Source organism: Sebastes umbrosus, chromosome 8, assembly GCF_015220745.1.
Source record: "Sebastes umbrosus isolate fSebUmb1 chromosome 8, fSebUmb1.pri, whole genome shotgun sequence".
NCBI lineage: Eukaryota > Metazoa > Chordata > Actinopteri > Perciformes > Sebastidae > Sebastes > Sebastes umbrosus.
The window spans coordinates 10549257-10621345 of NC_051276.1; the positions used below are offsets into that span (position 1 = coordinate 10549257).

The window sequence follows — 72089 nt, forward strand, 5'->3', positions numbered from 1 at the left end:
AAGAAGTCCCTGTCTTTTAGGTAGGATTTAAACCAGTTGAGTGCTATGCCAGAAATACCCACCCAGTTTTCCAGTCGGTCTAGTAATATATTATGGTCAACCGTGTCGAATGCAGCACTGAGATCCAGTAAAACTAAAACCGTAGTTCTACCACTGTCTGTGTTCAATCGGATGTCATTGAAGACCTTAACAAGAGCAGTCTCAGTGCTGTGGTTTCGTCGAAAACCTGACTGGAAGACATCAAAAGAGTTGTTTAGTGCCAGAAAGCTATTTAATTTTTGAAAAACTGTTTTTTCAATTATTTTAGACAAGAATGGAAGATTTGATATCGGTCTGTAATTATTTACTATTGATGAGTCCAGATTGTTCTTTTTGAGGAGTGGTTTGATGACAGCAGTTTTCAGGGCCTGTGGGAACACTCCTGAAACAAGAGATGTATTAACCATCTGTAAAAGCTCTGAGACCATACAATCTGATACTTTTTTGAAAAGGCCTGTTGGCAGAATGTCAAGGCAGCATGAGGAGGATTTTAGATGTTGTATGATTTCCTCCAGGTATGTCTGATTTATTGGATAAAACTGTGTCATGGTATTTGCACCAGGTTTAAGTGGACGCAGGGGAAACAAACATCCTGTACCTGCTATGGAGGAAGTGACTGCTTGTCTGATTTTGTGAATTTTTTCTGTAAAAAAGGAAGCAAATTCATTGCAGGCCCTGGAGGATAAAAGTTCAGAGGCTACTGACACAGGAGGGTTTGTTAGCCTGTCGACAGTAGCAAACAGGGCACGTGCATTGTTATTGTTTTTGGTGATGATGTCAGAGAAGAAGGACCGCCTTGCATTTTTCAGTTCTGAATTATAAATGCAAAGTCTCTCTTTATAGATGTCATAATGAACTTGTAGATTTGTTTTCCGCCACTGGCGTTCAGCTTTTCGACACTCTCTTTTTTCATTTCTTACCAACATGGTATTTCTCCATGGAGATTTTTTCTTACCAGAGACAATCTTCACCGTGGTGGGTGCAATGGTATCAATAACATTTGTCATTTTAGAATTGAAATTATCTACAAGCTCATTGACAGAGGTCCAGGGGAGGGTGGGTGTGGAAGAGAAAGCCTGAACAAATTGATCACTGGTATTTTCAGTGATATACCTTTTTGTGATTACCTCTGTCTTATCATTCCTGTGCACAGGAAGAGTACTCTCAAAGAATACACATGAATGATCAGACAGAGCAACATCCATCACTACAACCTTGGAAATGTTCAGGCCCTTTGATATGATTAAGTCCAAAGTGTGTCCCCTATTGTGTGTGGGCTCTGTCACATGCTGACTCATTCCATAGTTATCAAGAACCTGACACAGTTCTTTGGCCCCTCTGTCCTGTTGGTTGTCAACATGGATGTTAAAATCACCAACAATGACTACACAGTCAAAGTCAACACAAATTACAGACAGCAGTTCAGTAAAATCATCAAAAAAGTTTGCACAGTATTTAGGTGGCCTGTAGATATTGAGAAACAAAGCTCGAGAAGAGGAGTTCAGCTGAAGAGCGACATATTCAAAAGAAGCAAAATGTCCATAAGATATCTGTTTGCATTGGAGAGAATCATTAAACAATATGGCAACTCCACCTCCTTTCTTATGCATTCTAGCTTCGCTCATAAAACTAAAGTTGGGAGGAGTTGACTCGATAAGAACAGCTGCACTGTTATTTTGGTCTAACCAAGTTTCAGTTAAAAACATAAAATCAAGCTTGTGCTCAATAATAAAATCATTGATTAAAAAACTTTTTCCTGCCAAAGACCTGACGTTTAACAGGGCTAGCTTTAATGTGCTAGAAGCATTATTATTATTTTTTGGGACATGGTTTGGCTGGCAAGGAATCAATGCTAAATTTGATAAATTAGCACAATCAGTAAAAATCTTCCTGTTTCTTTGCAGATTCACCATTCTTTTTCTACTACTTATTAGAACTGAGATAGAAGAAGCTCTCATCACACAGGGCCCCAGCTTTTCCTGGAAACAGTCACGTGTATCATTAGCCTTGAAGCCTGGACCCAGCACATATCAATCTGTGCTTGCAACATTTTGTAAAGGAACATCCTTATCAGACTGCGGAGACAGAGGCTGATTCCATTGTGGAGGGGATGGAGGTGGTAGGTGTCGTGCTTGTGGAGATAGTGCCAAAGTTGTTCGAGGTCGACCTCGTGGGGGGATCATGGGAGAGAAAATGGGTGTAGGGCGGGGAGTAAGTTTAGTTCCAGCATTGACCAGCTCCTTCATGTGGTCAGTGAACTCCAAGAGGGGGGAGGAGGGAGAAAGGGTGATAAGTGAGGATGAGGACGCCTCCTCTTGTCTCTGCTGTATCCCAGGGCTGGCTTGTGGTGGGGGGTGAAATGATTCTCCTTGAGGTCCCCTGGCACATTGTGTTGTGTCTTCCTCCAGTGGTGATTCCTCTTGTCTCGCGTCCTTGGCAGAGGGAACAGATGAATGACGCAGTAAGTAGAATAGGTTGGAGTTGAACAATTTTACTCCTGACTTGTTTAGGCAGAGTCCATCTGCCTTGAAGAGATGTCTGCGGTCCCAAAAAAAGTTAAAATTGTCAATAAAATGCACTGAGTGGGATTTGCATGCTGTTGAAAGCCATGTGTTCAGTCCCAGCAACCTGCTGAATCTCTCGACTCCTCTTCTGATTGGCGGCAGGGGTCCACTGATAAACACCTGAGCATTCACAGAGCTGACCGTGTTTAGCAGACCAGTAAAGTCCCGTTTCAGCACTTCAGACTGTTGCTTCACAACATCATTCGACCCAATGTGCAATACCACATTTTTCACATTTGGGTGTGCAGTCACAATATCCAGGATTCTTTCTGCCAGATCAGAGACCATATCTTTGGGAAAACAGAGTACTTTGATGTCTTTACTCCACATGCTTTTCACATCTTTAACAGCAGCATCACCCACAATCAGAGTTTGAGTTTGAGGCCCAGTTGTTAGCTTTCCCTGTAGCCTTTTACCTTCAGAGTTGCTTTTGGTTCTTACCCTGCTGTGTGAAGAGTTGAGATTATCCAGGGCATCAGATCGAGATCCAGGGTCCTGCAACAGTGGAAATCTGTTCTCCAGTTGCAAACTTCTTTGTTGGGGAGGTTTGTTACTCATCCTTCCTTTCACAGTTGTCCACGGTTGGACCTTACTTTGTACAGGGGTTGATGAGGCACTATGCTCGGATGCTAATGCAGGCCAGCCGGTCGCATCATATATCTGAGGGTGCTGGGTTCTGCCTGTAAGTTTTCCTCCCATTTCCCAGGGACATGATTTACGCTTTGGCTTTGCACCAAGAGCGTTCCAGGGAGGACTACTAGTCGATTTATTGCCCCCTTCTTGATTCTTGGTGGTCTTGTTGGTGCTAATTAGCTTTCTATTAGCCTGTTCCAGTTCACTGTTTTGAGTCAGTGGTAGAGTGGTTTCATTCCCACATAGTCCATTCACCTCCGCATTCACTTCGAGCCGGATAATCTTTGTTTCCAGCACTGCTATCTTCTGTAGAAGTTTGTAGTAGTCATCCGTGGAGAAGGGAGGCATCTTGCTGCTGATTAGCTTTAGCCAAGCACCTCGCTCCCGTTCACTATAGTACAGGCTTGTGCTGCTGATAGGCCACGCTCTCAAAGTAAAACAGTTTTTAAAATAGTGGTAGCCTTCAGTTTCTTTCATAAATTAAACTCCCAGTGATTTGTAAGTATCCAGGACCCGTTTTCCAAAAATTTAGTAGCGAAAGATAAGCATAGCAATGATAAAAAGAAAGCAAAGCGAAGAGCAACTCAGCGAAGCGTCTGCACAGGAGGAAGAGCAGGAAGTACAGTCTAATAAAGGAATATCTTATCTTATGACTTTTTTCATCATACTATACTGAGACTTTTTTAATTTTTTCGACATACTATAGTATGACTTTTTTTTTGACATGCTATAATATAAGTTTATTTTTTTTATTTTTTTCGACATTCTATACTATGATGTTTATTTAGACATACTACTATGACTTTTTTAAAACATTATGAACATACAATATCATGACTTTTTTTCAACATACTATACTATGGCTTCTTTTTATTTATTTTTTTAAACACTACACTATAACTCCTGATTTTTTCGACATGCTATATTATGACTTTTTTCAACATACTATACCATGGATTTAAAAAAAATGTCATCATACTGTACTATGACTTGTTTTATCACCTTTCCCACATGTTGAAAAAAACATCATAGTATAGTGTGTCCAAAAACAAATGTTGATAAAAAAGGTCATAGTATAAAATATCGAAAAAAGTGATTTAAAAAAAAGTCATAGTATAGTATGTTGAAAAAGACATCATAGTATAGTATGTAGAAAACAAATGAAAAAAAATCATGGTAAAATATGTCGAGAAAATTAAAAAAGAAATTCATAGTATAGTATGTTGAAAAAAATTATGAAAAATGAATGTTACATTATGTCTTAAAAAATAAAAAAGCCACTGTATAATATGTCTAAAAAATAAAAAAGTTATGGTATATTATTTCGAAAAAAACATCATGGTATAGTATGTCAAAAATATAAAAAAAAAAAAAAAAAATCACAGTATACTATGTCGGAAATTTTTTACAAAAACGTAATACTATAGTTTGTTGAAAAAAAACCATCATAGTATAGTATGGCGAAGAAAAAAAATAGTCAAAGTATAGTATTTCTAAAAAAATAAAAAAAAAATAAAAAGTATATTAAGGCGAAACAAAATACAAAATTCATAGTATAGTATGTCGAAAAAGTCATAGTATAGTATGTCAACAAAAATAAAACAAATCATAGCATAGGATGTCGAAAAAAAAATTTAAAAAAATAAAGTCATATTATAGCATGTCGAAAAAAAAGTCATACTATAGTATTTCGAAAAAAAATTACAAAAGTCATAGTAAAGTATGTCGAAAAAAAGTCATACTATAGTATGTCGAAATAATTAAAAAATTCTAAGTATAGTATGATGAAAAATGTCATAAGATAAGATAAGATAAGATAAGATAAGATATTCCTTTATTAGTTCCACAGTGGGGAAATTTGCAGTGGACAGCAGCAAAGGGGATAGTGCAGAAACAAGAAGCAGCAGTAAAAAACTAAAATCAAGATACAACACAGTAAAAAAAAGAAAAACAAAATTAGACAGACATAAAGAATATGAACAATTTAAATAGAAGGAACATAAAAATAGGAACAATATAAAGAAGGGGAATATTAAAGATTGGAACAATTTAAACAAGGGGAATATTAAAAATTGGAACAATATATACAGTATTGACAATAAACAGGCTATTAACACAATTGTACAGGTGAAAATATGATATTGCACAGTGATTGGAATGAAATTGCACCTTAAAGTATTGCACATTACACATCATAATAAAAAAGAATGTAAACTATGACTCTTTTTTTTCTGGATACTCTCCAATAACATTTTTTCAACATACTATACTATTACTTTTTTTGACATACTATATTATGACTTTTTTGTACTCTTTATTTGACATACTATACCGTAACTTGTGAAATTGCTCAGTGTGGAAGATATCTGGTTTGAATACTGGAGGTTGTGAGTTTTGAGGGCTAACCTCAAATGAAGAAGTCAAATACAAAAGGAAACATTACATCAGTGTATCTACAGATAGCTCAGTGTGGTATATATCTGGAATGAATACTGGAGGTTGTGGGTTTTGAGGACTAACCTCAAATGAAGAAGTCAAATACAAAAGGAAACATTACATCAGTGTATCTACAGTCGACGACAGTCGTCATGGTAGGGAATGGGGCTTTTCTCAAGCCTTAAAGAACGGGATGGTTTTCTTCCTGGGGTGATGTTTGCTGTACTGAATGGCTGTGGTGACTGTTTCCGCAACTGCCTTGAGCATCTGGTCGTGGCGCCAGCAGTAACGTCCATATCTCTGTTAAACTCTGGGAGGTGACGCTCATCTCACTCCACTATCGGGCACCGGGCATCGATGTGAGAGTGGGGATCGAACCCTGCTCTGCCGCACAAGGAACCGGGAACTTAGCAACCAAGCCACCAATGCCACACGCACTTGGGACTGTTCTCTTCGTATATTTGACTTTGTCATTAGAAGTTAGAACTGAAAACAGACTGTGCCGCATAAGGATCAAACACACAACCTCCAGTATCCCAACCTGATATGATACCACACTGAGCTATTTCACAAGTTATAGTATGGCATAGTATAGTATGTCTAAAAAATAAGAAGTAATGGTATAGTATGTCAAAAAAATAAAAAGTCATAATATAGTATGTCAAAAAAGTCGAAAAAGTCATAGTATAGTATGTCGAAAAAAATATCATAGTATAGTATGTCGAAAAAAATATCTTAGTATAGTATGTCGAAAAAAATTAAAAAAATAAGGTCATACTATAGTATGTTGAAAAAGATTAAAAATAAAGTCATAGTATTGTATGTCGAAAAAAAAGATTTAAAGAAGTCATAGTATAATATGTCGGAAAAAAAGTCGTACTATAGTATGTCGAAATTATTTAGAAAGTCATAGTATAGTATGTCGGAAAATGTCATGGTGTAGTATTTCGAAACATTTTAAAAGGGGAACAATATAAATAAGGTGATTATTAAAGATTGGAACAATTTAAACAAGGGAATATTAAAATAATATAACAATATTGACAATAAACAGGCTATTAACACAATTGCAGAGGTGGAAATATGATATTGGGCAGTGATTGGAATGAAATTACACCTTAACGTATTGCACATTATACATCATAATGTAGTATGTTGAAAAAAATAAAAAGAGTTATACTATAGTATGTCGAAAAAAAATCATAATGTAGTATTTAGAAAAAAACATCATACTATAGTATGTTGAAAAAAAATTAAAAAGTCATAGTATAGTGAGTCAAAAAAAAGTCATGCTATAGTATGTTGAAAAAATGTCATAGTATAGTATGCAAAAAAAGTTATAGTATGGTATGCCATAATAAATGTCATAAAATGTTTCATGGTATAATATGTCATAAAAAAATAATAAAGTATGTCATAAAAATGTCTTGAAAACTAGTAATATAGTATACAATAAAAAAGTGGCATAACATATATCATAGTATAGTATATCATACAATAGTGTCATAAAAGTCATATCATGTGATGCTATAACATGACATAAGAATGTCATAGCATATCATAATTTTAAAAAATCATGATATAGTATGCCATAAAAAGTGTCATTACAAAGTTATAGTATAGTATGCTATGAAAATGTCGTAAAAAATGTAACACTGTAGTGCAATATATCATATCTTATATCATATCTCAGATCATATATAATGATATGATCATGATATGATAATTATCATTTAAAAGTATGCTCTATGAGAATAGCACACTCCCTACTAAACATTGAAATTAAATTTGGTCCAGACATTCATGGTCCCCTGACTACGTCTTCTTATGACCTGCCTTTTCATCTATAGCACCATCATCTGGTCAGGTTTTTCTTTGTGTTTAGTGTTGATTACAGAGCTGTTAGCTAGGCAACTCTCTTAGCTTTGTTACTACAAAATCCTCTCTGTGTTACTTTGACACGATGCATAAAATCACAAAGAGGCGACACAAGGACCGTGAATTTCCTCCCCCATAGCTTGCATAGGAATTGCAGTAGGAGAGGTTTTCTTTACAGCCCGTATTGGCAGGAGAACTAGTTATAGCAGCCAATAGCTCCATCAGTTTACATACAGTATAGGTGCATGTCAGTGTTGATTTAAGATGCTCTAAGAACCAGAGTCAGTGATGATATACATAATATCTGAACTCATAATCAAGATGTGTTGTTTTCACGCAGAGGGCAAAGCCAGAGAACCAGAGACTGTGGTTTCTGGTTTGAGTGCAGTGTGGCCGCCACACTCACAGTGAGGCAATTGTTCAGTTGTTTAGGTTCAGTGCAGTTCAGTCGGTCAGTGTTTAGGTCATGTCCTCAACGAATGGAGCATCATGAAATGAATGAGCACCATACAAGTGTATAAACAAAAGTTCATGACACCACACTAATCCAACCGTCTTTCTTTACTCCATGTACGGTACCATCAGGAGTCTCATCAGGCAGTGAGGCAACTAGAGATCATTTTTTTATTCGTCATTCCCATCAGACTGCAAACACAGCATTAAGCTGTAAATAACTGCGACACAGGATGAGTCAAACTGCTGATTTATGGCTTTTATGCAAAAAAAGAAGAAGCAGCAAAAATTTGATCCAGCAACAAGGTAGGAGATTTACTGTTCAGACAATGTGTATCATGTGTTTGCTCTATAATCCTGAGAACTGTAAGATATGAAAGTATGTCATGGAACCTAATGTGGGAGACTGCAAGTTTAGCTTTGACCACAATGCTGCGGGCAGTATTCTTCCTGCATTCTTTAAGAGAAGCTCAGGGGCGTGTTCAGGCTGGTTGTGAGCGTGCTGTAAATGTGTTGTCAATGAGGAAGTAGCTGTGACAGGTTTCAGGAAGGCAAGCGAAGGTGTGGCCTCGCAAGAACAGCAACACAGCATGCAGGTACAACTCATAAAGCCTGATCAGAGCATCCATCTCCTCTATTACAGTGACTGTCTGCACTTGGACAATGACGCCAACGCTCCTATTGTGGCTCCTCATCCTAATTGCCTCGCTCAAGCCCTCAGGTAAGTCACTGGATACTGTTACCTCCACTCAGCACAGTGGCTAATTAATAACTAAAGCCTACGTTTGGCATCTCCTATCTATTCAAAGTACTTTAACTTGTGGGTTTCTGCTCCTGAGCATAAAGTAAAAACACTGCTCTAAAAGACATGATCAGATAGGATATGATATATCATAAATTTAAGACTTAAAGGCACTATATGCATGTAACTTCCATCAGTTTCAGGATAATGAATGATATCTGTCTCCACCTGAAAATGTGGTTGATCTACCTTTGGCTGAGTTTACCTCGTGTGCATCAGTGATAATGGAACTTTTTGGACCTGATGCATTTGCTTGTGCAACATGTGATTAGCAAGGAAATACCGACTGTGTGCGTCTTCATCCTGCCTGCTGTGAAATCCTGCTAAGCAATGAGCCCTAATTTCTGTGGTTACATTGGAAGCACACTCAGTAGCTACCATCTAATGATGCTTCCTAAGCCGAAACCAATGAGTGGGAATTACTTTAAACACATTGCTGATATTGTGACACACTGTCAAGGCTGGAATTCAGATCACAAAAAAGCCACCACCCTCTCAGGTGCTACTGCGTACCTGTCCACAGGTAACCATGACTAACAGTTAGTCATATCCTTTCAGACATGCTTTTGCTCACTGGGAAGTACCAAGTTTGGTCAAAAAGTTTCTTAATGTTGGTGAGGAACTGATACCAAAAACAGGAAGTAGGACTTGTGTTTTATGTTTTGTTCCTTATTAATATGGCAAGTAATGGACAGTTTGACTCCACTATAAACACACATGAGAAAAAATGAAGAAATATTCTCATTCAGGAATTGAGCCAAAGTGAATGACAAAAACTTAAAAAACATAAAGATAGAAAAAGAAAATAGAAATTCTATGTTAACGTCTGCTGTTTCGTCAACACACAAATGCTTAAAATCATGTAGTTTCATTGATGGACGTGATGTTGTGTTTGAATCTTTAATATAACAAGCTCTGTGTGCTTCACTGCATTACACTTGATTTAAGTTCCAAATTATAATGTAAGGTTAACTTGATTAGTTTGATATTATACGGACACACACATTTTCCTGCTCACAAAGCCTTCAGTGTTCCTGTTGATAAGGTTTTCACTGATAACTGGTTTCAGACAGACACTGCTACTGTGTTGATACTGTATACACTCATACTCTTCATATGAATGTGTCATGGGTTGGTGAGCAGAGGCAACAGAAAATCCCGTAATTACTGTACAGCAGAGGGCATGCAGGCAGTTAAGCAACAATTTGTGCACTAATCGGCCCTGATTTTATCTCCAGCCTGCTGTGAAGGTTGATATTAAATAACTGAACGATCTCTATAACTAACTTTCATCTGAAGGACCCAGTCTGGAAAGTTGCAATCGTTTTGCTAACATACAGCATGCGTTTTAATTAAGCCCCTACCTCTGGGGTTGCAGCGGGTGCCATTGTTTTTCTGTCTTTTTTTTTTTTTACATAGGTCAGGGGCTAGAGCAGAGATTCTCAACCTTGGGGTCAGGGCCCTGATGGGGGTCATTCAGTAAGCAGGTCGGGTCTCAGGAGGTGTGTCAGACTGAAAAAGTAAACCTATCGGCTCATTTGCTGCCCTCACCTTATCTTACCTTGTTAAAGGAATAGTTGTGTGTTTCTTTAACACTTGGGGCGGAGGTATGACGTACGCGCCAAATAAAAAGCAAAACGCAATGCAAAAAATGTTTTGAAGTGTAAAGCAACATCAACATGAACACGAAAGAATTTGGATTTATCAACACAAATGGATGGAACAATGGCAGCACGACACTGAAACGTGTATATGGTCAAACTCTGGAAAGAGGACATATTTAGACTACTTAATCAGCACAAAGACAGGAAGCAGGGGGTTAACTGCTCGACTAGTTAGTTGACAGTTACTAAATTCACCTTAAAACTCGTTGTTATACCCTATAACATCAACGTGATGTGATGTATGTTGCATCTCCACAGAAAGCCACGGTCACGACTTTGAAGATGTGAAGGACTATGAGGTGGTTCGACCCGTCAGACTTCACACAGTTAGAAAGAGACATGCAGAGGTACAGTCTTCACTTGTTCCTATGTTTAGTGTCACGGAGATACTGTACATGTGTTTGCTGTTATACGCAGCCAAGCTATGATGTTAGTTATGGGAAAATAAGAATGAATGTTTCCTTTCCGCAGCATCTCAGGCCAGAGACTGTTAAGTATGGAATGACGGTGGGAGGACGAGACATTGAATTGCAACTCGAAAGAAATAAGTATGTTTTTACCTCCCTTCCGTTGGAGGTAGCAGTGTCTCTGAGCTACTTCCTGTTTTTACTACTCTTTTGACTTCCACAGAATTTATGGTTATCATGTCGTTGGTTTTCATCTTTGCCTTTAGACACACTGAGCTGTGCTATTTCTTTTGAGATTTCTGCAGACTCAGAATCAGATATTACACATTGGTTATTTTCAACAGGGACATTTGGGGTGTAAGTCAGATAAATCATAGACCATAGTATGGCATGATGGCCATTTATGTTCATATCTTGTCATCATCAGGGAATTACTCACCAAAGACTACACTGAGACTTACTACCAAGAAGATGGGACTCGAGTCACCACAACTCCAAATGACGTCGTAAGTGTTTTTGTACTTTCCCGAACGTACCTCAAAGTACAACTGTCTTTTCTAAACCACATCTTTTAAAGCTTCTAAGACCAAATTCCATGAACATTTCTTTGACTTTGAACAGTTGTGATTGAACAATGTGAGTAAATGATAGTTTGGCCTTTTCTTATTTGATAACCTGGTCATCATGCTCCTGTCTTCATCAGGATCACTGCTACTATCATGGCAGCATTGTGAACGACAGCCAATCGTCTGTCAGCATCAGCACTTGTGATGGACTCAGGTGAGCCCTCAAACCAGCCTCTCTTTAACTTTACTTCATGAAAAAAAGTTGTCCTTAAATCATCGAGTAATCTACTTAAGTACAATTTTGAGGTATATTGAGTATTTCCATTTTATTTCTACTTCTACTTCTCTACATCTCAGAGGGAAATATTGCATTTTTTACTCCACTACATTCATGTGACAGTTACTGTTCAGATTTTAAAATATATAAGAAACTTATAAAACACATTGTTAAAGATTAAACCAGTGTTTACCAATCATCTTGGCTTGTGACCCTTTCAAAAAGCAGTGTTTATTTGAGGCTCCTTGTTATGTTTCATTCATTCATACAAATTTGGTTTCACAGAACTTTTGTTTTTTCTTTTTATCATCTCACAACTCCTCCGATCTATTGGGAACCAGTAGATTAAAGTACCTTACCGTATATGATATAAAGTAGTTAAAACCGTGTCTCGAACTGTGCGTCGATCTGGCGTGATCTTGTGCAGGGGTTACTTCAGAACATCAGCCCAGAGGTACCTGATTGAGCCACTCTCTGGCGGCGATGAGGGGGACCACGCGGTGATGACCGTTGATGACAAGAACTCCACACCTGCAATGTGCGGCGTCACCAACACCAGCTGGAGTGACGACTTCGAACCCCAAACGAGTCGGAGACGCTCCAGATCAGTGGTAACACCACTGCTGTCATAACAGCCTGCAAAGAAAACCTCCTTCAGTCTCATAATCACGACACAAGACGAAATAAATCTGACAATTAAAGCTGAAAGAGGACATTAACTAAAAGTTGTCTTCATCTGCTTGATTCTGCTGTCCTCCAGGGTATCGTCCAGAAACAGAAATACCTTGAGCTCTACCTTGTTGCTGATAACCGTGCGGTAAGATACACACATGGAAATTTACTGTAAAAAACAAAACAGAAAGTTCAGAAAAAGAGGAAGTTGGCTAGTTTTGCACTCCTTCTTGTGAAGGACATGACTAAATACTTCTTTGTAATGTGAGTAAATGTAAAAAAAACCTTTGGACTATTTGGGTCCGATCTAGAATCACATCATGTTGTTATTTTGGTCATTGGGTGATTCATGACGGATCCACTGCTGAGAAACAGGATGTGACCTCACTCTAACATGATGCCATGATGTTTCAGTACGTGAAGATGAATCGAGATCGGACAGCGATGAGAAACCGGATATTTGAAGTTGTCAACTTTGTCAATATGGTGAGTCAATTCAAATGGCTTTATTGGCATGACGTAACACTGTACATTTTGCCAAGAGAGTTTCTGGCAAATTCCAGATCACAAATGACACATAACAGCTGTCTGTTTGTTACGTTTAAGCCACAGATTTATTTATTGTATTTGCGGCAACGTTTTCTGATAATTTGGTCCTGCTTTTGATCGGAGTGAACAGTGTATAGACATAACCTGTCTCATGGTTTATTTTTTTGGTGATGTCTTGCTTTCTTGCAGGCCTACAAGCCTCTGAGGACCTTCGTTGCTCTGGTGGGGCTGGAGATCTGGTCCAGTCGTGACTTGATCTCTGTGACCCCCCCGGCCGGGGCCAACCTGAACGCTTTCATGAATTGGAGGAACTCTGAGCTGGTGAAGAGGAAAAAGCACGACAACGCACATCTCATCAGGTCTGAACAGTCTTTACCCTGTCTAACCTGGCAGTAAAAATCCAGCATTCTCTATCTCACTTTATATTTGGTGTTAAATAGAAGGAAGCTGTGAACTCTCATGTTTTGTTTCATAAGTTTAACCACTTTGGTGCATCCGTTCTTGATGTTCTATACGCTGGCTGGAAGTTTCCACATCATGCTTGTGTAACTTCCGTGTCCTTGCAAATTGGATCCTGACTGGCTTCAACACTAGATTTGAGGTCACAGATGTGTATATTTCAAATTTCAGGTAAGTACAGAGAAGTCCCACAGGGTTTCCTCCATTAAACAATAGCCTGTATCACTCCAGTCACGAGGAAGAGGCGTGTGAGTTTTCCCTCGATAAGCTGAACAAAGTTTCTTTTGACTTTCAAGAGCTGCCGACCTGACCTGTTCAACACCTGTTGATTGCTAAAAGAAACTCTCCTCCCCACAAACAAACAGACAAACAAAACCTCGTGGAACATCCACCGTTTATCTGTAACCACTTACCCGACCCAGGTCACCAGATTATCACAGGGTTGACACAGACAACCGGTCATACTCACATTCAACTTAGAGTCAACAATGCACCTAACCTGCATGTCTGTGGACTGTGGGAGGAAGCCGAAGAACCGGCGAACTGTTGATGCCAGTCATCCAGCCATGTTTCCTCTTTATTTCAATTTAATATAGTATAAATAGAGATCTGGATGGATGAACAGCATAGATTTGTTTTTTGAAGTGTTTCTCATACTATCCTTACTTGTCTTTCAGTGGTATTGACTTTGAAGGAGACACCGTGGGGCTGGCTTTCCTTGGGACTCTTTGCTCAGCTCACTCTGTTGGAGTCGTACAGGTAGGAGCTCCTTCCTGAGAGACACGAACATTTGTTCCGTCTTCCATCTTTTATTTACACCATATAGTCTTGGCCGGGTGTAATGTTTGTAACCAAGGAATTTATATTAGCCACACTAACAGCATGGCTCTACCATGGTAACGTCCGTCTGTTGGTGGTTCAGACTAGCGATGTTAATAATTAACCGTTTAATCGACATTAAGCATTTTAACTGATTAACGCTATCGGTTAAACGGTTCAAATAAATATTAATAATTAATTAAAAAGCTGAGCAAAACTCAGAGGAGCGGCTCGACACTTAAAGGGAGAAAAGCTGGTCCACCTTAAAGGGACTATTTGTAACTTTGTACGCGCATAAATGTAGCGGGTCGTCACACATGCACGCTCACATATGCGCGTTCGCGTGTGGCCGCTGCCTCTCCAACTCTGCCTGCCTGCCTTCGCTCAGAGAGCGCGCGCGTTCTCAGCTCGCTCCACCTCTAGACGTGAACGCGCGCTCACTCCTCACTGCAGAAGAGTTAGTTTAGCTCTGAGAATATCTAGTGAATGCACAGTGGACGTTTGTGCAGAAAAAAAATGCTGCAGCTCCTCCAGACCAACAGAGGTTTCCCGTGTCTTGTGAAGTGAGCTTTACGTTGCCTTCTCGTTACCGACCGGGTGCCGGTGTCTCCTCTGCTCTCCCTGGCTGCGGGAGGAGAGAGCAGGGAGACACGCTGCAGAGCGCCGCTGCTTCAGCCTGCACTTAGGCAGGAAAAGCCAACACTAGGATCAGATCTAAATCATGTTCATGGAGAGACCTTCGTCTGGTCAGCTAACATTACTGCCAAGCAGCTGAAATATAGAGTGATATTGTGCTTTTAGCTGACTTGTGTCGCCTCACTGTTTTGAGTGATGCTCGTTCAGGTATATTGAGAGCGAGCAAGCGCGAGCCCGACGCTGACTTTCGTGATTTCACGGCCACAGGTGTCGCTGTTAAGAAGCATTTCTGAAAGTTACAAATAGTCCCTTTAAGAGAGTCTGAGGCGGAGTTGCAGGATACAGGAAGTTGGCTCCGGTCTCTCGAGTTGGAGTTGTAGCATTTATTCAACGACAAATAAACTGTACACAGACTGCTACACCTAATTCACAGCTATAACGCCACCGACAACCCGCATACTCGGACACACTGTTTGTCGGACACTCGCTAAAGTTACGCCGGGCAGTCACACAGCTGACAACCTGCTAAACTAAACTACATGTGCGGTGGAGACTTATACTGGGAAAGTGGCTGCATGTCAGCGACACTACACACAGCATCATGGCTGCTACAGTAACTCTCCTGACGGTGAACTGGAGACAGTGAACGCAGCATCGTGGCTGCTACAGTAACTCTCCTGACGGTGAACTGGAGACAGTGAACGCAGCATCGTGGCCTCTACAATAACTCTCCTGACGGTGAACTGGAGACAGTGAACGCAGCATCGTGGCTGCTACAGTAACTCTCCTGACGGTGAACTGGAGACAGTGAACGCAGCATCGTGGCTTCTACAGTAACTCACCTGAAGGTGAACTGGAGACAGTGAACGCAGCATCGTGGCTGCTACAGTAACTCTCCTGACGGTGAACTGGAGACAGAGAACGCAGCATCGTGGCTGCTACAGTAACTCTCCTGACGGTGAACTGGAGACAGTGAATGCAGCATCGTGGCTTCTACAGTAACTCACCTGAAGGTGAACTGGAGACAGTGAACGCAGCATCGTGGCTGCTACAGTAACTCTCCTGACGGTGAACTGGAGACAGTGAACGCAGCATCGTGGCCTCTACAATAACTCTCCTGACGGTGAACTGGAGACAGTGAACGCAGCATCGTGGCTTCTACAGTAACTCACCTGAAGGTGAACTGGAGACAGTGAACGCAGCATCGTGGCTGCTACAGTAACTCTCCTGACGGTGAACTGGAGACAGTGAACGCAGCATCGTGGCTGCTACAGTAACTCTCCTGACGGTGAACTGGAGACAGTGAACGCAGCATCGTGGCTTCTACAGTAACTCACCTGAAGGTGAACTGGAGACAGTGAACGCAGCATCGTGGCTGCTACAGTAACTCTCCTGACGGTGAACTGGAGACAGTGAACGCAGCATCGTGGCTGCTACAGTAACTCACCTGAAGGTGAACTGGAGACAGTGAACGCAGCATCGTAGCTGCTACAGTAACTCTCCTGACGGTGAACTGGAGACAGTGAACGCAGCATCGTGGCTGCTACAGTAACTATCCTGACGGTGAACTGGAGACAGTGAACGCAGCATCGTGGCTGCTACAGTAACTCTCCTGACAGTGAACTGGGGACTCAGTCGTCTGTTGTGCTCATACACTGCAGCTGGCGCACCACTTCATGTGACGCACTAAACTAGGGATTTTCATGTGATATGTGATGCTGTGATTCTCGCATGATGCCGTGTAAGGTGACCAAAAACCAGCCTCACAGGGTCACTAGGCTGTAGACTTGTTATTCTGAGTAAAAAAGGCCAAATCTCATTAAGTGTAAAACCTGAACTGTCTCTGTATCAGTGTACGGAGCTCTCCCTGCCTCTGTGTATTTATTTTAGTATCACAACACAACCTAATATCTATAATCCATTCTTTAAATGTCATTATTTTGCCAATCAAGTTCCCAACTATCATCAATAAGTGACCAAAATTCTGTTATTCATTATTTTAAAGAGGAAGTGTAACTTTTTTTCACATGGTGATTTTGAAAGACTTCAACTGTATACAACGCACGTCTAGACTCTACCAACGTTACTGTGGTCGAAAAATAAAGAAACTGCAGATTGAGGAAACAGATTTTTGTATCACGAGTTAGCAGGCGAACCTTGGTGCATGTGGATGTAAAATGCTGATAAAGGTAACTAAATGTAAAGAGTTTCACCTCTCAGGATCACAATGACCGGGCCATTGCAGTGGGAGCAACTCTGGCTCGTGAGATGGGCCATAACCTGGGCATGAGACACGATGACTCCAGCGGCTGCGCTTGTTCTGGTGATAGCTGCATCATGGCTGCAGCGCTCAGGTAAGAAACCGTGTTACAAAACCCCAGTCAAAAGCAAGCATGTTTTTTACATAACATCACAGTCTGTTTTAAGGTGTTGGAGAGTACTACTGCATAAAAGTAGTATAAAGCCTTTATTGCCTCCAGAGGGAGCTGTGTGAGTCTGATAAATTGCCTCAAGTGATGTCACTTGAGTCAGCATCGGTTGGGTCTGAAGACTACGAGTTTGAAAATGAGAAAAATGTGGTTGAGGGAGAAAGAAGCGATCTCACCAGACCTCTGTAGCTGTTGAGGCTAGCGGCTAACATTAGCTGAACTGTCGGCAGTCGAGTTGCATTGTGGGTAATGTAGGCGGCAGGTTTAGACAAGGAAGGAGACTGCATGGAATGAAAAAGGTGATATCTCTGGTTCTGCAGCATTGATTTTGTATTTTTTTTTTATAAACTGTCCATCGTGAGTCCAACTTTTTTTATAAAAGTGCAGCATTAATCAGTGGCGTACTCCTTTAACAGACGACATTCTGACACGTCTCCTTAGGAAAAGCACAGGTGTAAATAAAGACATGATAATAAAAGCATTTAGCTGCTTTGGTTTCAGGCTCCTCGTGTTGCTGTTCTGGCTGTCATGATTGGGTTTAATAACGCAGTCATTAAATTCATTCATGTTATTATGTATACCTGTGCTTTTCCTCCTATGACAAGTCATAAAGTCTGCTGTGTTTCTATAAGAACAGATTCACTCCAAACAGTTTCTCTGAGGCTGTGTTGAAAGGCTAAAAGAAGTAGAAGTATAGACAAGGTTGAAGTTCAAAGTATGTGACTTTGGACTTAACAATGAAAACAGGTGTTGCTGTTTTATTTTGTCTTCAGCCGGAATATTCCTCGGACCTTCAGCAACTGCAGCACCAACAGCTATGAGAAATACTTGCTGAACCGCAGCCCGAGCTGCCTGCTGGACAAACCAGACTACAGCACGCTGGAGGCCCCGTCGTTCTGCGGCAACGGCTTCGTGGAGAAAGGAGAACAGTGTGACTGTGGCAGCTTGGAGGTAACAAGCACTCGTCATCATCAGGAGGAAACATATTCTATATTCAAACCTATATTCTCCCCTCAGTTATCAATAAGCCTTGATGATGGTATTAATACAGAAGCTATGCAAGTTATACCAAATTATTTTTATACAGCATCAAATCATAACAGAAGTTATCTCAAGATTTCATATAGAGCAGGTCTAAACCATATTCAATAATCCTCTAAATATACTCTATATCTATCTTAATATATCTAATTTATAATATCTATAAAGATCTATAACAGTATAACAATGTGAAGCGTTCTGACAGCTTACTGAGTTAAATTATTTTAGACCTGTGTGCCTCAGGGTCGTAGTTTCCAGACAGTAAGCGTGTACATCTTGTTGTCCCTGTCTGATCTTGACTCTTTCAGTTTGTTATTTTGCCAAGAGGCATATTTGGAAAGAGGCTATTTGACATGCACCAACACATTTGACATTAGGAGTCGATCTTCTTTTTAAAAGAGAATGAAAGCAGGTAGATTAATGTGAACTCCTGATATGAAATCTGGTGTTTGGGTTGTATATGAAGTGCTGGTGTCTGAGAGGCTGCACAGCACATCTGGCTCACAAACAGCTGCTTTCATTAGGCTGCCCTCTCCCCCTTTCCGGCACCAGGTGAACAGCTGATATTATTAACTATGAGTACCACCCATAATATCCATGTGACCCAAATCTCCCAAATCATCGCGATCACATAATAAATGGCAAAATAATAAATTCCAATATCATAGACATTAACGAATACCCAAAAAAATGTAAACCATCACAAACCTAATTAACATGAATACAAACATTTCGGAAATTGTTCAAGGCTCCTACAGTTATTTTTAGCAGGTTGCTCCATCTTGAAATGAGAGTATATTGACAATAAAGTTGAATTGATTTGAATATTGATTCACTCTTTGTGGCTTCAGGATGATTCTTTTAAAGCTTTTTGTTCATTCCAACCACAACACTAGTCGTAATGAACAGTTCCACAACTTGTAATTTCCACTAACTTGTTCATTCCAGTGATAATCATCATAATCATCATCATGTTCAGACCTGTTTCTGCTTCTGCTGGTATTAAGTAAGGGCACAACAAGCTCCATGTGGCATACAGCAGGAGAACCCTGATGCTGGAGATATCTGCCCTTTAATAGTTAGACGCTCATTATTAAACACTGAGATTTCAGTCAGTTTTTCACAGGACAAAAATCACAATACAGGTACATTTTGTGGTTTGAAGTCATGAACCTCAGCCGTTATCATATGCACCTTTTAATGTACCAGAAGCATTATGGTACAATACCACAAACATTTTCTTCTGATAATTTAAATCAATTAATATATAAATACCACAAGAATCAAGTATCACAGGGAAATGAAAACGAGTAATAGTTCTCACAAACTGTCGACTTAGATCCAGTTTTGTCTAGTATCTGCCGAGTCTCCACAGTGTCTACTGAGTTAATAAGGGGACGGGAAAGCTCGCTCTTATTTTGAAAGAAAAAACACACATCACTCAAAGGAACATAACACAACATGATGAAGAGAAGGATCACCAGGAGTCTAATGAGGTGTGTGTTGTTCTTATAGGAGTGCACCAACCCGTGCTGCAACGCCACCAGCTGCACACTGAAGGAGGGTTCACAGTGTGCTGAGGGAGAGTGCTGCGAAGACTGTAAGGTCAGTATGGATGAAGAAATGCTACTTCACCTCCAACAGGGACTTTTTTTTTTCAAATGTTTACTTCTTTACATGAAATCTTCTGAGATATGGTGATCCAATAGTTTGATCTGCTGCAGCCTCCTCTAGTGGGAATCTAAGGTATTACAAATATTTGAGCTGGAGGACTGTTGGTTACTGTTAGACCCTCCAGTTGAAACTATAGGAGCATCCAAAGTCTCTTATTTGCATCCACATTTCCCTCACTTGCATCTCAGTCCTTCCCACCTGGGATGCATGGAGAGACACAAGTGAGGGAAACATGGATGCATTTAAGACACTTGGGATGCAGCCAGTGTTTGGCTTATTGTTACTTCACCTGGACGTGTGCAGTGTTTGTAAGACGTGTACGTGTGAGATGATTACAGTGAAGTAGGAGACATCTTGTGTCCAGCAGTTGAACCTTAGAAATTAAAAATATGTGTCTGGATTTTTCAATGAGGGGAAAGGAGTATTTTTGATTTTTTTTTTAACGAGGTAATTGAACTTTTGCGTGGAAAAATATATCAGACACTAAATATGATTCCATTTAGAGCCTTTTTGTATATAAAGTATGTTCAAAAATTCCTGGAGATTTCAGTATCACTGTATTAGTCCTTTACCCTAGTAACTACTTAATAAAGTAGCCTAACTGACCTTTGACCTCCAGCTGGTGATCACCTTGAAATGGCTAATCTATATTTTTATAGCAACAATGAATCAGTGACGATATGAAAACACTGTGACAATGTGAAAGGAGTCGCTCGTAGTGATGAACCTACAGAGAAAGATCAGCTGCGTTTCAGCTGTCCGGCCCACTCCCACTGCTCTCATGGTGCCGTTTTCAGCCGCAGCAGGACGCTGTTTTCATCATAAAAGCTCTAAAATCCGACAGTCAGTTAGAGACGAGCTGCTGCTGAACATAACAGAGTGGGAACATTAGACTGACATTCATTAGGTGGCCACAAACACGACTCCAAATGAATGGGGATTCAATAATTCAACGGTTTGCTAACATGTTCACTGATATGTGAATGTTGTGTTAATAACCTGTTTATGCTGCCAGTTATTGGAGGTTTAAGGAAACCTGATATAAAAACAAAAACAAATCAAATCAATGACATACTATTTAATATATTATTCAAATGTGTGTATATTAGCCACAACCTAAGGCTAAGCAAAGCTAAGCATGCCGATTTATCTGGCACACTTCATAGTGTTTTACATACAATGTACTCTGATGTGATCCATATAGATCTCGCCTCGGTCCAGGGAGTGCCGCCGGCGGCAGGATGAATGTGACCTGGCAGAGTTCTGTGACGGGAAGAGCGCCACCTGTCCCGAGGACGTGTTTACTGTGAATGGCGTCTCGTGTGATGGAGGTCTGGGGTACTGCTACAACGGCCAGTGTCCACAGAGGCCAAACCAGTGTGTCAAACTGTATGGACCTAGTGAGTGTCCTGCTCTTACGTGTTATATTTGTTGTGCTTTGTAAAGGAGAAGAGATGATCTTTGGACAGGTTAACTGTGTAATCCTCTCCTGTGATCAGCTGCTACAGACGCCGCTCCGTCCTGCTACAACCGGAACACCAGAGGAACCTACTACGCCTTCTGCAGACGCCCCGATGAAAACACATACATCCCCTGTCAGCCAGAGTGAGTCTCAGCTAGTTAGTCTTATAGTCTTCTTACTATGCTGACTCATCAACCTGTGTTGGAATAAATGTGAGTTTATTTATTTTCAGAACTAGTAGGGATTGTCTCTGAAGTGACTGTGAGCTCATATTTGACCCTCTATTCCTCTGCAGAGACGTGTTTTGTGGGAAGCTCTTCTGCCACGGCGGTAATGACAACCCAAACTACGGCCGCATGGTCAGAGTAGGCACCTGCAAGGCCGCCTTCTTTGGAGACTACACCAAAGACTACGGCCAGGTGGACACCGGCACTAAATGTGGGGATGGAAAGGTAACAGTTAGTCTCTTCAAAGGAATACTTCACTCACAAAATGACCATTTGTATAACAGTTACTCCCCCCATTATACCTTGAATTCTTGAAGAAAACGTTGTTTTCCTCTCATGCCTCCACGCTGAACGGAGAATCAAAAAAACTGAGTAAAGTCTTGATGAATTGAAGTAAATTATTCATTCTGTAACTAGGAATACTAGTGAACACTAAATCTAAATGTCTATTAATTTCAATAACGTCTTTGTCGCTGACTTGTTTCTCTCCAGGTGTGCAGCCAGAATGAGTGCATGGAGCTTCAGACAGCGTACAGAAACACAAACTGTTCAGCAGAATGCAGCGGCAACGTTGTAAGTACACGCCAACACTGCTCACAGTTTAGTTCAGTTTAATTTTTTGCTCTTTAGGGAACACAAATAATACATTAAAACATTAAAAGTGTTGAAAACCCCAAAAAACAAAACAATGAACACTAAAGTGATGAAGCACATCAGCACAGTAAACAAAAGGAAATAGAAAAAAAAGAAAAGCCAATAATTATGTGAGCTGACAATAAAATGAAGATAGGCCTCAAAAGCAGGTCGTCCACCAAACAGAAGGTCGGTGGTTCGATCCCAAGCTGCTCCGGTCACATGTCCAAGTGTTCTTGAGCAATACACTTAACCCCAAATTGCTCGAACCATCGGTGTGTGAATGAGTATTTAGATTAGATCCTGATGGTCAGGTTGGCTCCTTGTATGGCAGCCTCTGACATCAGTGTGTGAATGGGTGAATATTGACATGTAGTGTAACTAAGTCAGCGCTATATGTCAGATATATATAAATATATATATATATATAATATACTCTAGCAGGTATGGCATACAACTGCTAAGAAAGACAGACACAATATACACATTTTAAGTAGTTTGTCTCATCAAATAAGCTTCAATCCTGAATTTAAAGTTTGTGAGGAGGAGGATGAGACTTGAGTTGTGATATAATGGTACTTACTCCATTTACACGTCTGGTGTTAAACGTGCAGATTTACTGAATTTGTCTGAAAAAAATGTCATAGAAATGTTACAGGCACCAAATCAGACTGATACACACTTGCAGATAAAAAAAATACCTGTTAAATATGTATTTATATTGGAAATGGAGAGAACGTTAAAATCATAGAGGAGTGGGGCTGAATGTTTCGATCTGACTAAGTGTGGTAAATGTTTTTTGCAGTGAGGTTGGGTAAAGTTAAGTACAGTGTGATTAAGAGTTCCTGAACGTTTGTGTTGCTACTGGTTAGTTTGGATGTTAATGCATTAGCAGGTCTGCTGCTGCATGAGAACATCTGATAACATCTGGATTTCTTTTGTGTTCTTCAGGTGTGTAATCACAGAAGTGAGTGTCACTGTGAGCCTGGCTGGATGCCTCTTCACTGCAACTCCAATAACGCGTCTTTGAGTCCTCTTTCTACCGGTGAGACAGTCGTTCATCAACGCACATAGACTGTATGGAAGAAGTGCACGTAGTCACTGTGATGTCACGCTGCAAAACTCTCGCAAAGATGGTTAAGGTTATAGGCATTGACCTCGAATGACCTACAAACGACCTATTTGGGCCATCTTGGTTTTTATGGAGCCAAAGACATATCAGTCTACTGTAACAATAGGACGACCCAGAGCTCTACGGTTGGTCACATGGACCGTTTTTACAGGCTTCACCGTTTCCCTCCAAGAACATCACAACAGCTCAAACTGACACAAACAAATGGAGCAGTGAAGCTGCTGTGAGGGATTCACGGTGCTGGAAATCCATTTATCTTTGTCTAATTTAGTCAGTGAGGTTTTTTACTGCTAAATTACTACAACTTCCTCATCACCGTCATCACGGCGTGCAGGTTTTGGTTGCTTAGTAAAGTCAGGTGCGACGGGAGCGCAACCTCCAAGCACCTTGGATAAAACACAACATGTGAACAGCCAAACTAGAGCACAAACCTTAGTACAATTAACTGCACAGCAAGTCAAATTATTTGTCCGATATTTGCATGAAAAATTCTCCAAAAGGACACAAACATGGCCGAGCTAGCAGCTATAGCCTGTGACCTATCGCTCAAAGCGGCCACGCTATATACATGTTCAACCTCTTCAGTGTCAAAATTATCATTGTGATCCGTATTTATTAACATTAAAGCGGCTGCTCTCCCTCAGCCCACGCTACTTCCGGTTTGTCTTTCACACTTCCAGGTGTCACTGTAGTGTATATTTATATGTATATATATATATTTATGTATTTTTTTTGAAAATCTAGTGTCTACTTCATTTTCCTGCACATTGATTCACTTGGGGCTCTAACCTGCAAGCTGCTCGGGGAAATTAGCTGTAGAGACCAAAACAGTATTTTGTACCAGGCTGTAAACATGTTGATTTCTGCTGTAAAGTGGGTCATTATAACATGGAGGTTTGGGGGACTGACTCCCTTTTGGAGCCTCCAGTAGCCATTCAATGAACTGCAGTTTTTGGCACTTCCACGTTGCCGCTTGTTAATGTATACAGAATAAAAAAAACATGCGCTTTCTGCACAACTAACATTCAATTTTAAATCACTGCTGCATCCAAACTAAACTGATTTCTGTTCCACGTCCCACGCTGCCAACGTAAGTAACTATCACCCGAGTGCAGGCATGCTGCTGTAAACTCACCTTTGCAATGCTGACTGAATCTCTCGTTTCCTATAACAGTGCACGCAGCCACAGGAAGCCACGTGTTTCCTCCACCTGTTAACTTCTATTAAAACTACAGAAGAAAAGCACAAACAAGATCACAAGTTTAGTATTTCTCAGATGTAACCAGACATCTGAATGATTCAATGACAAACAAACGTTGACTTGAGTTCACTTAGTTCTGAAGGAAAAAAAAGATAATCTGTACTTGTGACCTCACTGGGTATAAATGCACTTATTTGCTTTCTTGCCAAGAGACATGAATAAACTATATCTGTTTGCTAAATATGAAGCTACAGGCAGCAGCTGGTTAGCTTAGCTTAGCACCAAGACTGGAAACAGCCGGCTCTTTCCAAAGGTAACTAAATCCACCCGCCAGCTCCCATAAAGCTCATAAATTAAAGTTATATCTCGCTTGTTTAATCCGCTACTGACACTTGGAAATAATCCAACTCATAATCCCCGTAAAACCAAAAATTCACATTTGGCTCTGTGGTTTTTGGGCGCTCTAAACAAACATGATAGAAGGTGTTAATTAGTGAGCTTTTAGGTGCTGTTAGGACAGACAGAGCAAGGCTAGTTGTTCTTTATGCTAAGCTAAACTAACTGGCTGCTGGATCACCTGATTCGACTGGTATCAGGCTATTAAATAGGCGTTATCAGTCGCTATAAGCACCATAGATGTGGGTCAGTAGGGGCCTACTACACCTACTACGTTGTAAAAGTGAAAACGAAACTTTGAAAGCAACACGTTCTAACATGTTGTGAAACATCACATTTTGAACAAAAACAAAAAAACACTTCTTTAGCTTTAGGCGACAAAACTACAACTTCTTTAAGTTTAGACAATAAAAAAACACTTAGTTAAGTTTAGGGAAAAAACGTGTTGAGGGTTAAAATAACTACGAACACAAAGACAACTACACATTGTTGGTTTCACACGGGATGCAAACTCCAGTCTCTTGGTGAAAGTCATGTGTTACCCATCCATCATCCATCGGACCTGACCTCAACACCATATGGAGTTTCAATCTGTCTATACTACAGCACCTGATTTCTGCTCCTGTCATAATTACTACGGCCACTAGAGGTCGCTGTTGTGTTATTTAACCTTCTTTCGATGATCTACCATGTGAATAGATGATAAATATACCGGTGGGTGTAGTAGGCCCCTATTGACCCACATCTATGGGTCTTATAGCGACTGATAACGCCTATTTAATAGCCTGATAACAGTCTAATCGGCTGGCTGGATGTAGATTCCTATTTAGCGTACTAAACATGACTGTGGTATCAATCATCTAACTCGGCAAGAAAGAGAATAAACGTATTTCAGAAAATGTCCAATGTTTCAGTAAAGTTTAGTCATTAAATATATTTTCATTTTTTTGTCCTCTATAGGCTCTGAGACCAGTTCCTCCACCAAAGGTCTGATGTCCTAAACCTGGGGATACTCACCTCTGTCTGTTGTCCCCACCGGGAACCCGATGGAGTGGTTGTACCGGTGACGTGCAGCGTGCACAACGGACAAACTGGACTTTAAACTGTTGGCATGCTATGCACTGAGGACTTGTTATTACAGGGATGAGCTTTTGCTTTTTTAAGGCACTTTTTTATACTCTAGGGTTAGCGTTAGCGCAACTAGGCCCTGAATGTGAGCCGTCGTTTTATACAAGTTGTGTTATTTTGTCACAATAATGGTACAGAATATTGAGTTTAACTTAAATTGGGTTTAATGTCAAATAGTTTTTTTTTTATATTTTGTGTTGTATTTTCAAGTCAAAAGAATATCCTGAACTGCTTTGATTAACTTGGTGTAACATGTCAGGCACTGACTCAGGCAATCTGATAGAAAATCAAAGAATTCAGATGAGAACAAACAGTGATAATGAGGACTGTATTTATCCTGCCACTCTAACGTCCTGTGATATGCTCCATGTCAGCAGTTTTAGTTAAATCTCAAGCAATGCTTTCATTAAAAATGAGAAAATGCAAGAAAGGAACAGATAAATGTAGGAGATTTATTTGTTAGAAGATAGAGTAGGTTAGCTAATTTCCAATTAAATAACGTGTCAGAATCACTTTAATGTTGGGGTATTTACAATCAGCACAATGCTTGAGATTTAACCAAGTGACAGTGTGGGTTGTACTTTATTATTATTACTAATCTGGTTCATGTAAATAGATTTTTGCAACGCACACTTGTCATAGTGTTGCTTGTCACTATGTGAACAGGTACGTAATGTATAATTGTGAGCTCAATATCCAGGTTTCTCATTCAGTACCCCAGGGAACAGCAAAATGCTGTTAAGGGAGTTTCATTTGTAATGTTCCGCACTAGATCATCATGAGGAGTGTTTTGATGTGCAAAACAGCCTTTACGCTTCAGCTTCCATTAGTTTTCCTTTTGTTTGTATTTTCTCTCTTTATTTTGGCGGCTAAGTGCAATGTTGGATGACAAGTATACACAGAGCATTATTTCACTAAGCTCCCGCTTTTCATGTTATTTGCCGCTTAACAGCCCAGAGCAGCTTTCATCCGAGGAGCAATGACTGATGACATTGCATTATTATTATATATTTTTTTTACAGAAACGAGCGATAATTATCAGGTCGTATCATCAGCATAGAAACAATATCGTTCCTGATTCCACTACTGGTGTGTTTTTTATATTACATACAATTCACAGTATGGAAATGTAACAGTTCACAATTCACTGAAGTATAATTTTGAGGAAAACATCATAGTAGAGTATGTCCGAAAAAAAAAAAAAAAGTCATATTATTGCATGTCGATAAAAAAGGTCATAGTATAAAATATGGAAAAAAGTGATAGAAAAGTCATAGTATAGTATGTCGAAAATAATAAGATATTCCTTTATTAGTCCCACAGTGGGACCATGACCATATTCCACTTGTTTATATTGTTCCTATTTTTATATTCCTTCTATTTAAATTGTTCATATTTTATATGTCTGTCTAATTTTGTTTTTCTTTTTTTACTGTGTTGTATCTTGATTTTAGCTTTTTACTGCTGCTTCTTGTTTCTGCACTATCCCCTTTGCTGCTGTCCACATTTCCCCACTGTGGGTTTAATAAAGGAATATCTTATCTTATGATTTTTTTCATCATACTATACTCAGACTTTTTTAATTTTTTCGACATACTATAGTATGACTTTTTTTTTGACATGCTATACTATGATGTTTATTTAGACATACTACTATGACTTTTTTAAAACATTATGAACATACAATATCATGACTTTTTTTCAACATACTATACTATGGCTTCTTTTTATTTATTTTTTTAAACACTACACTATAACTCCTGATTTTTTCGACATGCTATATTATGACTTTTTTCAACATACTATACCATGGATTTAAAAAAAATGTCATCATACTGTACTATGACTTGTTTTATCACCTTTCCCACATGTTGAAAAAAACATCATAGTATAGTGTGTCCAAAAACAAATGTTGATAAAAAAGGTCATAGTATAAAATATCGAAAAAATTGATTAAAAAAAAGTCATAGTATAGTATGTTGAAAAAGACATCATAGTATAGTATGTAGAAAACAAATGAAAAAAAATCATGGTAAAATATGTCGAGAAAATTAAAAAAGAAATTCATAGTATAGTATGTTGAAAAAAATTATGAAAAATGAATGTTACATTATGTCTTAAAAAATAAAAAAGCCACTGTATAATATGTCTAAAAAATAAAAAAGTTATGGTATATTATTTCGAAAAAAACATCATGGTATAGTATGTCAAAAATATAAAAAAAAAAAAAAAAAGTCACAGTATACTATGTCGGAAATCTTTTACAAAAACGTAATACTATAGTTTGTTGAAAAAAAAAACATCATAGTATAGTATGGCGAAGAAAAAAAATAGTCAAAATATAGTATTTCTAAAAAAATTAAAAAAAAATAAAAAGTATATTAAGGCGAAACAAAATACAAAATTCATAGTATAGTATGTCGAAAAAGTCATAGTATAGTATGTCAACAAAAATAAAACAAATCATAGTATAGGATGTCTAAAAAAAATTTTAAAAAATAAAGTCATATTATAGCATGTCGAAAAAAAGTCATACTATAGTATGTCGAAATAATTAAAAAATTCTAAGTATAGTATGATGAAAAATGTCATAAGATAAGATAAGATAAGATAAGATAAGATATTCCTTTATTAGTCCTACAGTGGGGAAATTTGCAGTGGACAGCAGCAAAGGGGATAGTGCAGAAACAAGAAGCAGCAGTAAAAAACTAAAATCAAGATACAACACAGTAAAAAAAAGAAAAACAAAATTAGACAGACATAAAGAATATGAACAATTTAAATAGAAGGAATATAAAAATAGGAACAATATAAAGAAGGGGAATATTAAAGATTGGAACAATTTAAACAAGGGGAATATTAAAAATTGGAACAATATATACAGTATTGACAATAAACAGGCTATTAACACAATTGTACAGGTGAAAATATGATATTGCACAGTGATTGGAATGAAATTGCACCTTAAAGTATTGCACATTACACATCATAATAAAAAAGAATGTAAACTATGACTCTTTTTTTTCTGGATACTCTCCAATAACTTTTTTTCAGCATACTATAATATTACTTTTTTTTCATTTTTTTTTCATTTTTTCAACATACTATACTATGACTTTTTTTGACATACTATATTATGACTTTTTTGTACTCTTTATTTGACATGCTATACCGTAACTTGTGAAATTGCTCAGTGTGGAAGATATCTGGTTTGAATACTGGAGGTTGTGAGTTTTGAGGGCTAACCTCAAATGAAGAAGTCAAATACAAAAGGAAACATTACATCAGTGTATCTACAGATAGCTCAGTGTGGTATATATCTGGAATGAATACTGGAGGTTGTGGGTTTTGAGGACTAACCTCAAATGAAGAAGTCAAATACAAAAGGAAACATTACATCAGTGTATCTACAGTCGACGACAGTCGTCATGGTAGGGAATGGGGCTTTTCTCAAGCCTTAAAGAACGGGATGGTTTTCTTCCTGGGGCGATGTTTGCTGTACTGAATGGCTGTGGTGACTGTTTCCGCAACTGCCTTGAGCATCTGGTCGTGGCGCCAGCAGTAACGTCCATATCTCTGTTAAACTCTGGGAGGTGACGCTCATCTCACTCCACTATCGGGCACCGGGCATCGATGTGAGAGTGGGGATCGAACCCTGCTCTGCCGCACAAAGAACCGGGAACTTAGCAACCAAGCCACCAATGCCACACGCACTTGGGACTGTTCTCTTCGTATATTTGACTTTGTCATTAGAAGTTAGAACTGAAAACAGACTGTGCCGCATAAGGATCAAACACACAACCTCCAGTATCCCAACCTGATATGATACCACACTGAGCTATTTCACAAGTTATAGTATGGCATAGTATAGTATGTCTAAAAAATAAAAATGTCATAGTATAGTATGTCGAAAAAATGTCATAGTATAGTATGTCAAAAAAATAAAAAGTCATAATATAGTATGTCAAAAAAGTCGAAAAAGTCATAGTATAGTATGTCGAAAAAAATATCATAGTATAGTATGTCGAAAAAAATAAAAAAAATAAGGTCATACTATAGTATGTTGAAAAAGATTAAAAATAAAGTCATAGTATTGTATGTCGAAAAAAGATTTAAAGAAGTCATAGTATAATATGTCGGAAAAAAAGTCGTACTGTAGTATGTCGAAATTATTTAGAAAGTCATAGTATAGTATGTCGGAAAATGTCATGGTGTAGTATTTCGAAAACATTTTAAAAGGGGAACAATATAAATAAGGTGATTATTAAAGATTGGAACAATTTAAACAAGGGAATATTAAAATAATATAACAATATTGACAATAAACAGGCTATTAACACAATTGCACAGGTGGAAATATGATATTGCGCAGTGATTGGAATTAAATTACACCTTAAAGTATTGCACATTATACATCATAGTGTAGTATTTAGAAAAAAACATCATACTATAGCATGTCGAAAAAATTAAAAAGTCATACTATAGTATGTTAAAAAAATGTCATAGTATAGTATGTTGAAAAAAATTAAAAAAGAGTCATAGTATAGTATGCCATAATAAATGTCATATAATGTGTCATGGTATAATATGTCATAAAAAATAGTAAAGTATGGCATAAAAAAGTAATAATATAGTATGTCATAAAAAGTTTTATAAAATATGTCATTCTATAGTAGTAAAAAGTAGTAGTATAGTTTGCCATAAGAAATAATAAAGTATGTCATAAAAATGTCTTAAAAACTGGCAATATAGTATACAATAAAAAAGTGGCATAACAAATGTCATAGTATAGTATGTCATACAATAGTGTCATAAAAGTCATATCATGTGATGCTATAACATGCCATAAGAATGTCATAGCATATCATAATTTTAAAAAAAATCATGATATAGTATGCCATAAAAAGTGTCATTACAAAGTTATAGTATAGTATGCTATGATAATGTCATAAAAAATTTAATACTGTAGTGCAGTATATCATATCTTATATCATATCTCAGATCATATGTAATGATATGATCATGATATGATAATTATCATTTAAAAGTATGCTCTATGAGAATAGCACACTCCCTACTAAACACTGAAACAGACATTCATGGTCCCCTGACTACGTCTTCTTATGACCTGCCTTTTCATCTATAGCGCCATCATCAGGTCAGGTTTTTCTTTGTGTTTAGTGCTGATTAGCAAATGTTTGAATGCAAAACACTAAATGAAGATGATGCTCATGGCAAACATACTGTATACCTGCCAAACATCAGCATGTTGTTTACTGATACTGATGTTAGCGTTTAGGTCAAAGCAATGCTGTGCCTCAGTACAGCCTCACAGAGCTGCTAGCATGGCAACAAAATCCTCTCTGTGTTACTTTGACACGATGCATAAAATCACAAAGAGGCGACACAAGGATGGTGAATTTCCTCCCCATAGCTTGCATAGGAATTGCAGTAGGAGAGGTTTTCTTTACAGCCCGTATTGGCAGGAGAACTAGTTATAGCAGCCAATAGCTCCATCAGTTTACATACAGTATAGGTGCATGTCAGTGTTGATTTAAGATGCTCTAAGAACCAGAGGGAGTGATGATTTACATAATATCTGAACTCATAATCAAGATGTGTTGTTTTCACCCAGAGGGCAAAGCCAGAGAACCAGAGACTGTGGTTTCTGGTTTGAGTGCAGTGTGGCCGCCACACTCACAGTGAGGCAATTGTTCAGTTGTTTAGGTTCAGTTCAGTTCAGTCGGTCAGTGTTTAGGTCATGTCCTCAACGAATGGAGCATCATGAAATGAATGAGCACCATACAAGTGTATAAACAAAAGTTTATGACACCACACTAATCCAACCGTCTTTCTTTACTCCATGTACGGTACCATCAGGAGTCTCATCAGGCAGTGAGGCAACTAGAGATCATTTTTTTATTCGTCATTCCCATCAGACTGCAAACACAGCATTAAGCTGTAAATAACTGCGTAAGCGGAAGCACACTTCCTGTGTGCGCCTCATGGTTTTCCCACCAAGACGAATGAGTGTTCAGGGCTGCATGAACTGATTGTAAATTGAATCTCTATTGTGTTAAACCAAAGATAAGAAAGCAAAACCTGACACTTGACGTTTATGAAACTGTCACACGGTGTCACCTTAACTCCACTATGCTGACACACTCACTGATCTGTGTCCTGAAATGTCCCGGTCTGCCGCCGAGGGAGCGTGCACATTGGCCTTATTGTTTTCTGACGCTTTGTCTCTGCTTGGGACTCCAAGCATGTGTCCAGTGGGTGAGGGACAGAGGGGCAGTGGAAGGAGCCTTTATGTGGTAAACGCTGTGAAACTGTATGGTGTGGTGATGGCAGCGTGACAAGTGATGTACGTGGAAATTACCATATGGCTTAAATACTGTGAGTCAACCCGACACCACAACACAGGATGAGTCAAACTGCTGATTTATGGCTTTTATGCAAAAAAAGAAGAAGCAGCAAAAATTTGATCCAGCAACAAGGTAGGAGATTTACTGTTCAGACAATGTGTATCATGTGTTTGCTCTATAATCCTGAGAACTGTAAGATATGAAAGTATGTCATGGAACCTAATGTGGGAGACTGCAAGTTTAGCTTTGACCACAATGCTGCGGGCAGTATTCTTCCTGCATTCTTTAAGAGAAGCTCAGGGGCGTGTTCAGGCTGGTTGTGAGCGTGCTGTAAATGTGTTGTCAATGAGGAAGTAGCTGTGACAGGTTTCAGGAAGGCAAGCGAAGGTGTGGCCTCGCAAGAACAGCAACACAGCATGCAGGTACAACTCATAAAGCCTGATCAGAGCATCCATCTCCTCTATTACAGTGACTGTCTGCACTTGGACAATGACGCCAACGCTCCTATTGTGGCTCCTCATCCTAATTGCCTCGCTCAAGCCCTCAGGTAAGTCACTGGATACTGTTACCTCCACTCAGCACAGTGGCTAATTAATAACTAAAGCCTACGTTTGGCATCTCCTATCTATTCAAAGCACTTTAACTTGTGGGTTTCCGCTCCTGAGCATAAAGTAAAAACACTGCTCTAAAAGACATGATCAGATAGAATATGATATATCATAAATTTAAGACTTAAAGGCACTATATGCATGTAACTTCCATCAGTTTCAGGATAATGAATGATATCTGTCTCCACCTGAAAATGTGGTTGATCTACCTTTGGCTGAGTTTACCTCGTGTGCATCAGTGATAATGGAACTTTTTGGACCTGATGCATTTGCTTGTGCAACATGTGATTAGCAAGGAAATACCGACTGTGTGCGTCTTCATCCTGCCTGCTGTGAAATCCTCCCTAATTTCTGTGGTTACGTTGGAAGCACACTCAGTAGCTACCATCTAATGATGCTTCCTAAGCCGAAACCAATGAGTGGGAATTACTTTAAACACATTGCTGATATTGTGCCACACTGTCAAGGCTGGAATTCAGATCACAACAAAGCCACCACCCTCTCAGGTGCTACTGCGTACCTGTCCACAGGTAACCATGACTAACAGTTAGTCATATCCTTTCAGACATGCTTTTGCTCACTGGGAAGTACCAAGTTTGGTCAAAAAGTTTCTTAATGTTGGTGAGGAACTGATACCACAAACATGAAGTAGGACTTGTGTTTTATGTTTTGTTCCTTATTAATATGGCAAGTAATGGACAGTTTGACTCCACTATAAACACACATGAGAAAAAATGAAGAAATATTCTCATTCAGGAATTGAGCCAAAGTGAATGACAAAAACTTAAAAAACATAAAGATAAAAAGAAAATAGAAATTCGATGTTAACGTCTGCTGTTTCGTCAACACACAAATACTTAAAATCATGTAGTTTCATTGATAGACATTATGTTGTGTTTGAATCTTTAATATAACAAGCTCTGTGTGCTTCACTGCGTTACACTTGATTTAAGTTCCAAATTATAATGTAAGGTTAACTTGATTAGTTTGATACTATACGGACACACACATTTTCCTGCTCACAAAGCCTTCAGTGTTCCTGTTGATAAGGTTTTCACTGATAACTGGTTTCAGACAGAGACTGCTACTGTGTTGATACTGTATACACTCATACTCTTCATATGAATGTGTCATGGGTTGGTGAGCAGAGGCAACAGAAAATCCCGTAATTACTGTACAGCAGAGGGCATGCAGGTAGTTAAGCAACAATTTGTGCACTAATCGGCCCTGATTTTATCTCCAGCCTGCTGTGAAGGTTGATATTAAATAACTGAACGATCTCTATAACTAACTTTCATCTGAAGGACCCAGTCTGGAAAGCTGCAATCGTTTTGCTAACATACAGCATACGTTTTAATTAAGCCCCTACCTCTGGGGTTGCAGCGGGTGCCATTGTTTTTCTGTCTTTTTTTTTTTTTTTACATAGGTCAGGGGCTAGAGCAGAGATTCTCAACCTTGGGGTCAGGGCCCTGATGGGGGTCATTCCTTAAGCAGGTCGGGTCTCAGGAGGTGTGTCAGACTGAAAAAGTAAACCTATTGGCTTATTTGCTGCCCTCACCTTATCTTACCTTGTTAAAGGAATAGTTGTGTGTTTCTTTAACACTTGGGGCGGAGGTATGACGTACGCGCCAAATAAAAAGCAAAACGCAATGCAAAAAATGTTTTGAAGTGTAAAGCAACATCAACATGAACACGAAAGAATTTGGATTTATCAACACAAATGGATGGAACAATGGCAGCACGACACTGAAACGTATATATGGTCAAACTCTGGAAAGAGGACATATTTAGACTACTTAATCAGCACAAAGACAGGAAGCAGGGGGTTAACTGCTCGACTAGTTAGTTGACAGTTACTAAATTCACCTTAAAATTCGTTGTTATACCCTATAACATCAACGTGATGTGATGTATGTTGCATCTCCACAGAAAGCCACGGTCACGACTTTGAAGATGTGAAGGACTATGAGGTGGTTCGACCCGTCAGACTTCACACAGTTAGAAAGAGACATGCAGAGGTACAGTCTTCACTTGTTCCTATGTTTAGTGTCACGGAGATACTGTACATGTGTGTGCTGTTACACACAGCCAAGCTATGATGTTAGTTATGGGAAAATAAGAATGAATGTTTCCTTTCCGCAGCATCTCAGGCCAGAGACTGTTAAGTATGGAATGACGGTGGGAGGACGAGACATTGAATTGCAACTCGAAAGAAATAAGTATGGTTTTACCTCCCTTCCATTGGAGGTAGCAGTGTCTCTGAGCTACTTCCTGTTTTTACTACTCTTTTGACTTCCACAGAATTTATGGTTATCATGTCGTTGGTTTTCATCTTTGCCTTTAGACACACTGAGCTGTGCTATTTCTTTTGAGATTTCTGCAGACTCAGAATCAGATATTACACATTGGTTATTTTCAACAGGGACATTTGGGGTGTAAGTCAGATAAATCATAGACCATAGTATGGCATGATGGCCATTTATGTTCATATCTTGTCATCATCAGGGAATTACTCACCAAAGACTACACTGAGACTTACTACCAAGAAGATGGGACTCGAGTCACCACTACTCCAAATGACGTCGTAAGTGTTTTTGTACTTTCCCGAACGTACCTCAAAGTACAACTGTCTTTTCTAAACCACATCTTTTAAAGCTTCTAAGACCAAATTCCATGAACATTTCTTTGACTTTGAACAGTTGTGATTGAACAATGTGAGTAAATGATAGTTTGGCCTTTTCTTATTTGATAACCTGGTCATCATGCTCCTGTCTTCATCAGGATCACTGCTACTATCATGGCAGCATTGTGAACGACAGCCAATCGTCTGTCAGCATCAGCACTTGTGATGGACTCAGGTGAGCCCTCAAACCGTCCTCTCTTTAACTTTACTTCATGAAAAAAAGTTGTCCTTAAATCATCGAGTAATCTACTTAAGTACAATTTTGAGGTATATTGAGTATTTCCATTTTATTTCTACTTCTACTTCTCTACATCTCAGAGGGAAATATTGCACTTTTTACTCCACTACATTCATGTGACAGTTACTGTTCAGATTTTAAAATATATAAGAAACTTATAAAACACATTGTTAAAGATTAAACCAGTGTTTACCAATCATCTTGGCTTGTGACCCTTTCAAAAAGCAGTGTTTATTTGAGGCTCCTTGTTATGTTTCAGTCATTCATACAAATTTGGTTTCACAGAACTTTTGTTTTTTCTTTTTATCATCTCACAACTCCTCCGATCTATTGGGTACCAATAGATTAAAGTACCTTACCGTATATGATATAAAGTAGTTAAAACCGTGTCTCGAACTGTGCGTCGATCTGGCGTGATCTTGTGCAGGGGTTACTTCAGAACATCAGCCCAGAGGTACCTGATTGAGCCACTCTCTGGCGGCGATGAGGGGGACCACGCGGTGATGACCGTTGATGACAAGAACTCCACACCTGCAATGTGCGGCGTCACCAACACCAGCTGGAGTGACGACTTCGAACCCCAAACGAGTCGGAGACGCTCCAGATCAGTGGTAACACCACTGCTGTCATAACAGCCTGCAAAGAAAACCTCCTTCAGTCTCATAATCACGACACAAGACGAAATAAATCTGACAATTAAAGCTGAAAGAGGACATTAACTAAAAGTTGTCTTCATCTGCTTGATTCTGTTGTCCTCCAGGGTATCGTCCAGAAACAGAAATACCTTGAGCTCTACCTTGTTGCTGATAACCGTGCGGTAAGATACACACATGGAAATTTACTGTAAAAAAAACCCAGAAAGTTCAGAAAAAGAGGAAGTTGGCTAGTTTTGCACTCCTTCTTGTGAAGGACATGACTAAATACTTCTTTGTAATGTGAGTAAATGTAAAAAAAACCTTTGGACTATTTGGGTCCGATCTAGAATCACATCATGTTGTTATTTTGGTCATTGGGTGATTCATGACGGATCCACTGCTGAGAAACAGGATGTGACCTCGCTCTAACATGATGCCATGATGTTTCAGTACGTGAAGATGAATCGAGATCGGACAGCGATGAGAAACAGGATATTTGAAGTTGTCAACTTTGTCAATATGGTGAGTCAATTCAAATGGCTTTATTGGCATGACGTAACACTGTACATTTTGCCAAGAGAGTTTCTGGCAAATTCCAGATCACAAATGACACATAACAGCTGTCTGTTTGTTACGTTTAAGCCACATATTTATTTATTGTATTTGCGGCAACGTTTTCTGATAATTTGGTCCTGCTTTTGATCGGAGTGAACAGTGTATAGACATAACCTGTCTCATGGTTTATTTTTTTGGTGATGTCCTGCTTTCTTGCAGGCCTACAAGCCTCTGAGGACCTTCGTTGCTCTGGTGGGGCTGGAAATCTGGTCCAGTCGTGACTTGATCTCTGTGACCCCCCCGGCCGGGGCCAACCTGAACGCTTTCATGAATTGGAGGAACTCTGAGCTGGTGAAGAGGAAAAAGCACGACAACGCACATCTCATCAGGTCTGAACAGTCCTCAACCTGTCTAACCTGGCAGTAAAAATCCAGCATTCTCTATCTCACTTTATATTTGGTGTTAAATAGAAGGAAGCTGTGAACTCTCATGTTTTGTTTCATAAGTTTAACCACTTTGGTGCATCCGTTCTTGATGTTCTATACGCTGGCTGGAAGTTTCCACATCATGCTTGTGTAACTTCCGTGTCCTTGCAAATTGGATCCTGACTGGCTTCAACACTAGATTTGAGGTCACAGATGTGTATATTTCAAAGTTTCTTTTGACTTTCAAGAGCTGCCGACCTGACCTGTTCAACACCTGTTGATTGCTAAAAGAAACTCTCCTCCCCACAAACAAACAGACAAACAAAACCTCGTGGAACATCCACCGTTTATCTGTAACCACTTACCCGACCCAGGTCACCAGATTATCACAGGGTTGACACAGACAACCGGTCATACTCACATTCAACTTAGAGTCAACAATGCACCTAACCTGCATGTCTGTGGACTGTGGGAGGAAGCCGAAGAACCGGCGAACTGTTGATGCCAGTCATCCAGCCATGTTTCCTCTTTATTTCAATTTAATATAGTATAAATAGAGATCTGGATGGATGAACAGCATAGATTTGTTTTTTGAAGTGTTTCTCATACTATCCTTACTTGTCTTTCAGTGGTATTGACTTTGAAGGAGACACCGTGGGGCTGGCTTTCCTTGGGACTCTTTGCTCAGCTCACTCTGTTGGAGTCGTACAGGTAGGAGCTCCTTCCTGAGAGACACGAACATTTGTTCCGTCTTCCATCTTTTATTTACACCATATAGTCTTGGCCGGGTGTAATGTTTGTAACCAAGGAATTTATATTAGCCACACTAACAGCATGGCTCTACCATGGTAACGTCCGTCTGTTGGTGGTTCAGACTAGCGATGTTAATAATTAACCGTTTAATCGACATTAAGCATTTTAACTGATTAACGCTATCGGTTAAACGGTTCAAATAAATATTAATAATTAATTAAAAAGCTGAGCAAAACTCAGAGGAGCGGCTCGACACTTAAAGGGAGAAAAGCTGGTCCACCTTAAAGGGACTATTTGTAACTTTGTACGCGCATAAATGTAGCGGGTCGTCACACATGCACGCTCACATATGCGCGTTCGCGTGTGGCCGCTGCCTCTCCAACTCTGCCTGCCTGCCTTCGCTCAGAGAGCGCGCGCGTTCTCAGCTCGCTCCACCTCTAGACGTGAACGCGCGCTCACTCCTCACTGCAGAAGAGTTAGTTTAGCTCTGAGAATATCTAGTGAATGCACAGTGGACGTTTGTGCAGAAAAAAAATGCTGCAGCTCCTCCAGACCAACAGAGGTTTCCCGTGTCTTGTGAAGTGAGCTTTACGTTGCCTTCTCGTTACCGACCGGGTGCCGGTGTCTCCTCTGCTCTCCCTGGCTGCGGGAGGAGAGAGCAGGGAGACACGCTGCAGAGCGCCGCTGCTTCAGCCTGCACTTAGGCAGGAAAAGCCAACACTAGGATCAGATCTAAATCATGTTCATGGAGAGACCTTCGTCTGGTCAGCTAACATTACTGCCAAGCAGCTGAAATATAGAGTGATATTGTGCTTTTAGCTGACTTGTGTCGCCTCACTGTTTTGAGTGATGCTCGTTCAGGTATATTGAGAGCGAGCAAGCGCGAGCCCGACGCTGACTTTCGTGATTTCACGGCCACAGGTGTCGCTGTTAAGAAGCATTTCTGAAAGTTACAAATAGTCCCTTTAAGAGAGTCTGAGGCGGAGTTGCAGGATACAGGAAGTTGGCTCCGGTCTCTCGAGTTGGAGTTGTAGCATTTATTCAACGACAAATAAACTGTACACAGACTGCTACACCTAATTCACAGCTATAACGCCACCGACAACCCGCATACTCGGACACACTGTTTGTCGGACACTCGCTAAAGTTACGCCGGGCAGTCACACAGCTGACAACCTGCTAAACTAAACTACATGTGCGGTGGAGACTTATACTGGGAAAGTGGCTGCATGTCAGCGACACTACACACAGCATCATGGCTGCTACAGTAACTCTCCTGACGGTGAACTGGAGACAGTGAACGCAGCATCGTGGCTGCTACAGTAACTCTCCTGACGGTGAACTGGAGACAGTGAACGCAGCATCGTGGCCTCTACAATAACTCTCCTGACGGTGAACTGGAGACAGTGAACGCAGCATCGTGGCTGCTACAGTAACTCTCCTGACGGTGAACTGGAGACAGTGAACGCAGCATCGTGGCTTCTACAGTAACTCACCTGAAGGTGAACTGGAGACAGTGAACGCAGCATCGTGGCTGCTACAGTAACTCTCCTGACGGTGAACTGGAGACAGTGAACGCAGCATCGTGGCTGCTACAGTAACTCTCCTGACGGTGAACTGGAGACAGTGAATGCAGCATCGTGGCTTCTACAGTAACTCACCTGAAGGTGAACTGGAGACAGTGAACGCAGCATCGTGGCTGCTACAGTAACTCTCCTGACGGTGAACTGGAGACAGTGAACGCAGCATCGTGGCTGCTACAGTAACTCACCTGAAGGTGAACTGGAGACAGTGAACGCAGCATCGTAGCTGCTACAGTAACTCTCCTGACGGTGAACTGGAGACAGTGAACGCAGCATCGTGGCTGCTACAGTAACTATCCTGACGGTGAACTGGAGACAGTGAACGCAGCATCGTGGCTGCTACAGTAACTCTCCTGACAGTGAACTGGGGACTCAGTCGTCTGTTGTGCTCATACACTGCAGCTGGCGCACCACTTCATGTGACGCACTAAACTAGGGATTTTCATGTGATATGTGATGCTGTGATTCTCGCATGATGCCGTGTAAGGTGACCAAAAACCAGCCTCACAGGGTCACTAGGCTGTAGACTTGTTATTCTGAGTAAAAAAGGCCAAATCTCATTAAGTGTAAAACCTGAACTGTCTCTGTATCAGTGTACGGAGCTCTCCCTGCCTCTGTGTATTTATTTTAGTATCACAACACAACCTAATATCTATAATCCATTCTTTAAATGTCATTATTTTGCCAATCAAGTTCCCAACTATCATCAATAAGTGACCAAAATTCTGTTATTCATTATTTTAAAGAGGAAGTGTAACTTTTTTTCACATGGTGATTTTGAAAGACTTCAACTGTATACAACGCACGTCTAGACTCTACCAACGTTACTGTGGTCGAAAAATAAAGAAACTGCAGATTGAGGAAACAGATTTTTGTATCACGAGTTAGCAGGCGAACCTTGGTGCATGTGGATGTAAAATGCTGATAAAGGTAACTAAATGTAAAGAGTTTCACCTCTCAGGATCACAATGACCGGGCCATTGCAGTGGGAGCAACTCTGGCTCGTGAGATGGGCCATAACCTGGGCATGAGACACGATGACTCCAGCGGCTGCGCTTGTTCTGGTGATAGCTGCATCATGGCTGCAGCGCTCAGGTAAGAAACCGTGTTACAAAACCTCAGTCAAAAGCAAGCATGTTTTTTACATAACATCACAGTCTGTTTAAAGATGTTGGAGAGTACTACTGCATAAAAGTAGTATAAAGCCTTTATTGCCTCCAGAGGGAGCTGTGTGAGTCTGATAAATTGCCTCAAGTGATGTCACTTGAGTCAGCATCGGTTGGGTCTGAAGACTACGAGTTTGAAAATGAGAAAAATGTGGTTGAGGGAGAAAGAAGTGATCTCACCAGACCTCTGTAGCTGTTGAGGCTAGCGGCTAACATTAGCTGAACTGTCGGCAGTCGAGTTGCATTGTGGGTAATGTAGGCGGCAGGTTTAGACAAGGAAGGAGACTGCATGGAATGAAAAAGGTGATATCTCTGGTTCTGCAGCATTGATTTTGTATTTTTTTTTTATAAACTGTCCATCGTGAGTCCAACTTTTTTTATAAAAGTGCAGCATTAATCAGTGGCGTACTCCTTTAACAGACGACATTCTGACACGTCTCCTTAGGAAAAGCACAGGTGTAAATAAAGACATGATAATAAAAGCATTTAGCTGCTTTGGTTTCAGGCTCCTCGTGTTGCTGTTCTGGCTGTCATGATTGGGTTTAATAACGCAGTCATTAAATTCATTCATGTTATTATGTATACCTGTGCTTTTCCTCCTATGACAAGTCATAAAGTCTGCTGTGTTTCTATAAGAACAGATTCACTCCAAACAGTTTCTCTGAGGTTGTGTTGAAAGGCTAAAAGAAGTAGAAGTATAGACAAGGTTGAAGTTCAAAGTATGTGACTTTGGACTTAACAATGAAAACAGGTGTTGCTGTTTTATTTTGTCTTCAGCCGGAATATTCCTCGGACCTTCAGCAACTGCAGCACCAACAGCTATGAGAAATACTTGCTGAACCGCAGCCCGAGCTGCCTGCTGGACAAACCAGACTACAGCACGCTGGAGGCCCCGTCGTTCTGCGGCAACGGCTTCGTGGAGAAAGGAGAACAGTGTGACTGTGGCAGCTTGGAGGTAACAAGCACTCGTCATCATCAGGAGGAAACATATTCTATATTCAAACCTATATTCTCCCCTCAGTTATCAATAAGCCTTGATGATGGTATTAATACAGAAGCTATGCAAGTTATACCAAATTATTTTTATACAGCATCAAATCATAACAGAAGTTATCTCAAGATTTCATATAGAGCAGGTCTAAACCATATTCAATAATCCTCTAAATATACTCTATATCTATCTTAATATATCTAATTTATAATATCTATAAAGATCTATAACAGTATAACAATGTGAAGCGTTCTGACAGCTTACTGAGTTAAATTATTTTAGACCTGTGTGCCTCAGGGTCGTAGTTTCCAGACAGTAAGCGTGTACATCTTGTTGTCCCTGTCTGATCTTGACTCTTTCAGTTTGTTATTTTGCCAAGAGGCATATTTGGAAAGAGGCTATTTGACATGCACCAACACATTTGACATTAGGAGTCGATCTTCTTTTTAAAAGAGAATGAAAGCAGGTAGATTAATGTGAACTCCTGATATGAAATCTGGTGTTTGGGTTGTATATGAAGTGCTGGTGTCTGAGAGGCTGCACAGCACATCTGGCTCACAAACAGCTGCTTTCATTAGGCTGCCCTCTCCCCCTTTCCGGCACCAGGTGAACAGCTGATATTATTAACTATGAGTACCACCCATAATATCCATGTGACCCAAATCTCCCAAATCATCGCGATCACATAATAAATGGCAAAATAATAAATTCCAATATCATAGACATTAACGAATACCCAAAAAAATGTAAACCATCACAAACCTAATTAACATGAATACAAACATTTCGGAAATTGTTCAAGGCTCCTACAGTTATTTTTAGCAGGTTGCTCCATCTTGAAATGAGAGTATATTGACAATAAAGTTGAATTGATTTGAATATTGATTCACTCTTTGTGGCTTCAGGATGATTCTTTTAAAGCTTTTTGTTCATTCCAACCACAACACTAGTCGTAATGAACAGTTCCACAACTTGTAATTTCCACTAACTTGTTCATTCCAGTGATAATCATCATAATCATCATCATGTTCAGACCTGTTTCTGCTTCTGCTGGTATTAAGTAAGGGCACAACAAGCTCCATGTGGCATACAGCAGGAGAACCCTGATGCTGGAGATATCTGCCCTTTAATAGTTAGACGCTCATTATTAAACACTGAGATTTCAGTCAGTTTTTCACAGGACAAAAATCACAATACAGGTACATTTTGTGGTTTGAAGTCATGAACCTCAGCCGTTATCATATGCACCTTTTAATGTACCAGAAGCATTATGGTACAATACCACAAACATTTTCTTCTGATAATTTAAATCAATTAATATATAAATACCACAAGAATCAAGTATCACAGGGAAATGAAAACGAGTAATAGTTCTCACAAACTGTCGACTTAGATCCAGTTTTGTCTAGTATCTGCCGAGTCTCCACAGTGTCTGCTGAGTTAATAAGGGGACGGGAAAGCTCGCTCTTATTTTGAAAGAAAAAACACACATCACTCAAAGGAACATAACACAACATGATGAAGAGAAGGATCACCAGGAGTCTAATGAGGTGTGTGTTGTTCTTATAGGAGTGCACCAACCCGTGCTGCAACGCCACCAGCTGCACACTGAAGGAGGGTTCACAGTGTGCTGAGGGAGAGTGCTGCGAAGACTGTAAGGTCAGTATGGATGAAGAAATGCTACTTCACCTCCAACAGGGACTTTTTTTTTTCAAATGTTTACTTCTTTACATGAAATCTTCTGAGATATGGTGATCCAATAGTTTGATCTGCTGCAGCCTCCTCTAGTGGGAATCTAAGGTATTACAAATATTTGAGCTGGAGGACTGTTGGTTACTGTTAGACCCTCCAGTTGAAACTATAGGAGCATCCAAAGTCTCTTATTTGCATCCACATTTCCCTCACTTGCATCTCAGTCCTTCCCACCTGGGATGCATGGAGAGACACAAGTGAGGGAAACATGGATGCATTTAAGACACTTGGGATGCAGCCAGTGTTTGGCTTATTGTTACTTCACCTGGACGTGTGCAGTGTTTGTAAGACGTGTACGTGTGAGATGATTACAGTGAAGTAGGAGACATCTTGTGTCCAGCAGTTGAACCTTAGAAATTAAAAATATGTGTCTGGATTTTTCAATGAGGGGAAAGGAGTATTTTTGATTTTTTTTTTAACGAGGTAATTGAACTTTTGCGTGGAAAAATATATCAGACACTAAATATGATTCCATTTAGAGCCTTTTTGTATATAAAGTATGTTCAAAAATTCCTGGAGATTTCAGTATCACTGTATTAGTCCTTTACCCTGGTAACTACTTAATAAAGTAGCCTAACTGACCTTTGACCTCCAGCTGGTGATCACCTTGAAATGGCTAATCTATATTTTTATAGCAACAATGAATCAGTGACGATATGAAAACACTGTGACAATGTGAAAGGAGTCGCTCGTAGTGATGAACCTACAGAGAAAGATCAGCTGCGTTTCAGCTGTCCGGCCCACTCCCACTGCTCTCATGGTGCCGTTTTCAGCCGCAGCAGGACTCTGTTTTCATCATAAAAGCTCTAAAATCCGACAGTCAGTTAGAGACGAGCTGCTGCTGAACATAACAGAGTGGGAACATTAGACTGACATTCATTAGGTGGCCACAAACACGACTCCAAATGAATGGGGATTCAATAATTCAACGGTTTGCTAACATGTTCACTGATATGTGAATGTTGTGTTAATAACCTGTTTATGCTGCCAGTTATTGGAGGTTTAAGGAAACCTGATATAAAAACAAAAACAAATCAAATCAATGACATACTATTTAATATATTATTCAAATGTGTGTATATTAGCCACAACCTAAGGCTAAGCAAAGCTAAGCATGCCGATTTATCTGGCACACTTCATAGTGTTTTACATACAATGTACTCTGATGTGATCCATATAGATCTCGCCTCGGTCCAGGGAGTGCCGCCGGCGGCAGGATGAATGTGACCTGGCAGAGTTCTGTGACGGGAAGAGCGCCACCTGTCCCGAGGACGTGTTTACTGTGAATGGCGTCTCGTGTGATGGAGGTCTGGGGTACTGCTACAACGGCCAGTGTCCACAGAGGCCAAACCAGTGTGTCAAACTGTATGGACCTAGTGAGTGTCCTGCTCTTACGTGTTATATTTGTTGTGCTTTGTAAAGGAGAAGAGATGATCTTTGGACAGGTTAACTGTGTAATCCTCTCCTGTGATCAGCTGCTACAGACGCCGCTCCGTCCTGCTACAACCGGAACACCAGAGGAACCTACTACGCCTTCTGCAGACGCCCCGATGAAAACACATACATCCCCTGTCAGCCAGAGTGAGTCTCAGCTAGTTAGTCTTATAGTCTTCTTACTATGCTGACTCATCAACCTGTGTTGGAATAAATGTGAGTTTATTTATTTTCAGAACTAGTAGGGATTGTCTCTGAAGTGACTGTGAGCTCATATTTGACCCTCTATTCCTCTGCAGAGACGTGTTTTGTGGGAAGCTCTTCTGCCACGGCGGTAATGACAACCCAAACTACGGCCGCATGGTCAGAGTAGGCACCTGCAAGGCCGCCTTCTTTGGAGACTACACCAAAGACTACGGCCAGGTGGACACCGGCACTAAATGTGGGGATGGAAAGGTAACAGTTAGTCTCTTCAAAGGAATACTTCACTCACAAAATGACCATTTGTATAACAGTTACTCCCCCCATTATACCTTGAATTCTTGAAGAAAACGTTGTTTTCCTCTCATGCCTCCACGCTGAACGGAGAATCAAAAAAACTGAGTAAAGTCTTGATGAATTGAAGTAAATTATTCATTCTGTAACTAGGAATACTAGTGAACACTAAATCTAAATGTCTATTAATTTCAATAACGTCTTTGTCGCTGACTTGTTTCTCTCCAGGTGTGCAGCCAGAATGAGTGCATGGAGCTTCAGACAGCGTACAGAAACACAAACTGTTCAGCAGAATGCAGCGGCAACGTTGTAAGTACACGCCAACACTGCTCACAGTTTAGTTCAGTTTAGTTTTTTGCTCTTTAGGGAACACAAATAATACATTAAAACATTAAAAGTGTTGAAAACCCCAAAAAACAAAACAATGAACACTAAAGTGATGAAGCACATCAGCACAGTAAACAAAAGGAAATAGAAAAAAAAGAAAAGCCAATAATTATGTGAGCTGACAATAAAATGAAGATAGGCCTCAAAAGCAGGTCGTCCACCAAACAGAAGGTCGGTGGTTCGATCCCAAGCTGCTCCGGTCACATGTCCAAGTGTTCTTGAGCAATACACTTAACCCCAAATTGCTCGAACCATCGGTGTGTGAATGAGTATTTAGATTAGATCCTGATGGTCAGGTTGGCTCCTTGTATGGCAGCCTCTGACATCAGTGTGTGAATGGGTGAATATTGACATGTAGTGTAACTAAGTCAGCGCTATATGTCAGATATATATAAATATATATATATATAATATACTCTAGCAGGTATGGCATACAACTGCTAAGAAAGACAGACACAATATACACATTTTAAGTAGTTTGTCTCATCAAATAAGCTTCAATCCTGAATTTAAAGTTTGTGAGGAGGAGGATGAGACTTGAGTTGTGATATAATGGTACTTACTCCATTTACACGTCTGGTGTTAAACGTGCAGATTTACTGAATTTGTCTGAAAAAAATGTCATAGAAATGTTACAGGCACCAAATCAGACTGATACACACTTGCAGATAAAAAAAATACCTGTTAAATATGTATTTATATTGGAAATGGAGAGAACGTTAAAATCATAGAGGAGTGGGGCTGAATGTTTCGATCTGACTAAGTGTGGTAAATGTTTTTTGCAGTGAGGTTGGGTAAAGTTAAGTACAGTGTGATTAAGAGTTCCTGAACGTTTGTGTTGCTACTGGTTAGTTTGGATGTTAATGCATTAGCAGGTCTGCTGCTGCATGAGAACATCTGATAACATCTGGATTTCTTTTGTGTTCTTCAGGTGTGTAATCACAGAAGTGAGTGTCACTGTGAGCCTGGCTGGATGCCTCTTCACTGCAACTCCAATAACGCGTCTTTGAGTCCTCTTTCTACCGGTGAGACAGTCGTTCATCAACGCACATAGACTGTATGGAAGAAGTGCACGTAGTCACTGTGATGTCACGCTGCAAAACTCTCGCAAAGATGGTTAAGGTTATAGGCATTGACCTCGAATGACCTACAAACGACCTATTTGGGCCATCTTGGTTTTTATGGAGCCAAAGACATATCAGTCTACTGTAACAATAGGACGACCCAGAGCTCTACGGTTGGTCACACGGACCGTTTTTACAGGCTTCACCGTTTCCCTCCAAGAACATCACAACAGCTCAAACTGACACAAACAAATGGAGCAGTGAAGCTGCTGTGAGGGATTCACGGTGCTGGAAATCCATTTATCTTTGTCTAATTTAGTCAGTGAGGTTTTTTACTGCTAAATTACCACAACTTCCTCATCACCGTCATCACGGCGTGCAGGTTTTGGTTGCTTAGTAAAGTCAGGTGCGACGGGAGCGCAACCTCCAAGCACCTTGGATAAAACACAACATGTGAACAGCCAAACTATAGCACAAACCTTAGTACAATTAACTGCACAGCAAGTCAAATTATTTGTCCGATATTTGCATGAAAAATTCTCCAAAAGGACACAAACATGGCCGAGCTAGCAGCTATAGCCTGTGACCTATCGCTCAAAGCGGCCACGCTATATACATGTTCAACCTCTTCAGTGTCAAAATTATCATTGTGATCCGTATTTATTAATATTAAAGCGGCTGCTCTCCCTCAGCCCACGCTACTTCCGGTTTGTCTTTCACACTTCCAGGTGTCACTGTAGTGTATATTTATATGTATATATATATATTTATGTATTTTTTTTGAAAATCTAGTGTCTACTTCATTTTCCTGCACATTGATTCACTTGGGGCTCTAACCTGCAAGCTGCTCGGGGAAATTAGCTGTAGAGACCAAAACAGTATTTTGTACCAGGCTGTAAACATGTTGATTTCTGCTGTAAAGTGGGTCATTATAACATGGAGGTTTGGGGGACTGACTCCCTTTTGGAGCCTCCAGTAGCCATTCAATGAACTGCAGTTTTTGGCACTTCCACGTTGCCGCTTGTTAATGTATACAGAATAAAAAAAACATGCGCTTTCTGCACAACTAACATTCAATTTTAAGTCACTGCTGCATCCAAACTAAACTGATTTCTGTTCCACGTCCCACGCTGCCAACGTAAGTAACTATCACCCGAGTGCAGGTATGCTGCTGTAAACTCACCTTTGCAATGCTGACTGAATCTCTCGTTTCCTATAACAGTGCACGCAGCCACAGGAAGCCACGTGTTTCCTCCACCTGTTAACTTCTATTAAAACTACAGAAGAAAAGCACAAACAAGATCACAAGTTTAGTATTTCTCAGATGTAACCAGACATCTGAATGATTCAATGACAAACAAACGTTGACTTGAGTTCACTTAGTTCTGAAGGAAAAAAAAGATAATCTGTACTTGTGACCTCACTGGGTATAAATGCACTTATTTGCTTTCTTGCCAAGAGACATGAATAAACTATATCTGTTTGCTAAATATGAAGCTACAGGCAGCAGCTGGTTAGCTTAGCTTAGCACCAAGACTGGAAACAGCCGGCTCTTTCCAAAGGTAACTAAATCCACCCGCCAGCTCCCATAATGCTCATAAATTAAAGTTATATCTCGCTTGTTTAATCCGCTACTGACACTTGGAAATAATCCAACTCATAATCCCCGTAAAACCAAAAATTCACATTTGGCTCTGTGGTTTTTGGGCGCTCTAAACAAACATGATAGAAGGTGTTAATTAGTGAGCTTTTAGGTGCTGTTAGGACAGACAGAGCAAGGCTAGTTGTTCTTTATGCTAAGCTAAACTAACTGGCTGCTGGATCACCTGATTCGACTGGTATCAGGCTATTAAATAGGCGTTATCAGTCGCTATAAGCACCATAGATGTGGGTCAGTAGGGGCCTACTACACCTACTACGTTGTAAAAGTGAAAACGAAACTTTGAAAGCAACACGTTCTAACATGTTGTGAAACATCACATTTTGAACAAAAACAAAAAAACACTTCTTTAGCTTTAGGCGACAAAACTACAACTTCTTTAAGTTTAGACAATAAAAAAACACTTAGTTAAGTTTAGGGAAAAAACGTGTTGAGGGTTAAAATAACTACGAACACAAAGACAACTACACATTGTTGGTTTCACACGGGATGCAAACTCCAGTCTCTTGGTGAAAGTCATGTGTTACCCATCCATCATCCATCGGACCTGACCTCAACACCATATGGAGTTTCAATCTGTCTATACTACAGCACCTGATTTCTGCTCCTGTCATAATTACTACGGCCACTAGAGGTCGCTGTTGTGTTATTTAACCTTCTTTCGATGATCTACCATGTGAATAGATGATAAATATACTGGTGGGTGTAGTAGGCCCCTATTGACCCACATCTATGGGTCTTATAGCGACTGATAACGCCTATTTAATAGCCTGATAACAGTCTAATCGGCTGGCTGGATGTAGATTCCTATTTAGCGTACTAAACATGACTGTGGTATCAATCATCTAACTCGGCAAGAAAGAGAATAAACGTATTTCAGAAAATGTCCAATGTTTCAGTAAAGTTTAGTCATTAAATATATTTTCATTTTTTTGTCCTCTATAGGCTCTGAGACCAGTTCCTCCACCAAAGGTCTGATGTCCTAAACCTGGGGATACTCACCTCTGTCTGTTGTCCCCACCGGGAACCCGATGGAGTGGTTGTACCGGTGACGTGCAGCGTGCACAACGGACAAACTGGACTTTAAACTGTTGGCATGCTATGCACTGAGGACTTGTTATTACAGGGATGAGCTTTTGCTTTTTTAAGGCACTTTTTTATACTCTAGGGTTAGCGTTAGCGCAACTAGGCCCTGAATGTGAGCCGTCGTTTTATACAAGTTGTGTTATTTTGTCACAATAATGGTACAGAATATTGAGTTTAACTTAAATTGGGTTTAATGTCAAATAGTTTTTTTTTTTATATTTTGTGTTGTATTTTCAAGTCAAAAGAATATCCTGAACTGCTTTGATTAACTTGGTGTAACATGTCAGGCACTGACTCAGGGAATCTGATAGAAACTCAAAGAATTCAGATGAGAACAAACAGTGATAATGAGGACTGTATTTATCCTGCCACTCTAACGTCCTGTGATATGCTCCATGTCAGCAGTTTTAGTTAAATCTCAAGCAATGCTTTCATTAAAAATGAGAAAATGCAAGAAAGGAACAGATAAATGTAGGAGATTTATTTGTTAGAAGATAGAGTAGGTTAGCTAATTTCCAATTAAATAACGTGTCAGAATCACTTTAATGTTGGGGTATTTACAATCAGCACAATGCTTGAGATTTAACCAAGTGACAGTGTGGGTTGTACTTTATTATTATTACTAATCTGGTTCATGTAAATAGATTTTTGCAACGCACACTTGTCATAGTGTTGCTTGTCACTATGTGAACAGGTACATAATGTATAATTGTGAGCTCAATATCCAGGTTTCTCATTCAGTACCCCAGGGAACAGCAAAATGCTGTTAAGGGAGTTTCATTTGTAATGTTCCGCACTAGATCATCATGAGGAGTGTTTTGATGTGCAAAACAGCCTTTACGCTTCAGCTTCCATTAGTTTTCCTTTTGTTTGTATTTTCTCTGTTTATTTTGGCGGCTAAGTGCAATGTTGGATGACAAGTATACACAGAGCATTATTTCACTAAGCTCCTGCTTTTCATGTTATTTGCCGCTTAACAGCCCAGAGCAGCTTTCATCCGAGGAGCAATGACTGATGACATTGCATTATTATTATATATTTTTTTTACAGAAACGAGCGATAATTATCAGGTCGTATCATCAGCATAGAAACAATATCGTTCCTGATTCCACTACTGGTGTGTTTTTTATATTACATACAATTCACAGTATGGAAATGTAACAGTTCACAATTCACTGAAGTATAATTTTGAGGAAAACATCATAGTAGAGTATGTCCGAAAAAAAAAAAAAAAGTCATATTATTGCATGTCGATAAAAAAGGTCATAGTATAAAATATGGAAAAAAGTGATAGAAAAGTCATAGTATAGTATGTCGAAAATAATAAGATATTCCTTTATTAGTCCCACAGTGGGACCATGACCATATTCCACTTGTTTATATTGTTCCTATTTTTATATTCCTTCTATTTAAATTGTTCATATTTTATATGTCTGTCTAATTTTGTTTTTCTTTTTTTACTGTGTTGTATCTTGATTTTAGCTTTTTACTGCTGCTTCTTGTTTCTGCACTATCCCCTTTGCTGCTGTCCACATTTCCCCACTGTGGGTTTAATAAAGGAATATCTTATCTTATGATTTTTTTCATCATACTATACTCAGACTTTTTTAATTTTTTCGACATACTATAGTATGACTTTTTTTTTGACATGCTATACTATGATGTTTATTTAGACATACTACTATGACTTTTTTAAAACATTATGAACATACAATATCATGACTTTTTTTCAACATACTATACTATGGCTTCTTTTTATTTATTTTTTTAAACACTACACTATAACTCCTGATTTTTTCGACATGCTATATTATGACTTTTTTCAACATACTATACCATGGATTTAAAAAAAATGTCATCATACTGTACTATGACTTGTTTTATCACCTTTCCCACATGTTGAAAAAAACATCATAGTATAGTGTGTCCAAAAACAAATGTTGATAAAAAAGGTCATAGTATAAAATATCGAAAAAATTGATTAAAAAAAAGTCATAGTATAGTATGTTGAAAAAGACATCATAGTATAGTATGTAGAAAACAAATGAAAAAAAATCATGGTAAAATATGTCGAGAAAATTAAAAAAGAAATTCATAGTATAGTATGTTGAAAAAAATTATGAAAAATGAATGTTACATTATGTCTTAAAAAATAAAAAAGCCACTGTATAATATGTCTAAAAAATAAAAAAGTTATGGTATATTATTTCGAAAAAAACATCATGGTATAGTATGTCAAAAATATAAAAAAAAAAAAAAAAGTCACAGTATACTATGTCGGAAATCTTTTACAAAAACGTAATACTATAGTTTGTTGAAAAAAAAACATCATAGTATAGTATGGCGAAGAAAAAAAATAGTCAAAATATAGTATTTCTAAAAAAATTAAAAAAAAATAAAAAGTATATTAAGGCGAAACAAAATACAAAATTCATAGTATAGTATGTCGAAAAAGTCATAGTATAGTATGTCAACAAAAATAAAACAAATCATAGTATAGGATGTCTAAAAAAAATTTTAAAAAATAAAGTCATATTATAGCATGTCGAAAAAAAGTCATACTATAGTATGTCGAAATAATTAAAAAATTCTAAGTATAGTATGATGAAAAATGTCATAAGATAAGATAAGATAAGATAAGATAAGATATTCCTTTATTAGTCCTACAGTGGGGAAATTTGCAGTGGACAGCAGCAAAGGGGATAGTGCAGAAACAAGAAGCAGCAGTAAAAAACTAAAATCAAGATACAACACAGTAAAAAAAAGAAAAACAAAATTAGACAGACATAAAGAATATGAACAATTTAAATAGAAGGAATATAAAAATAGGAACAATATAAAGAAGGGGAATATTAAAGATTGGAACAATTTAAACAAGGGGAATATTAAAAATTGGAACAATATATACAGTATTGACAATAAACAGGCTATTAACACAATTGTACAGGTGAAAATATGATATTGCACAGTGATTGGAATGAAATTGCACCTTAAAGTATTGCACATTACACATCATAATAAAAAAGAATGTAAACTATGACTCTTTTTTTTCTGGATACTCTCCAATAACTTTTTTTCAGCATACTATAATATTACTTTTTTTTCATTTTTTTTTTCATTTTTTCAACATACTATACTATGACTTTTTTTGACATACTATATTATGACTTTTTTGTACTCTTTATTTGACATGCTATACCGTAACTTGTGAAATTGCTCAGTGTGGAAGATATCTGGTTTGAATACTGGAGGTTGTGAGTTTTGAGGGCTAACCTCAAATGAAGAAGTCAAATACAAAAGGAAACATTACATCAGTGTATCTACAGATAGCTCAGTGTGGTATATATCTGGAATGAATACTGGAGGTTGTGGGTTTTGAGGACTAACCTCAAATGAAGAAGTCAAATACAAAAGGAAACATTACATCAGTGTATCTACAGTCGACGACAGTCGTCATGGTAGGGAATGGGGCTTTTCTCAAGCCTTAAAGAACGGGATGGTTTTCTTCCTGGGGCGATGTTTGCTGTACTGAATGGCTGTGGTGACTGTTTCCGCAACTGCCTTGAGCATCTGGTCGTGGCGCCAGCAGTAACGTCCATATCTCTGTTAAACTCTGGGAGGTGACGCTCATCTCACTCCACTATCGGGCACCGGGCATCGATGTGAGAGTGGGGATCGAACCCTGCTCTGCCGCACAAAGAACCGGGAACTTAGCAACCAAGCCACCAATGCCACACGCACTTGGGACTGTTCTCTTCGTATATTTGACTTTGTCATTAGAAGTTAGAACTGAAAACAGACTGTGCCGCATAAGGATCAAACACACAACCTCCAGTATCCCAACCTGATATGATACCACACTGAGCTATTTCACAAGTTATAGTATGGCATAGTATAGTATGTCTAAAAAATAAAAATGTCATAGTATAGTATGTCGAAAAAATGTCATAGTATAGTATGTCAAAAAAATAAAAAGTCATAATATAGTATGTCAAAAAAGTCGAAAAAGTCATAGTATAGTATGTCGAAAAAAATAAAAAAAATAAGGTCATACTATAGTATGTTGAAAAAGATTAAAAATAAAGTCATAGTATTGTATGTCGAAAAAAGATTTAAAGAAGTCATAGTATAATATGTCGGAAAAAAAGTCGTACTGTAGTATGTCGAAATTATTTAGAAAGTCATAGTATAGTATGTCGGAAAATGTCATGGTGTAGTATTTCGAAAACATTTTAAAAGGGGAACAATATAAATAAGGTGATTATTAAAGATTGGAACAATTTAAACAAGGGAATATTAAAATAATATAACAATATTGACAATAAACAGGCTATTAACACAATTGCACAGGTGGAAATATGATATTGCGCAGTGATTGGAATTAAATTACACCTTAAAGTATTGCACATTATACATCATAGTGTAGTATTTAGAAAAAAACATCATACTATAGCATGTCGAAAAAATTAAAAAGTCATACTATAGTATGTTAAAAAAATGTCATAGTATAGTATGTTGAAAAAAATTAAAAAAGAGTCATAGTATAGTATGCCATAATAAATGTCATATAATGTGTCATGGTATAATATGTCATAAAAAATAGTAAAGTATGGCATAAAAAAGTAATAATATAGTATGTCATAAAAAGTTTTATAAAATATGTCATTCTATAGTAGTAAAAAGTAGTAGTATAGTTTGCCATAAGAAATAATAAAGTATGTCATAAAAATGTCTTAAAAACTGGCAATATAGTATACAATAAAAAAGTGGCATAACAAATGTCATAGTATAGTATGTCATACAATAGTGTCATAAAAGTCATATCATGTGATGCTATAACATGCCATAAGAATGTCATAGCATATCATAATTTTAAAAAAAATCATGATATAGTATGCCATAAAAAGTGTCATTACAAAGTTATAGTATAGTATGCTATGATAATGTCATAAGAAATTTAATACTGTAGTGCAGTATATCATATCTTATATCATATCTCAGATCATATGTAATGATATGATCATGATATGATAATTATCATTTAAAAGTATGCTCTATGAGAATAGCACATTCCCTACTAAACACTGAAACAGACATTCATGGTCCCCTGACTACGTCTTCTTATGACCTGCCTTTTCATCTATAGCGCCATCATCAGGTCAGGTTTTTCTTTGTGTTTAGTGCTGATTAGCAAATGTTTGAATGCAAAACACTAAATGAAGATGATGCTCATGGCAAACATACTGTATACCTGCCAAACATCAGCATGTTGTTTACTGATACTGATGTTAGCGTTTAGGTCAAAGCAATGCTGTGCCTCAGTACAGCCTCACAGAGCTGCTAGCATGGCAACAAAATCCTCTCTGTGTTACTTTGACACGATGCATAAAATCACAAAGAGGCGACACAAGGATGGTGAATTTCCTCCCCATAGCTTGCATAGGAACTGCAGTAGGAGAGGTTTTCTTTACAGCCCGTATTGGCAGGAGAACTAGTTATAGCAGCCAATAGCTCCATCAGTTTACATACAGTATAGGTGCATGTCAGTGTTGATTTAAGATGCTCTAAGAACCAGAGGGAGTGATGATTTACATAATATCTGAACTCATAATCAAGATGTGTTGTTTTCACCCAGAGGGCAAAGCCAGAGAACCAGAGACTGTGGTTTCTGGTTTGAGTGCAGTGTGGCCGCCACACTCACAGTGAGGCAATTGTTCAGTTGTTTAGGTTCAGTTCAGTTCAGTCGGTCAGTGTTTAGGTCATGTCCTCAACGAATGGAGCATCATGAAATGAATGAGCACCATACAAGTGTATAAACAAAAGTTCATGACACCACACTAATCCAACCGTCTTTCTTTACTCCATGTACGGTACCATCAGGAGTCTCATCAGGCAGTGAGGCAACTAGAGATCATTTTTTTATTCGTCATTCCCATCAGACTGCAAACACAGCATTAAGCTGTAAATAACTGCGTAAGCGGAAGCACACTTCCTGTGTGCGCCTCATGGTTTTCCCACCAAGACGAATGAGTGTTCAGGGCTGCATGAACTGATTGTAAATTGAATCTCTATTGTGTTAAACCAAAGATAAGAAAGCAAAACCTGACACTTGACGTTTATGAAACTGTCACACGGTGTCACCTTAACTCCACTATGCTGACACACTCACTGATCTGTGTCCTGAAATGTCCCGGTCTGCCGCCGAGGGAGCGTGCACATTGGCCTTATTGTTTTCTGACGCTTTGTCTCTGCTTGGGACTCCAAGCATGTGTCCAGTGGGTGAGGGACAGAGGGGCAGTGGAAGGAGCCTTTATGTGGTAAACGCTGTGAAACTGTATGGTGTGGTGATGGCAGCGTGACAAGTGATGTACGTGGAAATTACCATATGGCTTAAATACTGTGAGTCAACCCGACACCACAACACAGGATGAGTCAAACTGCTGATTTATGGCTTTTATGCAAAAAAAGAAGAAGCAGCAAAAATTTGATCCAGCAACAAGGTAGGAGATTTACTGTTCAGACAATGTGTATCATGTGTTTGCTCTATAATCCTGAGAACTGTAAGATATGAAAGTATGTCATGGAACCTAATGTGGGAGACTGCAAGTTTAGCTTTGACCACAATGCTGCGGGCAGTATTCTTCCTGCATTCTTTAAGAGAAGCTCAGGGGCGTGTTCAGGCTGGTTGTGAGCGTGCTGTAAATGTGTTGTCAATGAGGAAGTAGCTGTGACAGGTTTCAGGAAGGCAAGCGAAGGTGTGGCCTCGCAAGAACAGCAACACAGCATGCAGGTACAACTCATAAAGCCTGATCAGAGCATCCATCTCCTCTATTACAGTGACTGTCTGCACTTGGACAATGACGCCAACGCTCCTATTGTGGCTCCTCATCCTAATTGCCTCGCTCAAGCCCTCAGGTAAGTCACTGGATACTGTTACCTCCACTCAGCACAGTGGCTAATTAATAACTAAAGCCTACGTTTGGCATCTCCTATCTATTCAAAGCACTTTAACTTGTGGGTTTCCGCTCCTGAGCATAAAGTAAAAACACTGCTCTAAAAGACATGATCAGATAGAATATGATATATCATAAATTTAAGACTTAAAGGCACTATAGGGATGTAACTTCCATCAGTTTCAGGATAATGAATGATATCTGTCTCCACCTGAAAATGTGGTTGATCTACCTTTGGCTGAGTTTACCTCGTGTGCATCAGTGATAATGGAACTTTTTGGACCTGATGCATTTGCTTGTGCAACATGTGATTAGCAAGGAAATACCGACTGTGTGCGTCTTCATCCTGCCTGCTGTGAAATCCTCCCTAATTTCTGTGGTTACGTTGGAAGCACACTCAGTAGCTACCATCTAATGATGCTTCCTAAGCCGAAACCAATGAGTGGGAATTACTTTAAACACATTGCTGATATTGTGCCACACTGTCAAGGCTGGAATTCAGATCACAAAAAAGCCACCACCCTCTCAGGTGCTACTGCGTACCTGTCCACAGGTAACCATGACTAACAGGGACTCAGTCATATCCTTTCAGGCATGCTTTTGCTCACTGGGAAGTACCAAGTTTGGTCAAAAAGTTTCTTAATGTTGGTGAGGAACTGATACCACAAACATGAAGTAGGACTTGTGTTTTATGTTTTGTTCCTTATTAATATGGCAAGTAATGGACAGTTTGACTCCACTATAAACACACATGAGAAAAAATGAAGAAATATTCTCATTCAGGAATTGAGCCAAAGTGAATGACAAAAACTTAAAAAACATAAAGATAAAAAGAAAATAGAAATTCGATGTTAACGTCTGCTGTTTCGTCAACACACAAATACTTAAAATCATGTAGTTTCATTGATAGACATTATGTTGTGTTTGAATCTTTAATATAACAAGCTCTGTGTGCTTCACTGCGTTACACTTGATTTAAGTTCCAAATTATAATGTAAGGTTAACTTGATTAGTTTGATATTATACGGACACACACATTTTCCTGCTCACAAAGCCTTCAGTGTTCCTGTTGATAAGGTTTTCACTGATAACTGGTTTCAGACAGACACTGCTACTGTGTTGATACTGTATACACTCATACTCTTCATATGAATGTGTCGTGGGTTACAGAAAATCCCGTAATTACTGTACAGCAGAGGGCATGCAGGTAGTTAAGCAACAATTTGTGCACTAATCGGCCCTGATTTTATCTCCAGCCTGCTGTGAAGGTTGATATTAAATAACTGAACGATCTCTATAACTAACTTTCATCTGAAGGACCCAGTCTGGAAAGCTGCAATCGTTTTGCTAACATACAGCATACGTTTTAATTAAGCCCCTACCTCTGGGGTTGCAGCGGGTGCCATTGTTTTTCTGTCTTTTTTTTTTTTTTACATAGGTCAGGGGCTAGAGCAGAGATTCTCAACCTTGGGGTCAGGGCCCTGATGGGGGTCATTCAGTAAGCAGGTCGGGTCTCAGGAGGTGTGTCAGACTGAAAAAGTAAACCTATTGGCTTATTTGCTGCCCTCACCTTATCTTACCTTGTTAAAGGAATAGTTGTGTGTTTCTTTAACACTTGGGGCAGAGGTATGACGTACGCGCCAAATAAAAAGCAAAACGCAATGCAAAAAATGTTTTGAAGTGTAAAGCAACATCAACATGAACACGAAAGAATTTGGATTTATCAACACAAATGGATGGAACAATGGCAGCACGACACTGAAACGTATATATGGTCAAACTCTGGAAAGAGGACATATTTAGACTACTTAATCAGCACAAAGACAGGAAGCAGGGGGTTAACTGCTAGACTAGTTAGTTGACAGTTACTAAATTCACCTTAAAACTCGTTGTTATACCCTATAACATCAACGTGATGTGATGTATGTTGCATCTCCACAGAAAGCCACGGTCACGACTTTGAAGATGTGAAGGACTATGAGGTGGTTCGACCCGTCAGACTTCACACAGTTAGAAAGAGACATGCAGAGGTACAGTCTTCACTTGTTCCTATGTTTAGTGTCACGGAGATACTGTACATGTGTTTGCTGTTATACGCAGCCAAGCTATGATGTTAGTTATGGGAAAATAAGAATGAATGTTTCCTTTCCGCAGCATCTCAGGCCAGAGACTGTTAAGTATGGAATGACGGTGGGAGGACGAGACATTGAATTGCAACTCGAAAGAAATAAGTATGGTTTTACCTCCCTTCCGTTGGAGGTAGCAGTGTCTCTGAGCTACTTCCTGTTTTTACTACTCTTTTGACTTCCACAGAATTTATGGTTATCATGTCGTTGGTTTTCATCTTTGCCTTTAGACACACTGAGCTGTGCTATTTCTTTTGAGATTTCTGCAGACTCAGAATCAGATATTACACATTGGTTATTTTCAACAGGGACATTTGGGGTGTAAGTCAGATAAATCATAGACCATAGTATGGCATGATGGCCATTTATGTTCATATCTTGTCATCATCAGGGAATTACTCACCAAAGACTACACTGAGACTTACTACCAAGAAGATGGGACTCGAGTCACCACTACTCCAAATGACGTCGTAAGTGTTTTTGTACTTTCCCGAACATACCTCAAAGTACAACTGTCTTTTCTAAACCACATCTTTTAAAGCTTCTAAGACCAAATTCCATGAACTTGACTTTGACTTTGAACAGTTGTGATTGAACAATGTGAGTAAATGATAGTTTGGCCTTTTCTTATTTGATAACCTGGTCATCATGCTCCTGTCTTCATCAGGATCACTGCTACTATCATGGCAGCATTGTGAACGACAGCCAATCATCTGTCAGCATCAGCACTTGTGATGGACTCAGGTGAGCCCTCAAACCAGCCTCTCTTTAACTTTACTTCATGAAAAAAAGTTGTCCTTAAATCATCGAGTAATCTACTTAAGTACAATTTTGAGGTATATTGAGTATTTCCATTTTATTTCTACTTCTACTTCTCTACATCTCAGAGGGAAATATTGCATTTTTTACTCCACTACATTCATGTGACAGTTACTGTTCAGATTTTAAAATATATAAGAAACTTATAAAACACATTGTTAAAGATTAAACCAGTGTTTACCAATCATCTTGGCTTGTGACCCTTTCAAAAAGCAGTGTTTATTTGAGGCTCCTTGTTATGTTTCATTCATTCATACAAATTTGGTTTCACAGAACTTTGTTTTTTCTTTTTATCATCTCACAACTCCTCCGATCTATTGGGAACCAATAGATTAAAGTACCTTACCGTATATGATATAAAGTAGTTAAAACCGTGTCTCGAACTGTGCGTCGAGCTAGAAGTCTAACAGGCGTGATCTTGTGCAGGGGTTACTTCAGAACGTCAGCCCAGAGGTACCTGATTGAGCCCCTCTCTGGCGGCGATGAGGGGGACCACGCAGTGATGACTGTTGATGACAAGAACTCCACACCTGCAGTGTGCGGCGTCACCAACACCAGCTGGAGTGACGACTTCGAACCCCCAACCAGCCGGAGCCGCTCCAGATCAGCGGTAACACCACTGCTGTCATAACAGCCTGCAAAGAAAACCTCCTTCAGACTCATAATCACAACACAAGACGAAATAAATCTGACAATTAAAGCTGAAAGAGGACATTAACTAAAAGTTGTCTTCATTTGCTTGATTCTGTTGTCCTCCAGGGTATATCTATCGTCCAGAAACAGAAATACCTTGAGCTCTACCTTGTTGCTGATAACCGTGCGGTAAGATACACACATGGAAATTTACTGTAAAAAAAACCCAGAAAGTTCAGAAAAAGAGGAAGTTATTTTCTGGCTGGTTTTGCACTCCTTTTTGTGAAGGATATGACTAAATACGTCTTTGTAATGTGAGTAAATGTAAAAAAAAAAAACGTTGGACTATTTGGGTCTATTATCTAGAATCACATCATGTTGTTATTTTGGTCATTGGGTGATTCATGATGGATCCACTGCTGAGAAACAGGATGTGACCTCGCTCTAACATGATGCCATGATGTTTCAGTACTTGAAGATGAAGCGAGATCCGACAGCGATGAGAAACCGGATATTTGAAGTTGTCAACTTCGTCAATATGGTGAGTCAATTCAAATGGCTTTATTGGCATGACGTAACACTGTACATTTTGCCAAGAGTCATTGAGTCAGTGCTTTTATGATTTCTGGCAAATTCCAGATCACAAATGACACATAACAGCTGTCTGTTTGTTACGTTTAAGCCACATATTTATTTATTGTATTTGCGGCAACGTTTCCTGATAATTTGGTCCTGTTTTTGATCGGAGTGAACAGTGTATAGACATAACCTGTCTCATGGTTTATTTTTTTGGTGATGTCCTGCTTTCTTGCAGGCCTACAAGCCTCTGAGGACCTTCATTGCTCTGGTGGGGCTGGAAATCTGGTCCAGTCGTGACTTGATCTCTGTGACCCACCCGGCCGGGGCCAACCTGGACGCTTTCATGAATTGGAGGAACTCTGAGCTGATGAAGAGGAAAAAGCACGACAACGCACATCTCATCAGGTCTGAACAGTCCTTAACCTGTCTAACCTGGCAGTAAAAATCCAGCATTCTCTATCTCACTTTATATTTGGTGTTAAATAGAAGGAAGCTGTGAACTCTCATGTTTTGATTCATAAGTTTAACCACTTTGGTGCGTCCATTCTGGATGTTCTATACGCTGGCTGGAAGTTTCCACATCATGCTTGTGTAACTTCCGTGTCCTTGCAAATTGGATGCTGACTGGCTAAAACACTAGAACTAATGTCACAGATAACGTGTGTACAGTATATTCAAATTTCAGGTAAGTACAGAAAAGTCCCACAGGGTTTCCTCCATTAAACAATAGCCTGTATCACTCCAGTCACGAGGAAGAGGCGTGTGAGTTTTCCCCTTGATAAGCTGAACAAACATGGATTTGAAGGTTACTTTTGACTTTCAAGAGCTGCCGACCTGACCTGTTCAACACCTGTTGATTGCCAAAAGAAACTTTCCTCCCCACAAACAAACACACAAACAAAACCTTGTGGAACATCCACCGTTTATCAGTAACCACTTACCAGACCCAGGTCACAAGACTATCACAGGGCTGACACAGACAACCAGTCACACTCACATTCAACTTAGAGTCAACAATGAACCTAACCTGCATGTCTCTGGACTGTGGGAGGAAGCCGGAAAACCCACGCTAACACGGGGAGAACATGCAGACTACACACAGAAGGGCCCCAGGTCGGCCAATGGGTTCAAACCAGAAATGTCTTGCTTTGAGGCGACAGTGCTTTTGGAACTTTAAATTATTACTTAAATACGTGGTTATCTTGTCTACTAAATAAACCCTGTATTGCCAGTTTAGTTCATGTTGACCTGGCGAGTTATTTCATAACCAAATCATGCCTTTATGAAACTGCCAAAGTTGTTTAATCTCCATGAAATCAAGAGAAATCAACAAAATAATTAAGCAAAGGCACAGAACTGTTGATGCCAGTCAATCAGCCAAGGTTCCCTTTTTATTTTAATATAATATAGTATAAATAGAGAACTGGATGGATGAATGGATGGATGAACAGCATTTGTATGTTTTTTGAAGTGTTTCTCATACTATCCTTACTTGTCTTTCAGTGGTATTGACTTTGAAGGAGCCACCGTGGGGCTGGCTTTCATTGGGACTCTTTGCTCAGGTCACTCTGTTGGAGTCGTACAGGTAGGAGCTCCTTCCTGAGAGACACGAACATTTGTTCCGTCTTCCATCTTTTATTTACACCATATAGTCTTGGCCGGGTGTAAAGTTTGTAACCAAGGAATTTATATTAGCCACACTAACAGCATGGCTCTACCATGGTAACGTCCGTCTGTTGGTGGTTCAGACTAGCGATGTTAATAATTAACCGTTTAATCCACATTAAGCATTTTAACTGATTAACGCTATCAGTTAAATGGTTAAAAGAAATATTAATAATTAATTCAAAAGCTGAGCAAAACTCAGAGGAGCGGCTCGACACTTAAAGGGAGAAAAGCTGGTCTACCATAAGAGAGTCTGAGCCGGAGTAGCAAGATACGGGAAGTTGGCTCCAATCTCTCGAGTTGGAGTTGTAACATTTATTCACTGACAAATAAACTGCACACACACTTCTACACCTAATTCACAGCTATAACGCCACCAACAACCCGGATACTCGGACACACTGTTTGTCGGACACTCGCTAAAGTTACGCCGGGCAGTCACACAGCTGACAACCTGCTAAACTAAACTATATGTGCGGTGGAGACTTATACTGGGAAAGTGGCTGCATGTCAGCGACACTACACACAGCATCATGGCTGCTACAGTAACTCTCCTGACGGTGAACTGGAGACAGTGAACGCAGCATCGTGGCTGCTACAGTAACTCTCCTGACGGTGAACTGGAGACAGTGAACGCAGCATCGTGGCTTCTACAGTAACTCTCCTGACGGTGAACTGGAGACAGTGAACGCAGCATCGTGGCTGCTACAGTAACTCTCCTGACGGTGAACTGGAGACAGTGAACGCAGCATCGTGGCTGCTACAGTAACTCTCCTGACGGTGAACTGCAGACAGTGAACGCAGCATCGTGGCTTCTACAGTAACTCTCCTGACGGTGAACTGGAGACAGTGAACGCAGCATCGTGGCTGCTACAGTAACTCTCCTGACGGTGAACTGGAGACAGTGAACGCAGCATCGTGGCTGCTACAGTAACTCTCCTGACGGTGAACTGGAGACAGTGAACGCAGCATCGTAGCTTCTACAGTAACTCTCCTGACAGTGAACTGGGGACTCAGTCGTCTGTTGTGCTCATACACTGCAGCTGGCGCACCACTTCATGTGACGCACTAAACTAGGGATTTTCATGTGATATGTGATGCTGTGATTCTCGCATGATGCCGTGTAAGGTGACCAAAAACCAGCCTCACAGGGTCACTAGGCTGTAGACTTGTTATTCTGAGTAAAAAAGGCCAAATCTCATTAAGTGTAAAACCTGAACTGTGTCTCTGTATCAGTGTACGGAGCTCTCCCTGCCTCTGTGTATTTATTTTAGTATCACAACACAACCGAATATCTATAATCCATTCTTTAAATGTCATTATTTTGCCAACCAAGTTCCCAACTATCATCAATAAGTGACCAAAATTCTGTTATTCATTATTTTAAAGAGGAAGTGTAACTTTTTTTCACATGGTGATTTTGAAAGACTTCAACTGTATACAACGCACGTCTAGACTCTACCAACGTTACTGTGGTCGGAAAATAAAGAAACTGCAGATTGAGGAAACAGATTTTTGTATCACGAGTTAGCAGGCGAACATTGGTGCATGTGGATGTAAAATGCTGATAAAGGTAACTAAATGTAAAGAGTTTCACCTCTCAGGATCACAATGACCGGGCCATTGCAGTGGGAGCAACTCTGGCCCATGAGATGGGCCATAACCTGGGCATGAACCACGATGACTCCAGCGGCTGTGTTTGTTCTGGTGATAGCTGCATCATGGCTGCAGCGCTCAGGTAAGAAACCGTGTTACAAAACCCCAGTCAAAAGCAAGCATGTTTATTTACATAATATCACAGTCTGTTTAAAGGTGTTGGAGAGTACTACTGCATAAAAGTAGTATAAAGCCTTTATTGCCTCCAGAGGGAGCTGAGTGAGTCTGATACATTGCCTCAAGTGATGTCACTTGAGTCAGCGTCAGTTGGGCCTGAAGACTACGAGTTTGAAAATGAGAAAAATGTGGTTGAGGTAGAAAGAAGCGATCTCACCAGACCTCTGTAGCTGTTGAGGCTAGCGGCTAACATTAGCTGAACTGTCGGCAGTCGAGTTGCATTGTGGGTAATGTAGGCGGCAGGTTTAGACAAGGAAGGAGACTGCATGGAATGAAAAAGGTGATATCTCTGGTTCTGCAGCATTGATTTTGTATTTTTTTTTATAAACTGTCCATCGTGAGTCCAACTTTTTTTATAAAAGTGCAGCATTAATCAGTGGCGTACTCCTTTAACAGACGACATTCTGACACGTCTCCTTAGGAAAAGCACAGGTGTAAATAAAGACATGATAATAAAAGCATTTAGCTGCTTTGGTTTCAGGCTCCTCGTGTTGCTGTTCTGGCTGTCATGATTTGGTTTAATAACGCAGTCATTAAATTCATTCATGTTATTATGTATACCTGTGCTTTTCCTCCTATGACAAGTCATAAAGTCTGCTGTGTTTCTATAAGAACAGATTCACTCCAAACAGTTTCTCTGAGGCTGTGTTGAAAGGCTAAAAGAAGTAGAAGTATAGACAAGGTTGAAGTTCAAAGTATGTGACTTTGGACTTAACAATGAAAACAGGTGTTGCTGTTTTATTTTCTCTTCAGCTGGAATATTCCTCGGACCTTCAGCAGCTGCAGCACCAACTTCTATGAGAAATACTTGCTGAACCGCAGCCCGAGCTGCCTGCTGGACAAACCAGACTACAGCACGCTGGAGGCCCCGTCGTTCTGCGGCAACGGCTTCGTGGAGAAAGGAGAACAGTGTGACTGTGGCAGCTTGGAGGTAACAAGCACTCGTCATCATCAGGAGGAAACATATTCTATATTCAAACCTATATTCTCCCCTCAGTTATCAATAAGCCTTGATGATGGTATTAATACAGAAGCTATGCAAGTTATACCAAATTATTTTTATACAGCATCAAATCATAACAGAAGTTATCTCAAGATTTCATATAGAGCAGGTCTAAACCATATTCAATAATCCTCTAAATATACTCTATATCTATCTTAATATATAGATTTATAACATCTATAAAGATCTATAACAATATAACAATGTGAAGCGTTCTGACAGCTTACTGAGTGAAATGCATTATTCCCTGTACTGATTTTAGACCTGTGTGCCTCAGGGCCGTAGTTTCCAGACAGTAAGCGTGTACATCTTGTTGTCCCTGTCTGATCTTGACTCTTTCAGTTTGTTATTTTGCCAAGAGGCATATTTGGAAAGAGGCTGTTTGACATGCACCAACACATTTGACATTAGGAGTCGATCTTCTTTTTAAAAGAGAATGAAAGCAAACAGATTAATGTCAACTCCTGATATGAAATCTGGTGTTTGGATTGTATATGAAGTGCTAGTGTCTGAGAGGCTGCACAGAACATCTGGCTCACAAACAGCTGCTTTCATTAGGCTGCCCTCTCCCCCTTTCTGGCACCAGGTGAACAGCTGATATTATTAACTATGAGTACCACCCATAATATCCATGTGACCCAAATCTCCCAAATCATCGCGATCACATAATAAATGGCAAAATAATAAATTCCAATATCATAGACATTAACGAATACCCAAAAAAACATAAGCCATCACAAACCTAATTAACATTAATACAAACATTTCTGAAATTGTTCAAGGCTCCTACAGTTATTTTTAGCAAGTTGCTCCATCTTGAAATGAGAGTATATTGACAATAAAGTTGAATTTATTTGAATATTGATTCACTCTTTGTGGCTTCAGGATGATTCTTTTAAAGCTTTTTGTTCATTCCACCTCAACACCAGTCGTAATGAACAGTTCCACAACTTGTAATTTCCACTAACTTGTTCATTCCAGTGATAATCATCATAATCATCATCATGTTCAGACCTGTTTCTGCTTCTGCTGGTATTCAGTAGAGGCACAACAAGCTCCATGTGGCATGCAGCAGGGGGGCCCTGATGCTGGAGATATCTGCCCTTTAATAGTTAGAAGCTCATTATTAAACACTGAGATTTAAGTCAGTTTTTCACAGGACAAAAATCACAATACAGGTACATTTTGTGGTTTGAAGTCATGAACCTCAGCCGTTATCATATGCACCTTTTAATGTACCAGAGGCATTATGGTACAATAACACAAACATTTTCTTCTGATCTAAATCAATTAATATATAAATACCACAAGAGTCAAGTATCACAGGGAAATGAAAACAAGTAATAGTTCTCAAAATACTGTCGACTTAGATCCAGTTTTGTCTAGTATCTGCCGAGTCTCCACAGTGTCTGCTGAAGCTCGCTCTCATTTTGAAAGAAAAAACACACATCACTCAAAGGAACATAACTCAACATGATGAAGAGAAGGATCACCAGGAGTCTAATGAGGTGTGTGTTGTTCTTATAGGAGTGCACCAACCCGTGCTGCAACGCCACCAGCTGCACACTGAAGGAGGGCTCACAGTGTGCTGAGGGAGAGTGCTGCGAAGACTGTAAGGTCAGTAAGTCAGTATGGATGAAGAAATGCTGCTTCACCTCCTACAGGGACTTTTTTTTTTTCAAATGTTGACTTCTTAACTTATGGTGATCCAATAGTTTGATCTGCTGCAGCCTCCTCTAGTGGGAATCTAAGGTATTACAAATATTTAAGCCTGGAGGATTGTTGGTTACTGTTAGACCCTCCAATTGAAACTATAGGAGCATCCAAAGTCTTTTATTTGCATCCACATTTCCCTCACTTGCATCTCAGTCCCTCCCACCTGGAATGCATGGAGAGACACAAGTGAGGGAAACATGGATGCATTTAAGACACTTGGGATGCAGCCAATGTTTGGCTTATTGTTACTTCACCTGGACGTGTGACTTCACTCTGCAGTGTTTGTAAGACGTGTACGTGTGAGATGATTACAGTGAAGTAGGAGACATCTTGTGTCCAGCAGTTGAACCTTAGAAATTAAAAATATGTGTCTGGATTTTTCAATGAGGGGAAAGGAGTATTTTTGATTTTTTTTGAACGAGGTAATTGATCTTTTGCGTGGAAAAATATATCAGACACTAAATATGATTCCATTTAGAGCCTTTTTGTATATAAAGTATGTTCAAAAATTCCTGGAGATTTCAGTATCACTGTATTAGTCCTTTACCCTAGTAACTACTTAATAAAGTAGCCTAACTGACCTTTGACCTCCAGCTGGTGATCACCTTGAATCTATATGTTTATAGCAACAATGAATCAGTGACGATATGAAAACACTGTGACAATGTGAAAGGAGTCGCTCGTACTGGTGAACCTACAGAGAAAGATCAGCTGCGTTTCAGCTGTCCGGCCCACAACTCACCGCTCTCATGGCGCCGTTTTCAGCCGCAGCAGGACGCTGTTTTCATCATAAAAGCTCTAAAAATCCGACAGTCAGGTAGAGACGAGCTGCTGCTGAACATAACAGAGTGGGAACATTAGACTGATATTCATTAGGTGGCCACAAACACGACTCCAAATGAATGGGGATTCAATAATTCAACGGTTTGCTAACATGTTCACTGATATGTGAATGTTGTGTTAATAACCTGTTTATGCTGCCAGTTATTGGAGGTTTAAGGAAACCTGATATAAAAACAAAAACAAATCTAATCAATGACATACTATTTAATATGATATATTATTCAAATGTGCGTATATTGGCCACAACCTAAGCAAAGCGAAGCATGCCGATTTATCTGTCACACTTCATAGTGTTTTACATACAATGTACTCTGATGTGATCCATATAGATCTCGCCTCGGTCCAGGGAGTGCCGCCGGCGGCAGGATGAATGTGACCTGGCAGAGTTCTGTGACGGGAAGAGCACCACCTGTCCCGAGGACGTGTTTACTGTGAATGGCGTCCCATGTGATGGAGGTCTGGGGTACTGCTACAACGGCCAGTGTCCACAGAGGCCAAACCAGTGTGTCAAACTGTATGGACCTAGTGAGTGTCCTGCTCTTACATGTTATATTTGTTGTTGTATTTTATATTACAGTACTTTGTAAGATCTTTGAACAGGTTAACTGTGTAATCCTCTCCTGTGATCAGCTGCTTCAGAGGCCACTCCGTCCTGCTACAACCAGAACACCAGAGGAACCTACTACGCCTTCTGCCGACGTCCCGATGAAAACAAGTTCATCCCCTGTCAGCAAGAGTGAGTCTCAGCTAAACTCACCATAGGATAGTTAGTCTAATAGTCTTCTTACTATGCTGTCTCATCAACCTGTGTTGGAATAAATGTGAGTTTATTTATTTTCAGAACTAGTAGGGATTGTCTCTAAAGTGATTGTGAGCTCATATTTGACCCTCTATTCCTCTGCAGAGACGTGTTTTGTGGGAAGCTCTTCTGCCAAGGCGGTAATGACAACCCAAACTACGGCCGCATGGTCAGAGTAGGCACCTGCAAGGCCGCCTTCTTTGGAGACTACACCAAAGACTACGGCCAGGTGGACACCGGCACTAAATGTGGGGATGGAAAGGTAACAGTTAGTCTCTTCAAAGGAATACTTCACTCACAAAATGACCATTTGTATAACAGTTACTCCCCCCATTATACCTTGAATTCTTGAAGAAAACGTTGTTTTCCTCTCATGCCTCCACGCTGAACGGAGAATCAAAAAAACTGAGTAAAGTCTTGATGAATTGAAGTAAATTATTCATTCTGTAACTAGGAACACTAGTGAACACTAAATCTAAAATGTGTATTAATTTAAACAACGTCTTTGTCGCTGACTTGTTTCTCTCCAGGTGTGCAGCCAGAATGAGTGCATGGAGCTTCAGACAGCGTACAGAAACACAAACTGTTCAGCAAAATGCAGCGGCAACGCTGTAAGTACACGCCAACACTGCTCACAGTTTAGTTCAGTTTAGTTTTAGTTTGTCTCAACAAATAAGCTTCAATCCTGAATTTAAAGTTTGTGAGGAGGAGGAGGAGGATTCCTTATTCCATTTACACGTCTGGTGTTAAACGTGTGGATTTATTGAATTTGCCTGGAAAAAATGTTATAGAAATGTAACAGGTACCAAATCAGGCTGATACACACTTGCAGATAAAAAATAAAATACCTGTTAAATATGTATTTATATTGGAAATGGATAGAACGTTAAAATCATAGAGGAGTGGGGCTGAATGTTCGATCTGACTCCTATATGTAGTAAGTGTGGTAAATGTTTTTTTCAGTGAGGTTGGGTAAAGCTAAGTAAAGTGTTATTAAGAGTTCATAAGCATTTATGGTGCAACTGGTTAGTTTGGATGTTAATGCATTAGCAGGTCTGCTGCTGCATGAGAACATCTGATAACATCTGGATTTCTTTTGTGTTCTTCAGGTATGTAATCACAGAAGTGAGTGCCAGTGTGAGCCTGGCTGGATGCCTCCTCGCTGCAACTCCAAGGACGCGTCTTTGAGTCCTCTTTCTACCGGTGAGACAGTCGTTCATCAACGCACATAGACTGTATGGAAGAAGGGCACGTATAGTCAACGTGATGTCACGCTGCAAAACTCTCGCAAAGATGGTTAAGGTTATAGGCATTGACCTCGAATGGTTAACGTAGGATAGGTCGTCGGGCAGCGAGTCTCGCGAGTGTTTTCACAAGTTTACCTTCTAAGCACGACCTATTTGGGCCATGTTGGTTTTTATGGAGCCAAAGAAATATCAGTCTACTGTAAATATAGGACGACCCAGAGCTTTATGGTTGGTCACACGGACCGTTTTTACAGGCTTCACCGTTTCCCTCCGAGAACATCACAACAGCTCAAACTGACAAAAACAAATAGAGCAGTCAAGCTGCTGTGAGGGATTCACGGTGCACAATCATCCCAGCGTGTAGGTTTTGGTTGCTTAGTAACGGTAGGCGCGAAGGGAGCGCAACCTCCAAGCAACTTGGATAGAACAAAACACGTGAACGGTCACTTGGAGTGTCTTTTAGTACAACGAGCTAAGTTAACATATAACTAAAATACTACTAGAATTTCACTAACCAAAAAAACTGGAGCACAAACCTTAGTACAATTAACTGCACAGCAAGTCAAATTATTTGTCCGATATTTGCATGAAAATTCTCCAAAAGGACACAAACATGGCCGAGCTAGCAGCTATAGCCTGTGACCTATCGCTCAAAGCGGCCACGCTATGTTCAACCGCTTCAGTGTCAAAATTATCATTGTGATCCGTATTTATTAATATTAAAGCGGCTGCTCTCCCTCAGCCCACGCTACTTCCGGTTTGTCTTTCACACCTCCAGGTGTCACTGTAGTGTATATTTATATATATATTTATGTATATTTTCCTGCACATTGATTCACTTGGGGCTCTAACCTGCAAGCTGCTCGGGGAAATTAGCTGTCGAGACCAAAACTGTATTTTGTACCAGGCTGTAAACATGTTGATTTCTGCTGTAAAGTGGGTCATTATAACATGGAGGTCTGGGGACTGACTCCCTTTTGGAGCCTCCAGTAGCCATTCAATGAACTGCAGTTTTTGGCACTTCCACATTGCCGCTTGTTAATGCATCCAGAATAAAGAAACATGCGCTTTCTGCACAACTAACATTCAATTTTAAATCACTGCTGCATCCAAACTAAACTGATTTCTGTTCCATTTCTGCAGGAGCAACTATTGCCATCGCAGTAACTGTTATACTAGTGGTTTTAGGTATCATAGCTGGTGTGGTCGGATTCATCTGTAAAAAACGACAAAGTCCCACGTTGCCAACGTAAGTAACCATCACCCGAGTGCAGGTATGCTGCTGTAAACTCACCTTTGCAATGCTGATTGAATCTCTCGTTTCCTAACAGTGCACTCAGCCACAGGAAGCCGCCAGCACGGCCAGTTCTTTCTCACCCCAAGCCAGTGCAGGTAACATGCTGGAATACACAGTATATTACATGTGTTTAGTGTAGATACATCATATAACTATAAACTGCATTCACTGACACTATTTGAAATTTTAGGCTGGAAGGCCAAAACCCAAAGGAGCTCCACCTCCACCCCCTCCAGCAGGGAACAGACCTAAACCCCCGAACAAGAACTACACGGCTGCTCGCCAGGTAACTGTGATTCAACACACAGATCATAGGCCTCCGACGCTGTTAAACACCACAACTCAAACTAACTCTGACAGACTTCTTCACCAGGAGTAGTTTCATCAAGAACATAACGTTCAAACTGACACCAGCTGGGATGCCATGTGTTTCCTCCACATGTTAACTTCTATTAAAACCACAGGAGGAAAAGCACAAACATGATCACAAGTTTAGTATTTCTCACATGTAATCAG

General features: G+C 39.7%; 3 protein-coding genes across 4 annotated transcripts in view; all 3 read left to right on the plus strand.

Annotated features, from left to right (window-relative positions):
- Positions 1 to 8567: 8567 nt before the first annotated feature.
- LOC119493065 (disintegrin and metalloproteinase domain-containing protein 28-like) lies at positions 8568 to 26943 on the plus strand. The gene is made up of 19 exons (XM_037778079.1): positions 8568 to 8724; positions 10728 to 10816; positions 10941 to 11017; positions 11304 to 11382; positions 11580 to 11656; positions 12147 to 12330; positions 12480 to 12536; positions 12806 to 12877; positions 13130 to 13299; positions 14077 to 14158; positions 17075 to 17208; positions 18057 to 18234; positions 19840 to 19929; positions 21203 to 21398; positions 21498 to 21603; positions 21756 to 21912; positions 22180 to 22260; positions 23272 to 23365; positions 26010 to 26943. The coding sequence occupies exons 1-19, from the start codon at positions 8667 to 8669 to the stop codon at positions 26048 to 26050; spliced, it is 2022 nt and encodes a 673-aa protein (XP_037634007.1). The 5' UTR covers positions 8568 to 8666; the 3' UTR covers positions 26051 to 26943.
- Positions 26944 to 33014: 6071 nt separating this feature from the next.
- LOC119493064 (disintegrin and metalloproteinase domain-containing protein 28-like) lies at positions 33015 to 51116 on the plus strand. The gene is made up of 19 exons (XM_037778077.1): positions 33015 to 33092; positions 35083 to 35171; positions 35296 to 35372; positions 35659 to 35737; positions 35935 to 36011; positions 36502 to 36685; positions 36835 to 36891; positions 37160 to 37231; positions 37484 to 37653; positions 38319 to 38400; positions 40987 to 41120; positions 41969 to 42146; positions 43752 to 43841; positions 45115 to 45310; positions 45410 to 45515; positions 45668 to 45824; positions 46092 to 46172; positions 47182 to 47275; positions 49920 to 51116. Exons 1-19 carry the CDS (start codon positions 33035 to 33037, stop codon positions 49958 to 49960), a joined length of 2022 nt encoding a protein of 673 aa, XP_037634005.1. The 5' UTR covers positions 33015 to 33034; the 3' UTR covers positions 49961 to 51116.
- Positions 51117 to 56816: 5700 nt separating this feature from the next.
- Positions 56817 to 72089, plus strand: part of LOC119493063 (zinc metalloproteinase-disintegrin-like lachestatin-2) — a 16786-nt gene continuing 1513 nt past the window's right edge. Inside the window, exons 1-21 of one of the 2 annotated variants that reach the window (XM_037778075.1) lie at positions 56817 to 56975; positions 58955 to 59043; positions 59168 to 59244; positions 59531 to 59609; positions 59807 to 59883; positions 60385 to 60568; positions 60718 to 60780; positions 61061 to 61132; positions 61406 to 61575; positions 62674 to 62755; positions 64440 to 64573; positions 65422 to 65599; positions 67199 to 67288; positions 68560 to 68755; positions 68861 to 68966; positions 69135 to 69291; positions 69560 to 69640; positions 70139 to 70232; positions 71420 to 71525; positions 71608 to 71668; positions 71764 to 71859. In XM_037778075.1, the coding sequence (XP_037634003.1) occupies positions 56918 to 56975; positions 58955 to 59043; positions 59168 to 59244; positions 59531 to 59609; positions 59807 to 59883; positions 60385 to 60568; positions 60718 to 60780; positions 61061 to 61132; positions 61406 to 61575; positions 62674 to 62755; positions 64440 to 64573; positions 65422 to 65599; positions 67199 to 67288; positions 68560 to 68755; positions 68861 to 68966; positions 69135 to 69291; positions 69560 to 69640; positions 70139 to 70232; positions 71420 to 71525; positions 71608 to 71668; positions 71764 to 71859 (2250 nt within the window). In that variant the 5' untranslated portion in view covers positions 56817 to 56917. The remainder of the gene's footprint in view (positions 56976 to 58954; positions 59044 to 59167; positions 59245 to 59530; positions 59610 to 59806; positions 59884 to 60384; positions 60569 to 60717; positions 60781 to 61060; positions 61133 to 61405; positions 61576 to 62673; positions 62756 to 64439; positions 64574 to 65421; positions 65600 to 67198; positions 67289 to 68559; positions 68756 to 68860; positions 68967 to 69134; positions 69292 to 69559; positions 69641 to 70138; positions 70233 to 71419; positions 71526 to 71607; positions 71669 to 71763; positions 71860 to 72089) is intronic. The other variant, XM_037778076.1, reaches the window with a different exon arrangement.

Bases quoted from the DNA above. Each gene is read 5' to 3' on its own strand.
- LOC119493065 (XM_037778079.1), top strand. From the start codon at position 8,667: ATGACGCCAACGCTCCTATTGTGGCTCCTCATCCTAATTGCCTCGCTC. The intron at 12,537-12,805 runs GTAAGATACACA...ATGATGTTTCAG, and splicing joins TTGTTGCTGATAACCGTGCG to TACGTGAAGATGAATCGAGA. The intron at 19,930-21,202 runs GTCAGTATGGAT...TGATCCATATAG, and splicing joins AGTGCTGCGAAGACTGTAAG to ATCTCGCCTCGGTCCAGGGA.
- LOC119493064 (XM_037778077.1), top strand. From the start codon at position 33,035: ATGACGCCAACGCTCCTATTGTGGCTCCTCATCCTAATTGCCTCGCTC. The intron at 36,012-36,501 runs GTGAGCCCTCAA...GATCTTGTGCAG, and splicing joins AGCACTTGTGATGGACTCAG to GGGTTACTTCAGAACATCAG. The intron at 45,825-46,091 runs GTAACAGTTAGT...GTTTCTCTCCAG, and splicing joins CTAAATGTGGGGATGGAAAG to GTGTGCAGCCAGAATGAGTG.